General features: G+C 40.9%; 2 protein-coding genes across 2 annotated transcripts; both read left to right on the plus strand.

The window, feature by feature from the left end:
• Nucleotides 1–16,479: 16,479 nt before the first annotated feature.
• Nucleotides 16,480–31,947, plus strand: LOC149984309 (collectin-10-like). Its single transcript, XM_090230659.1, has 7 exons — nt 16,480–16,645; nt 19,549–19,620; nt 24,502–24,573; nt 29,042–29,095; nt 30,044–30,139; nt 30,352–30,672; nt 31,147–31,947. The coding sequence occupies exons 1-7, from the start codon at nt 16,531–16,533 to the stop codon at nt 31,233–31,235; spliced, it is 819 nt and encodes a 272-aa protein (XP_090086785.1). The 5' UTR covers nt 16,480–16,530; the 3' UTR covers nt 31,236–31,947.
• Nucleotides 31,948–32,315: 368 nt separating this feature from the next.
• LOC149984310 (protein MAL2-like) lies at nt 32,316–49,097 on the plus strand. Its single transcript, XM_090230660.1, has 4 exons — nt 32,316–33,082; nt 35,034–35,204; nt 41,870–42,058; nt 48,432–49,097. Exons 1-4 carry the CDS (start codon nt 32,966–32,968, stop codon nt 48,501–48,503), a joined length of 549 nt encoding a protein of 182 aa, XP_090086786.1. The 5' UTR covers nt 32,316–32,965; the 3' UTR covers nt 48,504–49,097.
• Nucleotides 49,098–72,089: the final 22,992 nt, after the last annotated feature.

The raw sequence follows: 72,089 nt of genomic DNA on the forward strand, positions 1-72,089 counted from the left end.
ACAAGGCGGACATGACTGCACTCTAAATGACTTGACTGGAATAGAGAATAAACTGTACGGAGCAGATACAGGGCCTTCGGGAAGTTTTTCCACATTTTGTTACATTACAGCCTTGTTCTAAAATTGATTAAATCGTTTTCTCCCCCCCTCATCAATCTACACACGATGCCCCATAATGAAAAAGCGAAAACAATTGTATATTTGTATTTATTTATTTTTCTCCCCAATTTCATGATTACAATCTTGTCTCATCACAGCAACTCCCCAACGGGCTCGGGAGAGGCGAAGGTCGAGTCATGCGTCCTCCAATGACACGCCCGCTTAACCCAGAAGCCAGCTGTTCAACTGACGACCGAAGTCAGCCTGTAGGAGGCGCTAGAGCGCAATGAGCCAAGTAAAGCCCCCCGGCCAAACCCTCCCCTAACCCAGACAACACTGGGCCAAACCCTCCCATAACCCGGACGACACTGGGCCAAACCCTCCCATAACCCGGACGTCACTGGGCCAAACCCTCCCCTAACCCGGACGTCACTGGGCCAAACCCTCCCCTAACCCGGACGACACTGGGCCAAATCCTCCCATAACCCGGACGACACTGGGCCAAACCCTCCCCTAACCCGACGACACTGGGTCAAACCCTCCCCTAACCCGGACGACACTGGGCCAAACCCTCCCCTAACCCGGACGACACTGGGCCAAACCCTCCCCTAACCCGGACGACACTGGGCCAAACCCTCCCCTAACCCGGACGACATTGGGCCAATGGGCCGCTCTATGGGACTCCTGGTCACGGCCGGTTGTGGGTCGCTCTATGGGACTCCCGGTCGCGGCCGGGTTGTGGGCCGCTCTATGGGACTCCCGGTCACGGCCAGTTGTGGGCCGCTCTATGGGACTCCCGGTCACGGCCGGTTGTGGGCCGCTCTATGGGACTCCTAGTCACGGCCAGTTGTGGGCCGCTCTATGGGACTCCTGGTCACGGCCAGTTGTGGGCCGCTCTATGGGACTCCTGGTCACGGCCAGTTGTGGGCCGCTCTATGGGACTCCTGGTCACGGCCAGTTGTAGGTCGCTCTATGGGACTCCTAGTCACGGCCAGTTGTGGGCCGCTCTATGGGACTCCCGGTCACGGCCAGTTGTCGGCCGCTCTATGGGACTCCTAGTCACGGCCGGGTTGTGGGCTGCTCTATGGGACTCCCGGTCACGGCCGGTTGTGGGCCATGATCGGAACCCCAGGCTGTAGTGACGCAGCAACACCGCGATGCAGTGCCTTAGACCGCTGTTCCACTCAAGGAGGCCAATCAAAAACATTATACTTTTCTTGTTTGTTGCAAATGTTCTGTTCTTTGTCAATTCCCTTGGACCACACGTACGTACACTGCTAAACCATGGGGCCGTAACTGCACTAAAACTAAATGCTCTGACTGGAAGGAACATAAAAGCTTTGTCAGAAAAAAACACCTTTGTTTTTCGTAACCGAGACTTTTAGGTGGAGTCCTGATAAACCGAGGTAAGACCAGGCCTCCTCTTCAGTCTTCACCATGCCTGTCTGAAGAGATCTGTGCTTCTAAACACCCTCCTGAGTCATATTGCTTGGCTGTTGCTTCTGAAGTAGTTCTGCTTAATCCCACGTTTCATCGACAGTGAGGAAGAGACTTAAACGGTGGACAAGCCTGAAATCCTAAAGCTTGGGAGTTTAACACTGGCACGTCATCAGATAGTGTCTGTGTCAGAGGCCATTCGAAATATTACCACAATATTACCACATTTCCAAACAAAATCATTCTGTGTCAAGTGAAATCCTTTTTAACTGTTTTTATTGCATTGCTTAATTTAGGATTTTTGGCAACAACAGAAACAATTAATAACCAAGTCTTTGCATAGTGATTGTAGTAAGTCCTGGCATACCAGTGTATACGGGCAGCCTCTCAGTGAAACAATTGCGTGCTGCTTTGTCAAACCCTAACCCCAGTCCTCCTAACACAGGACTAAACATTAAAACGAACACTTCATCGCACCTCAGCTACCAAGCAAAACCACTGCACAGCTTCTGAGTGAAAGGCTTGTGCATGTCTCAGTCAAAGCCTTTTGAGTGTTGCTGTTGTCTAAGATCTCGTCAGACGGTTGAGTGAGTCTCAGTCTGAGCTCAGTACTGCCAGGTCCTGCTGGGAAGATGGTCCAGGGAGGCCTGGGAGAGACAGACAGACTGTCTGAGTTTCCATGGTGTACTGATGCCTCCTGCCATCTTCTTCCTCGGCTCATCCGAAGGCCATAACGTGTGAAACGCACAGCTCTGGGCTTTCCCTAGTCAGATCAACTGTCTAACTACGCCTGAAATCAATGAGCTGCATAGAATATTAAGGTGAAACGAACGTGACATTAGGTCCATTTCAGGAGTTAAATGTTTTATTTATTGTTATGGGATTTATATGAATAATGACTAAATGATGTATAAATTTAACTTAGAACTATAACTAAACAGAATACTACCCTGTCACTTTGTGATTGTATGAATCTTATTACAATCATAACACTAAATAATGTGTTTAGTTTTAGTCAAGAATTAGAACAAGGACTTTCTGTTCCTTGTTAGAAACGAATGGAGCTATCGTCAGACCGGCTGGAATACTGTGTTCCTTACAGGACATTCTGTCCCTACCCAGGGAGGGGAGAGACCTTGGGCTTGTAGTAGATTGTTTAACAGGTGGCAGACAATGTGAGAAGACTTGTGAACTATGTTGCCATTGTATCTGAGGAGGAGGGACATTTACGACGAAATGTGAGGTATATAAACCAATGTACATGGCATTATGATCAGAGCTCTCGAGAATAAACTATATTGGTTAATGTTGATGACTGGTCTCTGTCTATTTTATGTAAATAAGAACCTTACAAATTCTTATAAACGGACAGAGTGCTTTAATTGAATTGGTTAATGAACACATAGGAACTAAATTATTTAACTAGGGAAGTCAGTTAAGAACAAATTCTTATTTTCAATGATGGCCAAGGAACAGTGGGTTAACTGCCTTGTTCAGGGGAACAGTGGGTTAACTGCCTTGTTCAGGGGCAGAACAACAGATTTGTACCTTCAGGTCTAGTCAACTGTGATGTGTTGCTATATGTTGCTTCCTGTAAGTCTACCTCAGGTCTAGTCAACTGTGATGTGTTGCTATATGTTGCTTCCTGTAAGTCTACCTCAGGTCTAGTCAACTGTGATGTGTTGCTATATGTTGCTTCCTGTAAGTCTACCTCAGGTCTAGTCAACTGTGATGTGCGGGGTATGTTGCTTCCTGTAAGTCTACCTCAGGTCTAGTCTACTGTGATGTGTGGGGTATGTTGCTTCCTGTAAGTCTACCTCAGGTCTAGTCAACTGTGATGTGCGGGGTATGTTGCTTCCTGTAAGTCTACCTCAGGTCTAGTCTACTGTGATGTGTGGCTATATGTTGCTCCTTTACTCCAGATTTCCATATGGTGTCATTTGATCAAAATCTACATTGGACAGTTTTGTTTGCCTCCAGTGACCTTCCATTGAGATGCCCTGAAGGACCAACGTGTAAACAGCTGAATGCCTTGTCATGTTGATCTTTGTGTAAGGCCAATTGGAAATCATCACAGCATCCTGTCCTGTGCTGATACAAGGACATATTTTGATACATAACCAAACGTCACTCAAAAAGACCCTTCCTGTCTCCCCTGACAGCATAGCCTAGTGGTTAGAGCGTTGGACTAATAACCGCAAAGGTTGCAAGTTCAAATCCCCGAGCTGACTAGACCTGATGTAGCCACACATCACAGTTGACTAGACCTGAGGTAGACTTACAGGAAGCAACATACCCCACACATCACAGTTGACTAGACCTGAGGTAGACTTACAGGAAGCAACATACCCCACACATCACAGTTAGTATAAACTGTTCCCCAGAATATGAGTTTCTGGTGGAGACTGGAAAAAGACAGTCGTGTTTCAGCAGTGATGTCATCAACACCAACGTCCAGAGAGGTGATGGATCAGATTACAATCAAAATGGGACAGGAAGTCCTATATTTAGACACACAGCAAGGCTGCATCCCAAATGGCACCCTAGTCCCAATAAAGTAAAGTTGACCAGGACTGGCACCCTAGTCCCTATAAAGTAAAGTTGACCAGGACCCACAGGGCTCTGTTCAAAAGTAGTGCCTCTATATAGGTAAAATGGAGTGCCGTTTGCTCCAAACTGACTGACACAACTGAGGATATATTAAATATATAAAACTGAGGATCGCTAGAATGCTGGTCTAACAATCAGGGCAAAGACAACACACAGAATCCCTCTTGATCCACATCATTGGTGGTTAAAACACAGTGGCACGTTCAACGGCCCAAAACAAAGCCCTGCTGGAAAAGCAGTCGAGTCATCGCAGCTCCAACAGTACACGTCACATGGTACAGCGTGTCATAATGGTGTCCAAGTAGCTAAACTGTTCTGAACTTGACACCCGCTGTTATGACTGGCTGGGATCTATTATGTCATGCTCATGAAAAGCTTTATGATACATGGTTAATGGACATAGTAGAGTAGGACCATGTAACCACCACCCATTGACAACACAGCCACAAAGACATGTTATCTCTGCTCATTTGAATAGCTGGTTACTCTTTTATGATATTGACATTTAGCTCACCGGAATAAAAAACAAAGAGGGTAACATTTGTTTACAGGACTCACGGAATGAATTTGGAGCTGCCGAGTGGCGCAGCGGTCTAAGGCACTGCATCTCAGTGCTAGAGGCGTCGCTACAGACACCCTGGTTCGATTCCAGGCTGTATCACAACCGGACGTATTTGGGGGGTCCTATAGGGCAGCGCACAATTGGCCCAGTGTCGTCCTGGATAGGGTTTGGCCGGGGTAGGCCGTCATTTGTAAATAAGAATTTGTTCTGAACTGACTTGCCTAGATTAAATAAAGGTTAAATGAATCCCATGTAATAATTTGGAATATGACGGCATTGAGATGCTATATTCCACACACACACATACACACACACACTAACAAGAAGTCTGACCACAATATTACATGTTTCTCTAATATCCAAACTCTTCTTGACAGAGAGACATTTCTCTGAAAGTGAAATCCTAAAACCAGACGACCCAGTAACAATGTGAATGTGGTCATCGTCATGCTGCAGGCCTCTCAGCTCTCCAATAGCTGAGAGATCAGTTGCATGGATTTCCCAAAACAGTCATTATGAAAACCAACCTTGCAAAGCAGTCGGCCGGTCATTGTTCCTGTGAATAATCTGTGGTACAGCATTGCTCACCAACAACATGAACCTCGTTGGTCCAGAAGTGTGAATCACACTAAATAAAGGGGCTCCATTGACCCACATGTCAACAATGAGCCCTTATAGTAATATGCCTGTCAGTACTATTTATGCTGATGTAGCAGGATGGATGATGGGTGAAGAGGAGGGAAGAGGCACTTTCTCAGACCCCGGAGAGGAAATCTTTTAAGAGAGCGAGACAGAGAAAGAATCCATATACAGTATGCCAATAAAGGGCCTTTGAATTTAATTTAATTGAGAGAGAGCAGAGATCAAGAGAGGGAGAGAGGGAGAGAGGGAGGGAGAGAGAGCAAGAGAGGGAGAGAAGGATTTGCTTTGGCAATGTAAACATATGTTTCCCATGCCAATAGAGAGAGGAAGAGAGAGAGAGGAGAGAGGAAGGGATAGAGGAAGGGAGAGAGTGAAGGAGGGAGAGAGGGTGAGACGGAGAGAGAGAGAGAAAGAAAAGTGTACGGAAGAGAGAACAAGAGTGTCACACCCTGATTAGGGTTTCATCAAATCAAATCAAATTGTACTGATCACATAGAAATATTTAGCAGATGTTATTGCAAAATGCTTGTGTTCCTAGTTCCAACAGTGTCTCTCTACATTATGTCTTTCTACAGATTAGAGGCTCTTGGAAAGAAAATATGCTCCCTCCCTCTTCCCCTTTAAAGATTAGATGTCCCTGGCTTCTCTCCTCCCCTTTAAAGATGAAAGGCCCCTGGAAAGAAAAGAGGCTCCCTCGCCCTTCCCCTTTAAGGATTTTGAGGCCCATGGAAAGAAAAGATGCTCCCTCCCTCCGCCCCGTTAAAAATTAGATGCCCCTGCCCTCTCTCCTCCCCTTTAAAGATTAGAGGCCCCTGGCCTCTCTCCTCCCCTTTAAAGATTAGATGCCCCTGGCCTCTCTCCTCCCCTTTAAAGATTAGATACCCCTGGCATCTCTCCTCTCCTTTAAGGATTAGAGGCCCCTGGCCTCTCTCCTCCCCTTTAAAGATTAGATGCCCCTGGCCTCTCTCCTCCCCTTTAAAGATTAGATACCCCTGGCATCTCTCCTCTCCTTTAAAGATTAGAGGCCCCTGGCCTCTCTCCTTCCCTTTAAAGATTAGAGGCCCCTGGCCTCTCTCCTCCTCTTTAAAGATTAGGAGGGGCAACTCCACAACTGGTTTCATGTTGATGAAGAGCTAAAAGTACTGGAGGAAACACAAATTTTACGAGGAAACGGCTCTAGCCAAGACATGTGGTTCAGTGCAGACAGCTTTTCCTCTCAGAGGGAATTCCATTCCTCCAAACCCCACTGTAATCTATGCATTTTTCATCACATGGTGTCAAATGAGGTGGGCGCAATTATGAGAGAATGTCTCGAGGGGAAACAGGGGTTTGTGGTTGATCATTGAGAGGGAGGGAGCACCCTATTCCCTATGTGGCCTGGTCAAAAGCAGTGCACTATAAGTGGAATAGGGGGCCATCTGGGACGCAACCTTCTCGCCGGACACGCCTGCAGGGATGAGCCGCTGGAACCAGGCTGGAACACACAGACACACCACTCCTCCTCCCACTTCAACTGCCGTGTCTGACTCTGTGGTCAACAGGGTGGAGAGGAGAGGAGAGGAGAGGAGAGGAGAGGAGAGGAGAGGAGAGGAGAGGAGAGGAGAGGAGAGGAGAGGAGAGGAGAGGAGAGGAGAGGGGAAGGGAGGAGAGGGGAAGGGAAGAGAAGAGAAGAGAAGAGAAGTATTGATAAGAATGTCACACCCTCTGATTCAAGCAGTGTTGATACTATACTGACTAGAACGTTGTAACATTTCCATCTGCAGGCCAAGACCTAATGATCAAATCAAGTCAAATCAAATGTATTTATATAGCCCTTCTTACATCAGCTGATATCTCAAAGTGCTGTACAGAAACCCAGCCTAAAACCCTAAAACAGCAAGCAATGCAGGTGTAGAAGCACAGTGGCTAGGAAAAACTCCCTAGAAAGGCCAGAACCTAGGAAGAAACCTAGAGAGGAACCAGGCTATGAGGGGTGGCCAGTCCTCTTCTGGCTGTGCCGGGTGGAGATTATAACAGAACATGGCCAAGATGTTCAAATGTTCATAAATGACCAGCATGGTCAAATAATAATAATCACAGTAGTTGTCGAGAGTGCAGCAAGTCAGCACCTCAGGAGTAAATGTCAGTTGGCTTTTCATTGCCGATCATTAAGAGTACCTCTACCGCTCCTGCTGTCTCTAGAGAGTTGAAAACAGCAGGTCTGGGACAGGTAGCACGTCCGGTGAACAGGTCTGGGTTCCATAGCCGCAGGCAGAACAGTTGATGACCCGTAGATTTAACTGGTATGTAGACCAGATGTATTATGGACCTAATGATGACCTGTAGATTTAACTGGTATGTAGACCAGATGTATTATGGACCTAATGATGACCTGTAGATTGAACTGGTATGTAGACCAGATGTATTATGGAGCATAATTTTGTCAGTTCAGTAACAACTCTCTCATTCCACTTAAGATGCTCCTACTGCCCCTATACCAGGACACACAACCTCATACTGTCAGAGTCACTCCTAATGGACACCACATAAACTACATACTGTCAGAGACACTCCTAATGGACACTACATAGACTACATACTGTCAGAGACACTCCTAATGGACACTACATAAACTACATACTGTCAGAGACACTCCTAATGAACACTACATAGACTACATACTGTCAGAGACACTCCTAATGGACACTACATAGACTACATACTGTCAGAGACACTCCTAATGGACACTACATAAACTACATACTGTCAGAGTCACTCCTAATGAACACTACATAGACTACATACTGTCAGAGACACTCCTAATGGACACTACATAAACTACATACTGTCAGAGACACTCCTAATGGACACTACATAGACTACATACTGTCAGAGACACTCCTAATGGACACTTCATAGACTACATACTGTCAGAGACACTACAATAACTTCATACTGTCAGAGACACTACATAGACTACATACTGTCAGAGACACTCCTAATGGACACTACATAAACTACATACTGTCAGAGACACTCCTAATGGACACTTCATAGACTACATACTGTCAGAGACACTACAATAACTTCATACTGTCAGAGACACTCCTAATGGACACTACATAGACTACATACTGTCAGAGACACTCCTAATGGACACTAGATAGACTACATACTGTCAGAGACACTCCTAATGGACACTTCATAAACTACATACTGTCAGAGACACTCCTAATGGACACTACATAGACTACATACTGTCAGAGACACTCCTAATGGACACTACATAGACTACATACTGTCAGAGACACTCCTAATGGACACTACATAGACTACATACTGTCAGAGACACTACATAAACTACATACTGTCAGAGACACTCCTAATGGACACTACATAAACTACATACTGTCAGAGACACTCCTAATGGACACTAGATAGACTACATACTGTCAGAGACACTTCATAGACTACATACTGTCAGAGTCACTCCTAATGGACACTTCATAAACTACATACTGTCAGAGACACTCCTAATGAACACTACATAGACTACATACTGTCAGAGACACTCCTAATGGACACTACATAGACTACATACTGTCAGAGACACTACATAAACTACATACTGTCAGAGACACTCCTAATGGACACTAGATAGACTACATACTGTCAGAGACACTCCTAATGGACACTAGATAGACTACATACTGTCAGAGACACTCCTAATGGACACTTCATAAACTACATACTGTCAGAGACACTCCTAATGAACACTACATAGACTACATACTGTCAGAGACACTCCTAATGGACACTACATAGACTACATACTGTCAGAGACACTACATAAACTACATACTGTCAGAGACACTCCTAATGGACACTACATAGACTACATACTGTCAGAGACACTACATAAACTACATACTGTCAGAGACACTCCTAATGGACACTACATAGACTACATACTGTCAGAGACACTCCTAATGGACACTTCATAGACTACATACTGTCAGAGACACTCCTAATGGACACTACATAGACTACATACTGTCAGAGACACTCCTAATGGACACTACATAGACTACATACTGTCAGAGACACTCTTAATGGACACTACATAAACTACATACTGTCAGAGACACTCCTAATGGACACTTCATAGACTACATACTGTCAGAGACACTACATAGACTACATACTGTCAGAGACACTCCTAATGGACACTACATAGACTACATACTGTCAGAGACACTCCTAATGGACACTTCATAGACTACATACTGTCAGAGACACTCCTAATGGACACTTCATAGACTACATACTGTCAGAGACACTACATAGACTACATACTGTCAGAGACACTACATAAACTACATACTGTCAGAGACACTCCTAATGGACACTTCATAGACTACATACTGTCAGAGACACTCCTAATGGACACTACATAAACTACATACTGTCAGAGACACTCCTAATGGACACTACATAAACTACATACTGTCAGAGACACTCCTAATGGACACTACATAAACTACATACTGTCAGAGACACTCCTAATGGACACTACATAGACTACATACTGTCAGAGACACTCCTAATGGACACTTCATAGACTACATACTGTCAGAGACACTCCTAATGGACACTACATAAACTACATACTGTCAGAGACACTACATAAACTACATACTGTCAGAGACACTCCTAATGGACACTACATAAACTACATACTGTCAGAGACACTACATAAACTACATACTGTCAGAGACACTCCTAATGGACACTTCATAGACTACATACTGTCAGAGACACTCCTAATGGACACTACATAGACTACATACTGTCAGAGACACTACATAAACTACATACTGTCAGAGACACTCCTAATGGACACTACATAAACTACATACTGTCAGAGACACTCCTAATGGACACTACATAAACTAAAACACAAGCAATAACAGTAGTAATATTTATTATATAACAGTAGTAATATATAAGATATAACAGTAGTAATACTATAACAGTAGTAATATATATAATATAACAGTAGTAATAATAGAACAGTAGTAATATATAATATAACAGTAGTAATACTATAACAGTAGTAATATATATAATATAACAGTAGTAATAATAGAACAGTAGTAATATATATAATATAACAGTAGTAATAATATAACAGTAGTAATATATATTATATAACAGTAGTAATACTATAACAGTAGTAATATATAATATATAACAGTAGTAATATATAATATATAACAGTAGTAATACTATAACAGTAGTAATATATAATATATAACAGTAGTAATATATATTATATAACAGTAGTAATATATAATATATAACAGTAGTTATAATAGAACAGTAGTAATATATATTATATAACAGTAGTAATACTATAACAGTAGTAATATATAATATATAACAGTAGTAATATATAATATATAACAGTAGTAATATATAATACTATAACAGTAGTAATATATAATACTATAACAGTAGTAATAATATAATATAACAGTAGTAATATATAATACTATAACAGTAGTAATATATATTATATAACAGTAGTAATATATAATATATAACAGTAGTAATAATATAACAGTAGTAATATATAATATATAACAGTAGTAATATATAATATATAACAGCAGTAATATATAATATATAACAGTAGTAATAATATAACAGTAGTAATATATAATATATAACAGTAGTAATATATAATATATAACAGTAGTAATATATAATATATAACAGTAGTAATATATAATATATAACAGTAGTAATATATAATATATAACAGTAGTAATATATAATATATAACAGTAGTAATATATAATATATAACAGTAGTAATATATATTATATAACAGTAGTAATATATAATATATAACAGTAGTAATATATAATATATAACAGTAGTAATATATAATATATAACAGTAGTAATATATATTATATAACAGTAGTAATATATAATATATAACAGTAGTAATATATAATATATAACAGTAGTACTATATAATATATAACAGTAGTAATATATATAATATAACAGTAGTAATAATAGAACAGTAGTAATATATATAATATAACAGTAGTAATAATATAACAGTAGTAATATATAATATATAACAGTAGTAATAATATAACAGTAGTAATATATAATATATAACAGTAGTAATATATAATATATAACAGTAGTAATATATAATATATAACAGTAGTAATAATAGAACAGTAGTAATATATAATATATAACAGTAGTAATACTATAACAGTAGTAATATATAATATATAACAGTAGTAATAATATAACAGTAGTAATATATAATATATAACAGTAGTAATAATATAACAGTAGTAATATATAATATATAACAGTAGTAATAATATAACAGTAGTAATAATATAACAGTAGTAATATATATTATATAACAGTAGTAATAATATAACAGTAGTAATATATAATATATAACAGTAGTAATAATATAACAGTAGTAATATATAATATATAACAGTAGTAATAATATAACAGTAGTAATATATAATATATAACAGTAGTAATAATATAACAGTAGTAATATATAATATATAACAGTAGTAATATATAATATATAACAGTAGTAATGTATATTATATAACAGTAGTAATAATATAACAGTAGTAATATATAATATATAACAGTAGTAATAATATAACAGTAGTAATATATAATATATAACAGTAGTAATACTATAACAGTAGTAATATATAATATATAACAGTAGTAATAATATAACAGTAGTAATATATAATACTATAACAGTAGTAATATATAATATATAACAGTAGTAATAATATAACAGTAGTAATATATAATATATAACAGTAGTAATATATAATATATAACAGTAGTAATATATAATATATAACAGTAGTAATACTATAACAGTAGTAATATATAATATATAACAGTAGTAATAATATAACAGTAGTAATATATAATATATAACAGTAGTAATAATATAACAGTAGTAATATATAATATATAACAGTAGTAATAATATAACAGTAGTAATAATATAACAGTAGTAATATATATTATATAACAGTAGTAATATATATTATATAACAGTAGTAATATATATTATATAACAGTAGTAATATATATTATATAACAGTAGTAATATATATTATATAACAGTAGTAATATATAATATATAACAGTAGTAATAATATAACAGTAGTAATATATAATATATAACAGTAGTAATAATATAACAGTAGTAATAATATAACAGTAGTAATATATATTATATAACAGTAGTAATATATAATATATAACAGTAGTAATAATATAACAGTAGTAATATATAATATATAACAGTAGTAATATATATTATATAACAGTAGTAATATATATAATATAACAGTAGTAATAATAGAACAGTAGTAATATATATAATATAACAGTAGTAATAATATAACAGTAGTAATATATAATATATAACAGTAGTAATAATATAACAGTAGTAATATATAATATATAACAGTAGTAATAATATAACAGTAGTAATATATAATATATAACAGTAGTAATATATAATATATAACAGTAGTAATAATAGAACAGTAGTAATATATAATATATAACAGTAGTAATACTATAACAGTAGTAATATATAATATATAACAGTAGTAATATATAATATATAACAGTAGTAATAATAGAACAGTAGTAATATATAATATATAACAGTAGTAATAATAGAACAGTAGTAATATATAATATATAACAGTAGTAATACTATAACAGTAGTAATATATAATATATAACAGTAGTAATATATAATATATAACAGTAGTAATAATATAACAGTAGTAATATATAATATATAACAGTAGTAATAATATAACAGTAGTAATATATAATATATAACAGTAGTAATAATATAACAGTAGTAATAATATAACAGTAGTAATATATAATATATAACAGTAGTAATATATAATATATAACAGTAGTAATATATAATATATAACAGTAGTAATAATATAACAGTAGTAATATATAATATATAACAGTAGTAATAATATAACAGTAGTAATATATAATATATAACAGTAGTAATAATATAACAGTAGTAATAATATAACAGTAGTAATATATAATATATAACAGTAGTAATATATAATATATAACAGTAGTAATATATAATATATAACAGTAGTAATAATATAACAGTAGTAATATATAATATATAACAGTAGTAATAATATAACAGTAGTAATATATAATATATAACAGTAGTAATATATAATATATAACAGTAGTAATGTATATTATATAACAGTAGTAATAATATAACAGTAGTAATATATAATATATAACAGTAGTAATAATATAACAGTAGTAATATATATTATATAACAGTAGTAATAATATAACAGTAGTAATATATAATATATAACAGTAGTAATACTATAACAGTAGTAATATATAATATATAACAGTAGTAATAATATAACAGTAGTAATATATAATACTATAACAGTAGTAATATATAATATATAACAGTAGTAATAATATAACAGTAGTAATATATAATATATAACAGTAGTAATAATATAACAGTAGTAATATATAATATATAACAGTAGTAATAATATAACAGTAGTAATATATAATATATAACAGTAGTAATAATATAACAGTAGTAATAATATAACAGTAGTAATATATATTATATAACAGTAGTAATATATATTATATAACAGTAGTAATATATATTATATAACAGTAGTAATATATATTATATAACAGTAGTAATATATAATATATAACAGTAGTAATAATATAACAGTAGTAATATATAATATATAACAGTAGTAATAATATAACAGTAGTAATAATATAACAGTAGTAATATATATTATATAACAGTAGTAATATATAATATATAACAGTAGTAATAATATAACAGTAGTAATATATAATATATAACAGTAGTAATATATATTATATAACAGTAGTAATATATATTATATAACAGTAGTAATATATATTATATAACAGTAGTAATATATAATATATAACAGTAGTAATAATATAACAGTAGTAATAATATAACAGTAGTAATATATATTATATAACAGTAGTAATATATAATATTTAACAGTAGTAATATATAATATATAACAGTAGTAATAATATAACAGTAGTAATAATATAACAGTAGTAATATATAATATATAACAGTAGTAATATATAATATATAACAGTAGTACTATATAATATATAACAGTAGTAATAATATAACAGTAGTAATAATATAACAGTAGTAATATATAATATATAACAGTAGTAATATATAATATATAACAGTAGTACTATATAATATATAACAGTAGTAATAATATAACAGTAGTAATAATATAACAGTAGTACTATATAATATATAACAGTAGTAATAATATAACAGTAGTAATATATATAATATAACAGTAGTAATAATAGAACAGTAGTAATATATATTATATAACAGTAGTAATAATAGAACAGTAGTAATATATAATATATAACAGTAGTAATAATATAACAGTAGTAATATATAATATATAACAGTAGTAATATATATTATATAACAGTAGTAATATATAATATATAACAGTAGTAATAATAGAACAGTAGTAATATATAATATATAACAGTAGTAATAATAGAACAGTAGTAATATATATTATATAACAGTAGTAATATATAATATATAACAGTAGTAATATATAATATATAACAGTAGTACTATATAATATATAACAGTAGTAATAATATAACAGTAGTAATATATAATATATAACAGTAGTAATAATAGAACAGTAGTAATATATAATATATAACAGTAGTAATAATATAACAGTAGTAATATATAATATATAACAGTAGTAATAATATAACAGTAGTAATATATAATACTATAACAGTAGTAATATATAATATATAACAGTAGTAATACTATAACAGTAGTAATATATAATATATAACAGTAGTAATAATATAACAGTAGTAATATATAATATATAACAGTAGTAATATATAACAGTAGTAATATATAATATATAACAGTAGTAATATATAATATATAACAGTAGTAATAATATAACAGTAGTACTATATAATATATAACAGTAGTAATACTATAACAGTAGTAATATATAATATATAACAGTAGTAATAATATAACAGTAGTAATAATATAACAGTAGTAATATATAATATATAACAGTAGTAATATATAATATATAACAGTAGTAATATATAATATATAACAGTAGTAATAATATAACAGTAGTACTATATAATATATAACAGTAGTAATACTATAACAGTAGTAATATATAATATATAACAGTAGTAATATATAATATATAACAGTAGTAATATATATTATATAACAGTAGTAATATATAATATATAACAGTAGTAATAATAGAACAGTAGTAATATATATTATATAACAGTAGTAATATATAATATATAACAGTAGTAATAATATAACAGTAGTAATATATATTATATAACAGTAGTAATAATATAACAGTAGTAATATATAATATATAACAGTAGTAATAATATAACAGTAGTAATATATATTATATAACAGTAGTAATATATAATATATAACAGTAGTAATAATATAACAGTAGTAATATATAATATATAACAGTAGTAATAATATAACAGTAGTACTATATAATATATAACAGTAGTAATACTATAACAGTAGTAATATATAATATATAACAGTAGTAATATATATTATATAACAGTAGTAATATATAATATATAACAGTAGTTATAATAGAACAGTAGTACTATATAATATATAACAGTAGTAATAATATAACAGTAGTAATATATTATATATAACAGTAGCAATAATACATTGATATAACATAATCCTGGGGCAAATACAACATTACAAAGATGGTCACTAATTTGTTCACTCAAATTCCAGATACAAGAGTGAGTAAACATGTGTCCCCTAACCTACCCTGACTAATTACCTAGCCTGGATAATGTTGTCTGACAGCATGACAGAGAAGTGATAACGTTTGGTAAACAAAGATAGAATCCAGCTCTGCGTCTAAAACATGCTGTATGATCCTTGTGCTGTATTGAATCCTCATACTAAAGGACATGAAACATCAGGACTTCAGCAGGAGGCTACTGGTGCTCTCTGTCCTTTCAACTATCTTTGATTTTCTTAATGCGGTCGAAGTCTGTTCCAACACTATTCTGCCAGGATCTAAAGGTGATGTTTTTCGATCTTCCATCTGCAGGCTCTCTAAAGGATTTTAGAAATATCTGGTGTGTCTCCACAGTACAGCAATCTGTCTGATGTTATGTAAGAGCTTGGGAATTGTCAGGGCTCGGAAAGAAAAACATTTTTGTAAACCTCATCGTAGATGTTGCCATTTTGCCGTTTTAATAGATATGTTATGCAAATTCAAATCCTTTTAAATGTTAAGCAAACAAATGATGATCTAAAGCCTGTCTGCACCGTGTTAAACCAGGCGGTTATAATGGCGATAGCATGATCTGTCTGCACTTTGTTAAACCAGGTGGTTATAATGGAGATAGCATGATCTGTCTGCACCGTGTTAAACCAGGCGGTTATAATGGAGATAGCATGATCTGTCTGCACCGTGTTAAACCAGGCGGTTATAATGGAGATAGCATGATCTGTCTGCACCGTGTTAAACCAGGCGGTTATAATGGAGATAGCATGATCTGTCTGCACTTTGTTAAACCAGGCGGTTATAATGGAGATAGCATGATCTGTCTGCACCGTGTTAAACCAGGCGGTTATAATGGAGATAGCATGATCTGTCTGCACCGTGTTAAACCAGGCGGTTATAATGGAGATAGCATGATCTGTCTGCACCGTGTTAAACCAGGCGGTTATAATGGAGATAGCATGATTTGTCTGCACCGTGTTAAACCAGGCGGTTATAATGGAGATAGCGTGATCTGTCTGCACCGTGTTAAACCAGGCAGTTATAATGGAGATAGCATGATCTGTCTGCAACGTGTTAAACCAGGCGGTTATAATGGAGATAGCATGATCTGTCTGCACCGTGTTAAACCAGGCGGTTATAATGGAGATAGCATGATCTGTCTGCACCGTGTTAAACCAGGCGGTTATAATGGAGATAGCATTATCTGTCTGCACCGTGTTAAACCAGGCGGTTATAATGGAGATAGCATGATCTGTCTGCACCGTGTTAAACCAGGCGGTTATAATGGAGATAGCATGATCTGTCTGCACCGTGTTAAACCAGGCGGTTATAATGGAGATAGCATGATCTGTCTGCACCGTGTTAAACCAGGCGGTTATTATGGAGATAGCATGATCTGTCTGCAACGTGTTAAACCAGACGGTTATAATGGAGATAGCATGATCTGTCTGCACCGTGTTAAACCAGGTGGTTATAATGGAGATAGCATGATCTGTCTGCACCGTGTTAAACCAGGCAGTTATAATGGAGATAGCATGATCTGTCTGCAACGTGTTAAACCAGACGGTTATAATGGAGATAGCATGATCTGTCTGCACCGTGTTAAACCAGGCGGTTATAATGGAGATAGCATGATCTGTCTGCAACGTGTTAAACCAGGCGGTTATAATGGAGATAGCATGATCTGTCTGCACCGTGTTAAACCAGGCGGTTATAATGGAGATAGCATGATCTGTCTGCACCGTGTTAAACCAGGCGGTTATAATGGAGATAGCATGATCTGTCTGCACCGTGTTAAACCAGGCGGTTATAATGGAGATAGCATGGTCTGTCTGCACCGTGTTAAACCAGGCGGTTATAATGGAGATAGCATGATCTGTCTGCACCGTGTTAAACCAGGCGGTTATAATGGAGATAGCATGATCTGTCTGCAACGTGTTAAACCAGGCGGTTATAATGGAGATAGCATGATCTGTCTGCAACGTGTTAAACCAGGCGGTTATAATGGAGATAGCATGATCTGTCTGCACCGTGTTAAACCAGGTGGTTAATTTTTATTTTAAAATGTTTTATTTAATCTTTATTTAACTAAGCAAGTCAGTTAAGAACACATTCTTATTTACAATGACGGCCTACAACGGCCAAACCCGGACGACGCTGGGCCAATTGTACGCCGCCCTATGGAACTCCCAGTCACAGCCTGTTGTGATACAGCCTGGTTAATGGAGATAGCATGCCTCGGTTGCTGTTTTGTTGTTTCACTACAACAGTAGCTTGTTTCCTACAGAAACCATGATGTTACAAGTAAACAGTGTGTTTTTATTTTATTTTACTACAACAGTAGCTTGTTTCCTACAGAGACCCTGCTGGTATTAAACAATAACCATGTGTTGAAATAGTACCGTCACTTCCATCTCCTTTATTGGGGCAACAGCCTTAAGACATGGTTGGTATGAGAGGCTGCTACTGTTGTAGTGTTGTGCAGTATTAACACGGTGTTGGCTGTGTAGGTTGGACTATAACTAACACCCTTAGACAGTAGAGGTAATACTTATTTGGGGATTTTAGGAGGAGTATATACTGTATGTCATGAGTAATTTATACACAAGGAAATGTTTCATTTTGTTTTGCGTGCTATTGCTAGCGCCAGAGAAGTGGCCACTATGACTGTCTGGCTGACTGTCTGTATTGAAACAGCTGCTTCACAATAGAGGAGTTTATTTAGATAAGACCCATCCCAAACAGCAGTGTCTATATGGACTGAGAAAGAAGGGCTATGGTTTGTCTTGAAGTCAGTGAACCTGTAAACCAGGCACAGAAAAGCCAAGGCCCTACTGAGTCAGGTTTCCTCAGGTCAAATGGGAGCCTTTTCAGTCCACTGAACAAACCTCTGTCTCTATTGTCGGGTCTCTTCTCTCTGTAGTTTGCTTGACATATTTATTGCATTGTCATAAAATGGGTTCTATGCTTTTTCTTCCCCTCGTTGTGATTGGTCCCTGAGTTCATAGGAGGCCATTTTGAAATGTATAAAAGCATCAACGTTTTTTTTTTTTTTTTTTTTTTTAAACCTTGAAGGCCAAAAGCCCAAATACAGTGGTTTTACGTGCAACAATAAATAAGCTTTTTTTTAATGTACTTCCGTTGGCCTCCCAAGAGTTGCTGAATCTCCTCTTAACGTTTCTTCCTCTCCTAACAGGAGACCTGGGTGAAGGGGGAGGCGAGGGAGACCAGGGACGGCTGGGAAAGACCGGCCCACCAGGACTACTAGGTTCCTCCTTTTATATATCTTTTAATTGGTTTAATATTCAAATACATGAATCATTGAGGAATTAAAAGGAAGTGGTATAAAAGCCAGAGAGTTGATTCAACTTTCCGGCATGTTCTTACTGATCCTTTTTTAAATCGTTTTTTAAATTGTTGTCATGACGGTTTTAAACAGAGTATCTAAACAGAGTTTGTTAAGTGTCTAAGTGAGCTGAGGTGTTTTGTATACTCCCACGCGTAGTGGTTTAAAGTACTTAAGTAAAAATACTTTAAAGTACTACTTATGTCGTTTTGGGGGTATCTGTACTTTACTATTTATCATTTTGACAAACTTTAACTGTTATTTCACTCACTTCCTGAAGAAAATTTAACTCCATAAATTTTCCCTGACACCCAAAAGTACTCGTTACATTTTTTATGCTTAGCAGGACAGGAAAATGGTCCGATTCACACACTTATCAAAAAAATATCCATAGTCATTCCCACTTCCTCTGATCTGTCAGACTCACTAAAGACAAATGCTTTGTTTTTATATTAAGGCATCTTTACTTTTACTCAAGTATAACACATTTTCCACCACTGCCCACCGCAGAGTAAGTCCTCAGAGTTCAAGGTATGTAAACCTCCTCAGTTGAAGGTAAATGCCTGTATAAGCACTCAATACTCTAGACTCAAAAGCAGAACAGACTAGCTATTCCCCCCTAGTCTTTCTAGATTCAGAAGCAACACGGTGTCTGACTCTGACGTGAGTGAGGTCTGATTGGCACCGGCAGTGAGCTGAGTTACAATGGAGTAGCCTGGGCCAGACCAGCCAGCCTCCGTGAGCCTGACTCTCTGCTTTTCCTTGAAGTCACATCAGAGCAGACGTGTTAATTGCTGCTGCTGCAGTATGGCGGCCAGCGGTCGGCGGGAGCACCATATATGTTCTGTGGGAGGTGGACGTAGGAGACAAGGAGGCAGGGTCAGGCGCTAAATGAACTTCTGTCTGGCCTCTTTCACAAACACACATCTCTGTCATCGGACCAACAGACAGAGACAAATGCCAGCCAGGACCGTTGGGAGTCATTCCCCCCCCAAAAAAAGAAAGAACAAAGAAAGCAAACTTGTTGACTTGTTTTTTCAACTTCACCCCACAGTGGATAACAAAACTAACAATGTTGGTTTCCTGTATAGGTTTGTTGTTAGGTTGGATTTGATGTATGTCCACCATAACGTAACGCTTTATAAATCCATGACATGACATTACAGTAAATACTCAGCTTGATCAAAGTTTCCTTTGCAGGTAATTTACTAAGAGATGTTAGAGTAACTTTAAAATGTAAATTGGGCTTAAAGAGGGTTACTAACCATCAATGTGAGTTTAAAGTATCCACTGCACATACTACTGTCGTTGATTAAGCTAAGATTGACTGAAGCCAAATTTGTGATTGCCTTTAATTTTACATTGCATGAAAGGGTCACTAAACTAAAATGCATCACAAATGGTGCCACATTTTCCTTAAATAATACAGTACTTTTGACCAGGACCCATACGGCTCTGGTCAAAAGCAGTGCACTGTGTAGGTATTTGGGAATAGGGTGTCATTTGTGCCACTAAACTAAAGTTTTATTAGAACCTTTCCTGAGCATCAGCTGCTGGTGCCTTCAGCACCTGGGAGAAGGAGAGTCATTAGACAAGTTACAACGGTTGGCCTTTGAAAAGGGGGAAGTGAAATGAGAGAATGACATCTTGAACTTCTGACTGCCGGTTAAACTTAGGCAATATCAGTGAGAAAATGTCAATAATCAGACCTGTATTGGTAGTGGATAATTAATCAATAATCAGACCTGTATAGGTAGTGGATAATTAATCAATAATCAGACCTGTATCGGTAGTGGATAATTAATCAATAATCAGACCTGTATCGGTAGTGGATAATTAATCAATAATCAGACCTGTATCGGTAGTGGATAATTAATCAATAATCAGACCTGTATCGGTAGTGGATAATTAATCAATGAGGTGCAAGAGGCAGTGCAATATCACGACTACAGTCACAGCAGGCTCGATGCGATAAGCCACTGCCTTGTGTGCCGTATTGCTTTTATAAAATTCTTACCAACATATTTAAAATAACAATGGTTACATATTTTCATTAAAAAAACGTTATTTGGATAAATCATTACATACAATTGAATGATTCCACCAGAATAATCTGGGTGTTAGTTATTTTGGTCATGTTGCTACAGACCTGACCCAGTTGTAAATGATTTTTGCATAGTTGCTATGCAACAGGACTGGTCATCCGTTCTCGTCACTTGCTCTAGATAGCTAACCAACTTCAGCTAACTCAGTCACGTCAAAACATTGAACCTTGAATAACAGTACACAAACGGCATTTTCGTTTGTTTGAGCTTCTTTTTTTTCTATTGGCATTTACTTGGATATATGTCCATGATACTGACGTTGATGTGTGAATTCGACTGTCTCAGAAAAAGTTGTCTGGGCACCGTTCACCGTATGGTACTACAGAGATCTAAATTCAAAAGTTGAACACTGTTTCCCGAGGTCTGACAGGCAGACAGCGAGCCTTATATTATCCCCCGCTGTACCAAACTAAATGCTAGGCTGGAAGCAAGGGGAAATCAGGTGCGAGTTGGGATAAATACAAGAGATGATTCGGCCAGCAACACGATCATCATAGTCTTATGGAGGCGCAGGGATACTTCTCAGAGGGAAGCGTTATCAGGCATAGGTGTGTCTGTGACCGCCAATACAAGACGGCTCGTCCAATCAGCATCCAGGATCCAAACAACCAGTTTTATAATGACCGTTCCTGACTAAATCAAACCATCTCTTCACGTTCAGCCTATCATTTGAAATGTCCCACCTGCTAGAAATGAAAGCAGACACCATAATGATGATGTTCCATGTTGAGAAATGTTTCCGTGTGTTAAGATTTTTCCTTTTAAAAAATTCAGTCAGCTGAAATTATGCTAAAACATGATGATGACTAAAATACTTGAGCTGTACATATGCTAGGTTGTAAAAACCCCAAAGTAGGTCTAATTTGGAAAAACACCATGAGATCTCACAACCTGGAGAAAAAAACAACACTTTATACAATCTGTGAAGATACAAAATAATTACAATTCAATCCAAATGGGCATGGCTGAAATACATTGTGAAAAACAATATTGACTGGTGCTAGACGGTTCATGTGTGGTACAGGCTTTTGGGAAGGGGGTCCTGCATCAGTTATTATTTCAACTACTATCCATTTCCTGAGGAAATACTCATTTTGATCCTGGCAGAGCGGCTCTGGCATAAAAAGCATATGTCCCAATCCGTCTCTCTCAATTCAATTCAAGGGCTTTATTGGCACGGGACAAATATGTTAACATTGCCAAAGCAAGTGAAGTAGATAATAAACAAAAGTGAAATAAACAATCAAAATTAACAGTAAACATTACACTCACAAAAGTTCTAAAAGAATAAAGACATTTCAAATGTCATATTATGTCTATATACAGTGTTGTAATGATGTGCAAATAGTTAAAGTACAAAAGGGAAAATAAATAAACATAAATATGGGTTGTATTTACAATGGTGTTTGTTCTTCACTGGTTGCCCTTTTCTTGTGGCAACAGGTCACACATCTTGCTGCTGTGATGGCAAATTGTGGTATTTCACCTAGTAGATATGGGAGTTTATCAAAATTGGGTTTGTTTTTCAAATTCTTTGTGGATCTGTGTAATCTGAGGGAACTATGTGTCTCTAAAATGGTTATACATTTGGCAGGAGGTTAGGAAGTGCAGCTCAGTTTCCACCTCATTTTGTGGGCAGTGAGCACATAGCCTGTCTTCTCTTGAGAGCCAGGTCTGTCTACGGCGGCCTGTTTCAATAGCAAGGCTATGCTCACTGAGTCTGTACATAGTCAAAGCTTTCCTTAAAGTTGGGTCAGTCACGGTGGTCAAGTATTCTGCCGCTGTGAACTCTCTGTTTAGGGCCAAATAGCATTCTAGTTTGCACTGTTTATTTCCATGTGTCAAGTAATTATCTTTTTGTTTTCTCACGATTTGGTTGGGTCTAATTTGGTTGGGTCTCTCTCTCCCCCTAGCTCTCTCTCTCTCTCTCTCCCCCCTCTTCCTCTCCCCCTATTTCTCTTTCTCCACCCTCTCCCCCTCTCACTCTCCCCCTCACTCCCCCTTTCTCTCCCTCTCCCCCTATTTCTCTTTCTCCACCCTCTCCCCCTCTCACTCTCCCCCTCACTCCCCCTTTCTCTCCCCCTCTCTCCCCTTTCTCTCTCTCTCTCTCTCTCTACCTTCTCTCTCTCCTCCCATTTTTCTCCCCCCTCTCACTCTCCCCCTCCTTCTCTCTCCCCGTTTCTCTCTCCCCCTCTCCCTCCTCTCTCTCTCTGGCCTTTAGTTTCTCTCTTTAAATTCCATCAGTAGCCTAACTGCCATACAAAACCATAAGAAAACAGCAATAAAGAAACAGACCTAAAAAAATAAACTCTCTCTACCTATTTACAATTTCCTTTTGGTCTGGCAGTTCACCAGTCTTCTCCTACCCTCTGTCTCAGGTCTGACAGTTCACCAGTCTTCTCCTACCCTCTGTCTCAGGTCTGGCAGTTCACCAGTCTTCTCCTACCCTCTGTCTCTGGTCTGACAGTTCACCAGTCTTCTCCTACCCTCTGTTTCAGGTCTGGCAGTTCACCAGTCTTCTCCTACCCTCTGTCTCAGGTCTGGCAGTTCACCAGTCTTCTCCTACCCTCTGTCTCAGGTCTGACAGTTCACCAGCCTTCTCCTACCCTCTGTCTCAGGTCTGACAGTTCACCAGTCTTCTCCTACCCTCTGTCTCAGGTCTGACAGTTCACCAGTCTTCTCCTACCCTCTGTCTCAGGTCTGACAGGGGAGCTCGGAGATAAAGGAGAGCAGGGCCGGACGGGGAAGATGGGTCCTGCTGGAGACAAAGGTAATCATTTAGTAATCAGACTGGGAAATATTCTGCTGACGGAGAAGAAAGCTGTTCTGGCTGCATCTCAGGCCAATGATACAGAGGCCGTGTCTCTACTGACACCCTGTACAGCCATAGGACTGGTTAAAAGTAGTGCACTACTACCCATAGGGCTGGTCGAAAGTAGTGCACTACTACCCATAGGGCTGGTCGAAAATAGTGCTCTACTACCCATAGGGCTGGTCGAAAGTAGTGATACAGAGGCCGTGTCTCTACTGACACCCTGTTCAGCCATAGGACTGGTTAAAAGTAGTGCACTACTACCCATAGGTCTGGTCGAAAGTAGTGCACTACTACCCATAGGACTGGTTGAAAGTAGTGCACTACTACCCATAGGGCTGGTTAAAAGTAGTGCACTATACAGGGAATAGGGTGCCATTAGGGCTTAGCCACAGAGACACACTGCCAGACCCAAACTACCTGGGAGAGACCTTCATCAAGTTTGTTTTACATAAACAGGTACTTGTTTAGTTTTTATCCAATGTATTCAGCCTCTCTTCCCATTGAACCCTTCAACTCGGGTCGTTGATGCATCTGTTAGACAGACCTGGGTTCAAATACTATTTGAAATCTTTCCATTCTTTGATCATTTGCTCTAGCCTGGCCTGTTGTATCAGACAGACAGGGGTTACAGTGCTCTAGCCTGGCCTGTTGTATCAGACAGACAGGGGTTAGAGTGCTCTAGCCTGGCCTGCCTGTAGTATCAGACAGACAGGGGTTACAGTGCTCTAGCCTGGCCTGTAGTATCAGACAGACAGGGGTTACAGTGCTCTGGTCTGCCTGTAGTATCAGACAGACAGGGTTACAGTGCTCTAGCCTGGCCTGTAGTATCAGACAGACAGGGGTTACAGTGCTCTAGCCTGGCCTGCCTGTAGTATTAGACAGACAGGGGTTACAGTGCTCTAGCCTGGCCTGTAGTATCAGACAGACAGGGGTTACAGTGCTCTGGCCTGCCTGTAGTATCAGACAGACAGGGTTACAGTGCTCTAGCCTGGCCTGTAGTATCAGACAGACAGGGGTTACAGTGCTCTAGCCTGCCTGTAGTATCAGACAGACAGGGGTTACAGTGCTCTAGCCTGGCCTGCCTGTAGTATCAGACAGACAGGGGTTACAGTGCTCTAGCCTGGCCTGTAGTATCAGACAGACAGGGGTTACAGTGCTCTAGCCTGGCCTGTAGTATCAGACAGACAGGGGTTACAGTGCTCTAGCCTGGCCTGCCTGTAGTATCAGACAGACAGGGGTTACAGTGCTCTAGCCTGGCCTGTAGTATCAGACAGACAGGGGTTACAGTGCTCTAGCCTGGCCTGCCTGTAGTATCAGACAGACAGGGGTTACAGTGCTCTAGCCTGGCCTGTAGTATCAGACAGACAGGGGTTACAGTGCTCTGGCCTGCCTGTAGTATCAGACAGACAGGGTTACAGTGCTCTAGCCTGGCCTGTAGTATCAGACAGACAGGGGTTACAGTGCTCTAGCCTGCCTGTAGTATCAGACAGACAGGGGTTACAGTGCTCTAGCCTGGCATGCCTGTAGTATCAGACAGACAGGGGTTACAGTGCTCTAGCCTGGCCTGCCTGTAGTATCAGACAGTGTTGGGACTATTCTATCGGTCTATTTAGCCAGGCAAGCTCAATCAAGCACAGATAAAGGATTCGCCTAGCTGCCTTTGTGCCCTTGAGCAAGGCACCTAACCCCCCACAACAGCTCCCCAGGTGCCCAGTGTGGCACCCCCCACCCCTTCTCAAAAAAAAAAAACGGTATGTGTGTGTGTCTTTCTGAAAAGTCAGAGTTCCATTGGACCTCGTGTGCAATTGACCAATAAAGTGATGTTACTGTTCATAGTATTTGTCACGGCCGTTGAATGAAGAGGACCAAGGTGCAGCGTGGTGAGCGTACATATTATCTTTATTAGAAAACACGCTGAACAAAACAATAAACACTACCAAACACTACCAAACAAACCGTGAAGCTAAAGGCTATGTGCCATAAACAAAGTCAACTTCCCACAAACACAGGTGGGAAAAAGGGCTACCTAAGTATGGTTCTCAATCAGAGACAACGATAGACAGCTGTCCCTGATAGAGAACCCTACCCGGCCAAAACATAGAAATACAAATAATAGAACATAGAATACCCACCCCAAATCACACCCTGACCAAGCCAAAATAGAGACATAAACAGGATGTCTAAGGTCAGGGCGTGACAGTATTAGTATCAAGTAGTATTTGAACTCAGGTCTGCTAGTAGAGAATTATTTTCCACGGTCGTCAATGTGATCAGCTTGGAAGGGACTCATATTTAGGTGTCAGGAACATGTTTACCATTATGTCCTGTGTGAAACCCTGTGTACATCCCAAATGCAATCTATTCCCTATATAGTGCACTACTTTCTACCAGAGCCTGGTTAACACTAGTGCACTACTTTCTATCAGAGCCTGGTCAACAGTAGTGCACTACTTTCTATCAGAGCCTGGTTAACAGTAGTGCACTACTTTCTATCAGAGCCTGGTTAACAGTAGTGCACTACTTTCTATCAGAGCCTGGTTAACAGTAGTGCACTACTTTCTATCAGAGCCTGGTTAACAGTAGTGCACTACTTTCTATCAGAGCCTGGTTAACAGTAGTGCACTACTTTCTATCAGAGCCTGGTTAACAGTAGTGCACTATACAGGAAATAAGTTGTAATTTGTGATGCAGCCCCTCTCTGAAGTAACATGTATGTAAACCTCAAGGCCTCATCAAGAGTCTGGTCAATCCTGTCTGAAATGCTTTGACAGAGCTACAGAAAGAGTCTGGTCAATCCTGTCTGTAATGCTTCGACAGAGCTACAGAAAGAGTCTGGTCAATCCTGTCTGTAATGCTTTGACAGAGCTACAGAAAGAGTCTGGTCAATCCTGTCTGTAATGCTTCGACAGAGCTACAGAAAGAGTCTGGTCAATCCTGTCTGTAATGCTTTGACAGAGCTACAGAAAGAGTCTGGTCAATCCTGTCTGTAATGCTTTGACAGAGCTACAGAAAGAGTCTGGTCAATCCTGTCTGTAATACTTTGACAGACCTACAGAAAGAGTCTGGTCAATCCTGTCTGTAATGTTTTGACAGAGCTACAGAAAGAGTCTGGTCAATCCTGTCTGTAATGTTTTGACAGAGCTACAGAAAGAGTCTGGTCAATCCTGTCTGTAATGTTTTGACAGAGCTACAGAAAGAGTCTGGTCAATCCTGTCTGTAATGCTTCGACAGAGCTACAGAAAGAGTCTGGTCAATCCTGTCTGAAATGCTTCGACAGAGCTACAGAGAGAGTCTGGTCAATCCTGTCTGAAATGCTTCGACAGAGCTACAGAGAGAGTCTGGTCAATCCTGTCTGAAATGCTTTGACAGAGCTACAGAAAGAGTCTGGTCAATCCTGTCTGAAATGCTTTGACAGAGCTACAGAAAGAGTCTGGTCAATCCTGTCTGTAATGTTTCGACAGAGCTACAGAAAGAGTCTGGTCAATCCTGTCTGTAATGCTTCGACAGAGCTACAGAAATAGTCTGGTCAATCCTGTCTGAAATGCTTTGACAGAGCTACAGAAAGAGTCTGGTCAATCCTGTCTGTAATGTTTCGACAGAGCTACAGAAAGAGTCTGGTCAATCCTGTCTGTAATGCTTCGACAGAGCTACAGAAATAGTCTGGTCAATCCTGTCTGAAATGCTTTGACAGCGCTACAGAGAGAGTCTGGTCAATCCTGTCTGAAATGCTCTGACAGACGTACAGAAATCCAGACCTCACTTAGCAGACACATAATGACACTATCAATTTAGTAGGTTAAGTCTTAACAATAATCAAAACATTTCCATATTTGGGTTATATAAAAACACTATGCTGGTACTATTGTCCCAGGTAACTGTGGCAAAATAAAGGGTATTTCATGAAGCTGTATCAAGTCAAGAGAAAAGCCTTCAAATCAATCTCAGTGAAAATCTCAGATCCTTGAGCTATTTTGTGACACGATAATGTGACACCTACACATTATTGCCCTCCGGTTCCAACTGTCATAAAAACAACCTGTGTTGTGTTGGTAATCTACTTACTTCCCCTAATTTATAAACTGTCAGTTAGGAGATAAAACACCTAGTGTAGAGAGAGGTTGATTCACCTTCCTGTCAGTTAGGAGGTAAAACACCTACTGTAGAGAGAGGTTGAATCACCTTCCTGTCAGTTAGGAGGTAAAACACCTACTGTAGAGAGAGGTTGATTCCCTCTCCTGCCACATCTCTGCTCTATGAAGTGAAGCACTGTGGAGTGCTGCCGTCTAGTGGTGATATCTTACCAGTGCAAATCGTTTTCATGCTGAAGCAGACATCTACTCAACAAAATGTATATGTCTGGTCTCTATCCTCCCTGGACTATGCTGCTGTCCCATATGTGTAGTGTAACTGTAACTGTTTCTAGGAGACGCAGGAGATGCAGGAGTTGATGGACCCTCTGGAATGAAAGGGAAAGCAGGTGAGCTAGTTCATTATTTAGCCTCGTTCTTTGTTCATGTATGTTTCCAAACCACTGGATATGTGGGAATTCCTTCATGACTGTTGGAAAAGCATTCCAGGTGAAGCTGGTTGAGAGAATGCCAAGAGTGTGCAAAGCTGTCATCGGGCAAAGGGTTTCTACCTTGAAGAATCTAAAATCTATTTTGATTTGTTAAACACTTTTTGGGGTTACTACATGATTCCATATGTGTTATTTCACAGTTTTAATGTCTTATTCTACAATGTAGAAAATAGTACAAACAAAGAACTGTATGTTTCCAAGTCACTGGAGATAGTACCTCCAAACCACTGGAGATAGTACCTTCAAACCACTGGAGATAGTACCTTCAAACCACTGGAGATAGTACATCCAAACCACTGGAGACAGTACCTCCAAGTCACTGGAGATAGTACCTCCAAGTCACTGAAGACAGTACCTCCAAACCACTGGAGACAGTACCTCCAAGTCACTGGAGATAGTACCTCCAAACCACTGGAGACAGTACCTCCAAGTCACTGGAGATAGTACCTCCAAACCACTGGAGACAGTACCTCCAAGTCACTGGAGATAGTACCTCCAAACCACTGGAGATAGTACCTCCAAACCACTGGAGATAGTACCTCCAAGTCACTGGAGATAGTACCTCCAAACCACTGGAGACAGTACCTCCAAACCACTGGAGATAGTACCTCCAAGTCACTGGAGATAGTACCTCCAAACCACTGGAGACAGTACCTCCAAACCACTGGAGACAGTACCTCCAAGTCACTGGAGATAGTACCTCCAAGTCACTGGAGATAGTACCTCCAAGTCACTATCATACAATGTTGTGTCTTCACATTCTGGACTGGCCTAGTTACAAAAAGAGATTTCCTGAAATAGAATGATGTTTATTGTAAGACACCTGACTACAAGCATGTCTGACAGGGGCAACATGTGACTGTGGGAGGTACAGGAAGGTCGTTGGACAGATGGACATCAATATCAGAAAGCTGAAGAATGCAGTCAAGTTTGTGAAAAATGGTAAGTCATTGTATTCTGCTTAAATCATAATTTCAGGTCAGATCATTAGAAAACAATTCTCAGCCAATGTGTAGCACAACGTAAATCAAATTGGCATTCTACAACACAAAAAAAATATTTTTTTGACTTGGATTGAATAAGGAGTTTTTACTTATATTGAATTGAATGAATAAGGAGTTTAGACTCCAACTTATCTCATATGTCATATTCAGTCATTTTAGGCATTAAGGAAACGGAGGAGAAATTTTACCTGATTGTGAAAGAGGCCAGAAAGTACCGAGAGGCTCTGATAAACTGTAAGCTGAGGGGCGGTATGCTCGCCATGCCCAAAACAACAGACACCAACACCCTGATTGCAGACTACGTCGCCCAGGCCGGCCTTACCCAGGTCTTCATCGGGCTGCAGGCTGGGCAGAAGGGTGGAGGGCCTGTTTACGCAGACCTGACCCCAGTGAGGAACTATACAGCCTGGGGCCTAGAGGAGCCATCAGGGGCCCCTTCCAACACCAGCTGTGTGAAGATGGTCACCACAGGTATGGCGAGGACCTTTTAACATGTACTCGCTGCGATTGACTAGTCCTACAATCTAATTCTAGATATCAATGAGCAACACTGAAATGGCACTCTATTCTCTGCTGCCCTATAGAGTGCACTACTCTGGTCAAACGTAGTGCATAAAACTAGGGAATAGGGTGCCACTTTAGACACGGCCAATAAATACATTTGGACTTAGTGCCATTTCAGAGTCAAGATATCGGCTGTGTTCCCCTTGCTCAGACGTTGCACGTATCAGCCAATGGTTGCGCGCCACGTCATCGACCGTGCCGTCTTGGTACCAGATTGCTATGACATAATGAATGTAGTCAGCCCGATACTTCAAAAAAATACCTATCCAGGTGTTGTGAGACCTGAAATGCGTTGGCAACGTCTGAGCCAAAGGGGGGGGGGGGGGGGCGCCATCAACACTTCCATTTGGACTTAGTCCTCCTGATTGTAATCACCCACAGGCACCTGGAACCAGGTGGAGTGTGACATCACCATGTACTACGTGTGCGAGTTCGAGAAGAGCAGGAGAGGTCTCGCCGCCATGCTGTGATGTCATCAAGTCGGTGGAAGGTTGTTGACGTGGACATTAGACCTTTATGCTAATACAGAAACCAGTAGTACATTAACCTATAGTTAAACATGTAGCCTTATAGTAACTAGACAAAGGTCATTGATATAACCTAGCCTATTGATTTTAATGAGAGATAAAAGTTGGTATCCATGGGGGCCTCCCGAGTGGCGCAGCGGTCTAAGGCACTGCGTCGCAGTGCTAGAGGTGTCACTACAGACCCGGGTTTGATCCCGGGCTGTATCACAACCGGCCGTGACCGGGAGTCCCATAGGGCAGTTCACAATTGGCCCAGTGTCGTCCGGGTTAGAGGAGGGTTTGGCCATGGGGCTATACTTGGCTCATCGCGCTCTAGCGCCTCCTTGTGGCGGGCCCGGGCGCAAGTAGACTGACCTCGGGTTTTCAGTTGAACGGTGTTTCCTGCGACACATTGGTGCAGCTGACTTCTGGGTTAAGTGGGCGGGTGTTAAGAAGAAGCGTGGTTTGGCGGGTCATGTTTCAGAGGACGCATGACTCGACCTTCGCCTCCCGAGCCCGTTGGGGAGTTGCAGTGATGAGACAAGATTCAAATTGGGGAGAAAATGTTTTTTGTTGTTGTTTTTTTAAAAGTTGGTATCCACTTAAGCCTTTTGTTTTTTTGGGGATAGCATATAAAAACCTTTCCCTTTCTGTAATAAAACACCATACAAATCAACCTCCTCATTTTGATTGTCCATTTATTCAGATCAGATCAGAACAGGTAAGATTATGTTTCTAGTGAGCAGTGGCACAGCGGCAAGGAAAAACTCCCAAGAAGAAAGGAAGAAACCTGGAGAGGAACCAAAAAGCTAAACATTCACTGCACCGGTAACTTTAGGAATACAGTACAGCCAGTGAAAATAGATCAGTCCTTAATTGGACCGACTCTGTCTAACGTTGTTAACAGCATGTGCAGCTTGGGGTTATGTCAACAGGAGCTGAGTTTATCCACATATTCCAGGTAAACATTAACCTGGTGGGGCTTTTCTAGCCTGTTACTGCCCCTGTATAAAATAACAATCACTCTCTCATAATACCGTTCTCACTCTCTCTGACAATATAGATAAGTGACAGACAGGACTCTTGCTCTATTAAATTCAGAGGCTTGCAGGTGTAGGCTATGGTCACGCCCCAAATGGCACCTTTAAACGTAGTGCACTATGTAGGGCGTGAGGTGCTATTTGATGACGTTTCTCTGTGGGTCATGGTTATTGAGTAAACAACTTAAGTTGTGCAATTATTTACCTAAACCGTGAAGCTGTTTCAGCTTGCAGATAAATCACAGCTCTGCTTTCCGTTTCTCAGACTCCTCTCACCTTGGAATTTTCTCCCCCTGCAGGTAGACTAATATTGACTTTAGAGTGGCCTATCAACATCTGTGGAAGTTCATCGGCATCACTGCATCCAGTCTGCCTGTTTGTATCGTATTTTGTTCTCGAAAGGGATTCTATAGTAGAGACTATCTCTCATTTTCTCAGGCACGTTCAATTCGTAGCAGATTCATCTTTAGCGAGTCGCGACGGAGAAATCGGGGTGAGGTATTACGGTAACTGCGACTGCCTCCACTCTGCGGGCGAGTAGAGGTGGATAAAGTGAAAGGAGGAGCCGTGCACCTGTTAGACCAGTTAGGGACACATGACCGCAGAAGAATTTGCCTGAGTTGGTGTCCTTTGTCGAGATACAAGACGGGAAGGATGTCGGAGCCAGCGACGAATCCTGCGGTGACAGCATTCCCAGCGCCGACGATATCTTTGCCATTGGGCCTACAAATATTGAGGACGTACTCCGGTGCTCTGATCTGCTTGGAAATTGTGAGTGTCGCATCTCTATTTCTGACTACGAGTTTTGTGAGCAAATACATCACCGGTGGTCAGATAGATTCTGGTTACACCCTTGTTTGAAGTAGGCCTAATTGGGGAAACTGCAGTCTAATCGATAGTCTCTATTAATTCTGCTTAATTCATTTTGTTCATTTGAGTTTTAGGATTAGTTTTTTCATCGCAGAGGTAGTTATGTATAACACTATCAGAGGAGCCAGGCAGGTAGCGTCATAGTAATGGGAGTTCAGTCATCACTGTACTTAGGCTGTGTTTTACTAACGGCATATGGGCGACTCCCTATTGTACAATCTGATAGTGTAGTAGTGATAGAAGCAGAACATACTGTACATTTTGTCATTGTGAAGTGAACGACAAAATAGATACAACTGTTCTCCAGCTAAATAGTATAGCAGTGTGTTACTAGGCCTATAAATAATCTGTATTCAGTCTAACATCCTGCTCCTTTTAGGCCTATAAATAATCTGTGTTCAGTTCACTAACAGCCTGCTCCTTTTAGGCCTATAAATAATCTGTGTTCAGTTCACTAACAGCCTGCTCCTTTTAGGCCTATAAATAATCTGTGTTCAGTTCACTAACAGCCTGCTCCTTTTAGGCCTATAAATAATCTGTGTTCAGTTCACTAACAGCCTGCTCCTTTTAGGCCAAAAATCATCTGTGTTCAATTCACTAACAGCCTGCTCCTTTTAGGCCTATAAATAATCTGTGTTCAATTCACTAACAGCCTGCTCCTTTTAGGCCTATAAATAATCTGTGTTCAGTTCACTAACAGCCTGCTCCTTTTTAGGCCTATAAATAATCTGTGTTCAGTTCACTAACAGCCTGCTCCTTTTAGGCCTATAAATAATCTGTGTTCAATTCACTAACAGCCTGCTCCTTTTAGGCCTATAAATAATCTGTGTTCAATTCACTAACAGCCTGCTCCTTTTAGGCCTATAAATAATCTGTGTTCAATTCACTAACAGCCTGCTCCTTTTAGGCCTATAAATAATCTGTGTTCAGTTCACTAACAGCCTGCTCCTTTTAGGCCTATAAATAATCTGTGTTCAGTTCACTGCTCACAGCCTGCTCCTTTTAGGCCATCTGTGTTCAGTTCACTAACAGCCTGCTCCTTTTAGGCCTATAAATCATCTGTGTTCAGTTCACTAACAGCCTGCTCCTTTCAGGCCATCTGTGTTCACTAACAGCCTGCTCCTTTTAGGCCTATAAATCATCTTCACTAACAGCCTGCTCCTTTTAGGCCATCTGTGTTCAGTTCACTAACAGCCTGCTCCTTTTAGGCCTATAAATAATCTGTGTTCAGTTCACTAACAGCCTGCTCCTTTTAGGCCTATAAATCATCTGTGTTCAGTTCACTAACAGCCTGCTCCTTTTAGGCCTATAAATCATCTGTGTTCAATTCACTAACAGCCTGCTCCTTTTAGGCCTATAAATCATCTGTGTTCAGTTCACTAACAGCCTGCTCCTTTTAGGCCTATTTTTTTTTTTTACCTTTAACCAGGCAAGTCAGTTAAGAACAAATTCTTATTTTCTTATTTTCAATGACGGCCTGGGAACAGTGGGTTCTGCCTGTTCAGGGGCAGAACGACAGATTTGTTGCTCGGGGGTTTGTCAGCTCGTGGGTTTGAACTCACAACCTTCCGGTTACTAGTCCAACGCTCTAACCACTAGGCTACCCTGCCGCCCCTATAAATAATCTGTGTTCAGTTCACTAACAGCCTGCTCCTTTTCACAAATGGAAATCGTTCCCTGTTGTCAGGCCTAGGATGCATTTTAAATAAACGGGCATTCCTGTCATGATCAGATCTCACAGTCTGGTCGAACAGTCTCGATATTCCTAAAGCATTTATTATGTCACAAATATCAAATCAGTCTTGACGTATGATGACTTGTCTAACAAATCTTCTCTATTCTGTTCTTCCAGATATTTGGAGGGCTAGTATGGATCCTGGTGGCCTCCTCCAACGTGCCCGTGCCCCTGCTACAGGGCTGGGTGATGTTTGTCTCTGTCAGCACGTTCTTCTGTTCCAGCGTGTACCTCCTCCTCTTCCTCCTGGGATTGGCTGACAGGATCAACACCGACTGGAACCTGATGGTGAGTCCGATAGTGACGAGGCTTTTTACCCAAGGAACAGGTCACGAAAAACAAGTCATTCTTGGTAAACAGGTTGGGAGCACTGAAGAACCAGCAGAGGGACAGGTCTTCTTACCGGCAGATATACACAGGTATACTGACGTCACATGACATCTTCATCAGAGGTAGAGTCTTCCTGGTCTGTTTGGTTTGTCACTTCAGGGCTGTCCAACTCCAGTCTTCCTGGTCTGTTTGGTTTGTCACTTCAGGGCTGTCCAACTCCAGTCTTCCTCGGTCTGTTTGGTTTGTCACTTCAGGGCTGTCCAACTCCAGTCTTCCTCGGTCTGTTTGGTTTGTCACTTCAGGGCTGTCCAACTCCAGTCTTCCCGGTCTGTTTGGTTTGTCACTTCAGGGCTGTCCAACTCCAGTCTTCCTGGTCTGTTTGGTTTGTCACTTCAGGGCTGTCCAACTCCAGTCTTCCTCGGTCTGTTTGGTTTGTCACTTCAGGGCTGTCCAACTCCAGTCTTCCTGGTCTGTTTGGTTTGTCACTTCAGGGCTGTCCAACTCCAGTCTTCCTCGGTCTGTTTGGTTTGTCACTTCAGGGCTGTCCAACTCCAGTCTTCCTCGGTCTGTTTGGTTTATCACTTCAGGGCTGTCCAACTCCAGTCTTCCTGGTCTGTTTGGTTTGTCACTTCAGGGCTGTCCTAGTTCCAGTCTTCCTCGGTCTGTTTGGTTTGTCACTTCAGGGCTGTCCAACTCCAGTCTTCCTGGTCTGTTTGGTTTGTCACTTCAGGGCTGTCCAACTCCAGTCTTCCTGGTCTGTTTGGTTTGTCACTTCAGGGCTGTCCAACTCCAGTCTTCCTGGTCTGTTTGGTTTATATCTTCAGGGCTGTCCAACTCCAGTCTTCCTGGTCTGTTTGGTTTGTCACTTCAGGGCTGTCCAACTCCAGTCTTCCTGGTCTGTTTGGTTTGTCACTTCAGGGCTGTCTAGCTCCAGTCGTCCTAGTCTGTTTGGTTTGTCACTTCAGGGCTGTCCAACTCCAGTCTTCTTGGTCTGGTCTGTTTGGTTTGTCACTTCAGGGCTGTCCAACTCCAGTTACTGGTTGGTGCAGGGTTTAGTTCCACCTCGGCACTTAACACAATTCAAATGATAAACAAATAGTAGTCTTCAGTCTGGACCTTTGGAGATCACCCTGCAAATCAAACACAATATCTGTAGAATAGTCAGGAGACGTGTTCTTCAGGAGCCTCATTCAAATGCTGCCGACTCCATAGCAGTTCCCCTAAACTCCTGAAAGGATGTTCCATTCAGTATCATGTCACTACTGATGTAGAACAATCCTGCTCTTTGATAGTCCTAATTACAGTACAGAGGATGTCTTTCCCAGACAGGTGTGTGTGTGTGTAAGGACACACCGAGTGAAACGCTGCACCACACCTACTGAATATGATCTCATCACAACATTAGTCATGAGGGTGCCTCTACACATGCAGGTATCAAAACTGACCAGAAACACTGAAACATTACAGAGAGCTTGATCTACTAGTCTGTCAAGAAACTTAAAGCCCTGTAACAGGGCAGAGCCTAGTGCACATTATAATGGCAAGAACACACTGCATGTACTGGGTGAGAAATAATGTAAAAGTGTCTGTCATTTAATTTGTTGAAAAACAACGGTCCCTAGGCAGGCAGACGGGCAGACCCAGTCAGTGTTGTGCCAATCAGTCCTCACACTGGCCCTGATCCCAGCTCTGCTGCTACTGGCCCTGATCCCAGCTCTGCTGCTACTGGCCCTGATCCCAGCTCTGCTGCTACTGGCCCTGATCCCAGCTCTGCTGCTACTGGCCCTGATCCCAGCTCTGCTGCTACTGGCCCTGATCCCAGCTCTGCTGCTACTGGCCCTGATCCCAGCTCTGCTGCTACTGGCCCTGATCCCAGCTCTGCTGCTACTGGCCCTGATCCCAGCTCTGCTGCTACTGGCCCTGATCCCAGCTCTGCTGCTACTGGCCCTGATCCCAGCTCTGCTGCTACTGGCCCTGATCCCAGCTCTGCTGCTACTGGCCCTGATCCCAGCTCTGCTGCTACTGGCCCTGATCCCAGCTCTGCTGCTACTGGCCCTGATCCCAGCTCTGCTGCTACTGGCCCTGATCCCAGCTCTGCTGCTACTGGCCCTGATCCCAGCTCTGCTGCTACTGGCCCTGATCCCAGCTCTGCTGCTATTGGTCCTGATCCCAGCTCTGCTGCTATTGGTCCTGATCCCAGCTCTGCTGCTATTGGTCCTGATCCCAGCTCTGCTGCTATTGGTCCTGATCCCAGCTCTGCTGCTATTGGTCCTGATCCCAGCTCTGCTGCTATTGGTCCTGATCCCAGCTCTGCTGCTATTGGTCCTGATCCCAGCTCTGCTGCTACTGGCCTTGATCCCAGCTCTGCTGCTACTGGTCCTGATCCCAGCTCTGCTGCTACTGGTCCTGATCCCAGCTCTGCTGCTACTGGCCCTGATCCCAGCTCTGCTGCTACTGGCCCTGATCCCAGCTCTGCTGCTACTGGCCCTGATCCCAGCTCTGCTGCTACTGGCCCTGATCCCAGCTCTGCTGCTACTGGCCCTGATCCCAGCTCTGCTGCTACTGGCCCTGATCCCAGCTCTGCTGCTACTGGCCCTGATCCCAGCTCTGCTGCTACTGGCCCTGATCCCAGCTCTGCTGCTACTGGCCCTGATCCCAGCTCTGCTGCTACTGGCCCTGATCCCAGCTCTGCTGCTACTGGCCCTGATCCCAGCTCTGCTGCTACTGACCCTGATCCCAGCTCTGCTGCTACTGACCCTGATCCCAGCTCTGCTGCTACTGGCCCTGATCCCAGCTTTGCTGCTACTGGCCCTGATCCCAGCTCTGCTGCTATTGCTGCTGGCCCTGATCCCAGCTCTGCTGCTATTGCTGCTGGCCCTGATCCCAGCTCTGCTGCTATTGCTGCTGACCCTGATCCCAGCTCTGCTGCTACTGCTGCTGGCCCTGATCCCAGCTCTGCTGCCGCTGGCCCTGATCCCAGCTCTGCTGCCGCTGGCCCTGATCCCAGCTCTGCTGCCGCTGGCCCTGATCCCAGCTCTGCTTACACATAATAACTAACATGAAGTACTAATGACTGACTGCACTAGAGGTTGACTTGAAGGGTACTGCCTACACTACTAGCTACAGTACAGTACTGACACATGTTGCGTCCCAAATAACCCTGGTCAGTAGTAGTGCACTATATAGGGAATAGAGTACCATTTGGGACCTATCCACAGACAGGCCTCAGACCCACCAGGCTCCAGTTCTTCTCCTAAATGTAGTCGTGTGTGTGTGTGTGTGTGTGTGTGTGTGTGTGTGTGTGTGTGTGTGTGTGTGTGTGTGTTGTCATCTCATAGACAATGAGAAAACAAAGCTTGTGACACAGCTACTGAGAGAATAGTGAGCTCACACCAGACAATGGCCAGTCTGTGTGCCCTGAGTCCCCATTGTCAACAGAAGGGAGTCTGTGGCTACCTACGAAATTGCACCCTTATTCATAAGGCTCAGGTCAAACGTAGGTCAAAGATGGTGCACTATATAGGTAGTAGGGTGCCATTTGGGAGGCAGCTGGTCTCTTACTGTAACCCCCTCTCTCTCTGGGAGGCGGCCGGTCTCTTACTGTAACCCCCTATCTCTCTGGGAGGGAGCTGGTCTCTTACTGTAACCCCCTATCTCTCTCTCTGGGAGGCAGCTGGTCTCTTACTGTAATCCCCTATCTCTCTGGGAGGCAGCTGGTCTCTTACTGTAACCCCCAATCTCTCTGGGAGACGGCCGGTCTCTTAATGTAACCCCCTATCTCTCTGGGAGGCGGCCGCTCTCTTAATGTAACCCCCTATCTCTCTGGGAGGCGGCCGCTCTCTTACTGTAATCCCCTATCTCTCTGGGAGACGGCCGGTCTCTTACTGTAACCCCCTATCTCTCTGGGAGGCGGCCGCTCTCTTACTGTAATCCCCTATCTCTCTGGGAGGCGGCCGCTCTCTTACTGTAACCCCCTATCTCTCTGGGAGGCGGCCGGTCTCTTACTGTAACCCCCTATCTCTCTGGGAGGCGGCCGGTCTCTTACTGTAACCCCCTATGTCTCTGGGAGATGGCCGGTTTCTGACTGTAACCTCCTATCTCTCTGGGAGGCGGCCGGTCTCTTACTGTAATCCCCTATCTCTCTGGGAGGCGGCCGGTCTCTTACTGTAACCCCCTATCTCTCTGGGAGGCGGCCGGTCTCTTACTGTAACCCCCTATCTCTCTGGGAGGCGGCCGGTCTCTGACTGTAACCCCCTATCTCTCTGGGAGGCGGTCGGTCTCTGACTGTAACCCCCTATCTCTCTGGGAGGCGGCCGGTCTCTTACTGTAATCCCCTATCTCTCTGGGAGGCGGCCGGTCTCTTACTGTAACCCCCTATCTCTCTGGGAGGCGGCCGGTCTCTTACTGTAACCCCCTATCTCTCTGGGAGGCGGCCGGTCTCTGACTGTAACCCCCTATCTCTCTGGGAGGCGGTCGGTCTCTGACTGTAACCCCCTATGTCTCTGGGAGGCGGCCGCTCTCTTACTGTAACCCCCTATCTCTCTGGGAGGCGGCCGGTCTCTGACTGTAACCCCCTATCTCTCTGGGAGGCGGTCGGTCTCTGACTGTAACCCCCTATCTCTCTGGGAGGCGGCCGGTCTCTTACTGTAACCCCCTATCTCTCTGGGAGGCGGCCGGTCTCTGACTGTAACCCCCTATCTCTCTGGGAGGCGGCCGGTCTCTGACTGTAACCCCCTATCTCTCTGGGAGGCGGTCGGTCTCTGACTGTAACCCCCTATCTCTCTGGGAGGCGGCCGCTCTCTTACTGTAACCCCCTATCTCTCTGGGAGGCGGTCGGTCTCTGACTGTAACCTCCTATCTCTCTGGGAGGCGGCCGGTCTCTGACTGTAACCCCCTATCTCTCTGGGAGGCGGTCGGTCTCTGACTGTAACCCCCTATCTCTCTGGGAGGCGGTCGGTCTCTGACTGTAACCTCCTATCTCTCTGGGAGGCGGTCGGTCTCTGACTGTAACCCCCTATCTCTCTGGGAGGCGGTCGGTCTCTGACTGTAACCCCCTATCTCTCTGGGAGGCGGTCGGTCTCTGACTGTAACCTCCTATCTCTCTGGGAGGCGGTCGGTCTCTGACTGTAACCTCCTATCTCTCTGGGAGGCGGTCGGTCTCTGACTGTAACCTCCTATCTCTCTGGGAGGCGGTCGGTCTCTGACTGTAACCCCCTATCTCTCTGGGAGGCGGCCGGTCTCTGACTGTAACCTCCTATCTCTCTGGGAGGCGGTCGGTCTCTGACTGTAACCCCCTATCTCTCTGGGAGGCGGTCGGTCTCTGACTGTAACCTCCTATCTCTCTGGGAGGCGGTCGGTCTCTGACTGTAACCCCCTATCTCTCTGGGAGGCGGTCGGTCTCTGACTGTAACCCCCTATCTCTCTGGGAGGCGGTCGGTCTCTGACTGTAACCCCCTATCTCTCTGGGAGGCGGTCGGTCTCTGACTGTAACCTCCTATCTCTCTGGGAGGCGGTCGGTCTCTGACTGTAACCTCCTATCTCTCTGGGAGGCGGTCGGTCTCTGACTGTAACCCCCTATCTCTCTGGGAGGCGGCCGGTCTCTGACTGTAACCTCCTATCTCTCTGGGAGGCGGTCGGTCTCTGACTGTAACCCCCTATCTCTCTGGGAGGCGGTCGGTCTCTGACTGTAACCTCCTATCTCTCTGGGAGGCGGTCGGTCTCTGACTGTAACCTCCTATCTCTCTGGGAGGCGGTCGGTCTCTGACTGTAACCCCCTATCTCTCTGGGAGGCGGCCGGTCTCTGACTGTAACCTCCTATCTCTCTGGGAGGCGGCCGGTCTCTTAATGTAACCCCCTATCTCTCTGGGAGGCGGTCGGTCTCTGACTGTAACCTCCTATCTCTCTGGGAGGCGGTCGGTCTCTGACTGTAACCCCCTATCTCTCTGGGAGGCGGTCGGTCTCTGACTGTAACCTCCTATCTCTCTGGGAGGCGGTCGGTCTCTTACTGTAACCCCCTATCTCTCTGGGAGGCGGTCGGTCTCTGACTGTAACCTCCTATCTCTCTGGGAGGCGGTCGGTCTCTGACTGTAACCTCCTATCTCTCTGGGAGGCGGTCGGTCTCTGACTGTAACCCCCTATCTCTCTGGGAGGCGGTCGGTCTCTGACTGTAACCTCCTATCTCTCTGGGAGGCGGTCGGTCTCTTACTGTAACCCCCTATGTCTCTGGGAGGCGGTCGGTCTCTGACTGTAACCTCCTATCTCTCTGGGAGGCGGTCGGTCTCTGACTGTAACCTCCTATCTCTCTGGGAGGCGGTCGGTCTCTGACTGTAACCCCCTATCTCTCTGGGAGGCGGTCGGTCTCTGACTGTAACCTCCTATCTCTCTGGGAGGCGGTCGGTCTCTGACTGTAACCCCCTATCTCTCTGGGAGGCGGTCGGTCTCTGACTGTAACCCCCTATCTCTCTGGGAGGCGGTCGGTCTCTGACTGTAACCTCCTATCTCTCTGGGAGGCGGTCGGTCTCTGACTGTAACCTCCTATCACACGTGATTTTTCTCAATACGTTCAATGGGACCTGACTACTCTCAATCCATATTATAACCCCGTCTTTCCATCTTCATTGTAGGATGTGCTGTACCACTTCACAGCACTGCTGTTCTACTTCAGTGCCTTGGTGCTGGAGGCTGCTGTTACGGCTGCCAGAGGGGTCATCAGGAGTACCAACAGCTCCATACCAGGATGTGTAACGGCCCCTAGTGGAAATATACTCACCTTCCTGGACAACAGACAATACAGTATTAACGTGGCAGCTACGGTCAGTGTACACTAACACACAATGTCAAGGCTATCTGTAATGCAAATGGTGGTTCACTGATCAGACCAGGCTTTTAATTCAAATTCTTCATACTGTACGTGCCTGTTTGAGTTTGCCTGGGTTGATAAACCAATAGAAAATTCCCAGAACTTCAAACCCTGCCCATCTGGTTGTCACTAGTTACCAAAGTCAAAGTTGTTTACATTGTAAAAATACATGAAAAGAAAATGTATCTTTTTGATCTTAATTTAAGGTTTAAATCAGATTTCAAGAAGAGAAACTGTAGAAATCGGTGTGGTTTATCCATAATTATGACTTTGTGGTAACTAATGACAACCTATTGGATCTGGCACTCCAGGCAGACAAGCAAACGATCAGTTATTGGAATCGATTCTTCCAGTGTTATAAACCCAGAGGTCTGTTACTACTATAACATGTTATTATAAACCCAGAGGTCTGTTACTACTATAACATGTTATTATTGTTCTGGTATTATAAACCCAGAGGTCTGTTACTACTATAACATGGTATTATAAACCCAGAGGTCTGTTACTACTATAACATGTTATTATAAACCCAGAGGTCTGTTACTACTATAACATGGTATTATAAACCCAGAGGTCTGTTACTACTATAACATGGTATTATAAACCCAGAGGTCTGTTACTACTATAACATGGTATTATAAACCCAGAGGTCTGTTACTACTATAACATGGTATTTTAAACCCAGAGGTCTGTTACTACTATAACATGTTATTATTATTGTAGTATTATAAACCCAGAGGTTTGTTACTACTATAACATGTTATTATAAACCCAGAGGTCTGTTACTACTATAACATGGTATTATAAACCCAGAGGTCTGTTACTACTATAACATGGTATTATAAACCCAGAGGTCTGTTACTACTATAACATGGTATTATAAACCCAGAGGTCTGTTACTACTATAACATGTTATTATTATTGTAGTATTATAAACCCAGAGGTCTGTTACTACTATAACATGTTATTATAAACCCAGAGGTCTGTTACTACTATAACATGTTATTATAAACCCAGAGGTCTGTTACTACTATAACATGGTATTATAAACCCAGAGGTCTGTTACTACTATAACATGTTATTATTGTAGTATTATAAACCCAGAGGTCTGTTACTACTATAACATGTTATTATTGTTCTGGTATTATAAACCCAGACGTCTGTTACTACTATAACATGTTATTATAAACCCAGAGGTCTGTTACTACTATAACATGGTATTATAAACCCAGAGGTCTGTTACTACTATAACATGGTATTATAAACCCAGAGGTCTGTTACTACTATAACATGGTATTATAAACCCAGAGGTCTGTTACTACTATAACATGGTATTATAAACCCAGAGGTCTGTTACTACTATAACATGTTATTATAAACCCAGAGGTCTGTTACTACTATAACATGTTATTATAAACCCAGAGGTCTGTTACTACTATAACATGTTATTATAAACCCAGAGGTCTGTTACTACTATAACATGTTATTATTATTGTAGTATTATAAACCCAGAGGTCTGTTACTACTATAACATGTTATTATAAACCCAGAGGTCTGTTACTACTATAACATGTTATTATAAACCCAGAGGTCTGTTACTACTATAACATGTTATTATTGTAGTATTATAAACCCAGAGGTCTGTTACTACTATAACATGTTATTATAAACCCAGAGATCTGTTACCACTATAACATGTTATTATAAACCCATAGGTCTGTTACTACTATAACATGTTATTATAAACCCAGAGGTCTGTTACTACTATAACATGGTATTATTGTAGTATTATAAACCCAGAGGTCTGTTACTACTATAACATGTTATTATAAACCCAGAGGTCTGTTACTACTATAACATGTTATTATAAACCCAGAGGTCTGTTACTACTATAACATGTTATTATTATTGTAGTATTATAAACCCAGAGGTCTGTTACTACTATAACATGTTATTATAAACCCAGAGGTCTGTTACTACTATAACATGGTATTATAAACCCAGAGGTCTGTTACTACTATAACATGTTATTATAAACCCAGAGGTCTGTTACTACTATAACATGTTATTATTGTAGTATTATAAACCCAGAGGTCTGTTACTACTATAACATGTTATTATTGTAGTATTATAAACCCAGAGGTCTGTTACTACTATAACATGTTATTATAAACCCAGAGGTCTGTTACTACTATAACATGTTATTATTGTAGTATTATAAACCCAGAGGTCTGTTACTACTATAACATGTTATTATAAACCCAGAGGTCTGTTACTACTATAACATGTTATTATAAACCCAGAGGTCTGTTACTACTATAACATGTTATTATTGTAGTATTATAAACCCAGAGGTCTGTTACTACTATAACATGTTATTATTGTAGTATTATAAACCCAGAGGTCTGTTACTACTATAACATGTTATTATTGTAGTATTATAAACCCAGAGGTCTGTTACTACTATAACATGTTATTATTGTAGTATTATAAACCCAGAGGTCTGTTACTACTATAACATGTTATTATTGTAGTATTATAAACCCAGAGGTCTGTTACTACTATAACATGTTATTATAAACCCAGAGGTCTGTTACTACTATAACATGGTATTATAAACCCAGAGGTCTGTTACTACTATAACATGTTATTATAAACCCAGAGGTCTGTTACTACTATAACATGTTATTATAAACCCAGAGGTCTGTTACTACTATAACATGGTATTATAAACCCAGAGGTCTGTTACTACTATAACATGTTATTATAAACCCAGAGATCTGTTACTACTATAACATGTCATTATTGTAGTATTATAAACCCAGAGGTCTGTTACTACTATAACATGTTATTATTGTAGTATTATAAACCCAGAGGTCTGTTACTACTATAACATGTTATTATAAACCCAGAGGTCTGTTACTACTATAACATGGTATTATAAACCCAGAGGTCTGTTACTACTATAACATGGTATTATAAACCCAGAGGTCTGTTACTACTATAACATGGTATTATAAACCCATAGGTCTGTTACTACTATAACATGGTATTATAAACCCAGAGGTCTGTTACTACTATAACATGTTATTATTGTAGTATTATAAACCCAGAGGTCTGTTACTACTATAACATGTTATTATTATTGTAGTATTATAAACCCAGAGGTCTGTTACTACTATAACATGTTATTATAAACCCAGAGGTCTGTTACTACTATAACATGGTATTATAAACCCAGAGGTCTGTTACTACTATAACATGGTATTATAAACCCAGAGGTCTGTTACTACTATAACATGGTATTATAAACCCAGAGGTCTGTTACTACTATAACATGTTATTATTATTGTAGTATTATAAACCCAGAGGTCTGTTACTACTATAACATGTTATTATAAACCCAGAGGTCTGTTACTACTATAACATGTTATTATTGTAGTATTATAAACCCAGAGGTCTGTTACTACTATAACATGTTATTATAAACCCAGAGATCTGTTACTACTATAACATGTTATTATAAACCCATAGGTCTGTTACTACTATAACATGTTATTATAAACCCAGAGGTCTGTTACTACTATAACATGGTATTATTGTAGTATTATAAACCCAGAGGTCTGTTACTACTATAACATGTTATTATAAACCCAGAGGTCTGTTACTACTATAACATGTTATTATTGTAGTATTATAAACCCAGAGGTCTGTTACTACTATAACATGTTATTATTGTAGTATTATAAACCCAGAGGTCTGTTACTACTATAACATGTTATTATAAACCCAGAGGTCTGTTACTACTATAACATGTTATTATTGTAGTATTATAAACCCAGAGGTCTGTTACTACTATAACATGTTATTATAAACCCAGAGGTCTGTTACTACTATAACATGTTATTATAAACCCAGAGGTCTGTTACTACTATAACATGTTATTATTGTAGTATTATAAACCCAGAGGTCTGTTACTACTATAACATGTTATTATTGTAGTATTATAAACCCAGAGGTCTGTTACTACTATAACATGTTATTATTGTAGTATTATAAACCCAGAGGTCTGTTACTACTATAACATGTTATTATAAACCCAGAGGTCTGTTACTACTATAACATGTTATTATAAACCCAGAGATCTGTTACTACTATAACATGTTATTATAAACCCAGAGGTCTGTTACTACTATAACATGTTATTATAAACCCAGAGGTCTGTTACTACTATAACATGGTATTATAAACCCAGAGGTCTGTTACTACTATAACATGTTATTATTATTATTGTAGTATTATAAACCCAGAGGTCTGTTACTACTATAACATGTTATTATAAACCCAGAGATCTGTTACTACTATAACATGTCATTATTGTAGTATTATAAACCCAGAGGTCTGTTACTACTATAACATGTTATTATTATTGTAGTATTATAAACCCAGAGGTCTGTTACTACTATAACATGTTATTATAAACCCAGAGGTCTGTTACTACTATAACATGTTATTATAAACCCAGAGGTCTGTTACTACTATAACATGGTATTATAAACCCAGAGGTCTGTTACTACTATAACATGGTATTATAAACCCAGAGGTCTGTTACTACTATAACATGGTATTATAAACCCAGAGGTCTGTTACTACTATAACATGGTATTATAAACCCAGAGGTCTGTTACTACTATAACATGTTATTATAAACCCAGAGGTCTGTTACTACTATAACATGGTATTATAAACCCAGAGGTCTGTTACTACTATAACATGGTATTATAAACCCAGAGGTCTGTTACTACTATAACATGTTATTATAAACCCAGAGGTCTGTTACTACTATAACATGGTATTATAAACCCAGAGGTCTGTTACTACTATAACATGTTATTATAAACCCAGAGGTCTGTTACTACTATAACATGGTATTATAAACCCAGAGGTCTGTTACTACTATAACATGTTATTATTGTGGTATTATAAACCCAGAGGTCTGTTACTACTATAACATGGTATTATAAACCCAGAGGTCTGTTACTACTATAACATGTTATTATTGTTCTGGTATTATAAACCCAGAGGTCTGTTACTACTATAACATGTTATTATAAACCCAGAGGTCTGTTACTACTATAACGTGGTATTATAAACCCAGAGGTCTGTTACTACTATAACATGGTATTATAAACCCAGAGGTCTGTTACTACTATAACATGTTATTATAAACCCAGAGGTCTGTTACTACTATAACATGGTATTATAAACCCAGAGGTCTGTTACTACTATAACATGTTATTATTGTAGTATTATAAACCCAGAGGTCTGTTACTACTATAACATGTTATTATTGTTCTGGTATTATAAACCCAGAGGTCTGTTACTACTATAACATGGTATTATAAACCCAGAGGTCTGTTACTACTATAACATGTTATTATTGTAGTATTATAAACCCAGAGGTCTGTTACTACTATAACATGTTATTATAAACCCAGAGGTCTGTTACTACTATAACATGTTATTATAAACCCAGAGGTCTGTTACTACTATAACATGGTATTATAAACCCAGAGGTCTGTTACTACTATAACATGTTATTATTATTGTAGTATTATAAACCCAGAGGTCTGTTACTACTATAACATGGTATTATAAACCCAGAGGTCTGTTACTACTATAACATGGTATTATAAACCCAGAGGTCTGTTACTACTATAACATGTTATTATTGTAGTATTATAAACCCAGAGGTCTGTTACTACTATAACATGTTATTATAAACCCAGAGGTCTGTTACTACTATAACATGGTATTATAAACCCAGAGGTCTGTTACTACTATAACATGGTATTATAAACCCAGAGGTCTGTTACTACTATAACATGGTATTATAAACCCAGAGGTCTGTTACTACTATAACACAGGGATGTTTGTAGAGCCTTGGTGAGGTCGTATATCAGTGTTCTACTGTTGCCAGTGAACGGATGTTGTGCTTCGTCCTGACTGCCGTGTCCATTTCTGTATTGGTAGCTCCTGTACTGCACACGGCTATTTTCACACCGGTTCATTACCAAGGAGACCAAACACAAAAGCTCTGTAGTAAACTCCTATTCGAAGTCAATGTTGTTCAGTAAATTGAGCTGTAAGGCCTTTGCATTCCATGAGTTAATGTTTGGCCGTTGTTCTCTCGACTCTATACTAGTAGTTTGTTCAGTGATGGTGCTGTACTCTATAGCTGCTGCTATTACATTAGGTGTCATTGCTCAAGGCATTCTGGGAGTTAGCCTAACCTTTTTGTTGTTGTTGTCCTGGTTCTCCTCTAGATATTTGCCTTCGTGGTGACACTCTGCTACGCCTGCAGCTTGTTCATGGGCTTCAGGAGGTGGCAGATGTGACACGGAAGAAAGAAAACGCACCATTTACGTTTTTACAGTTCAAACTCCTACCGTGCCGTCAAGACATTGTCACGTTGTCTGTTTATTACATGTGTATAACATTATTATTTTTTTAAAGAGAACGAATGTATCGTGATATTTGCATCAAGTTTATATTTGTTGCAATGAGATCAAGACAGAACACTTTGTTGTATCTGTCATGTAATAACAGCACACCAGGCGTTATGGCGAAGCTACCAGATGTTGTAGTTCACATGTTAGTGCTTGGTTTCTGAGGCCCGACATGTTTAGTTGTGTGATCAATAGTGTAGATTTTATTTATTAGTATTTGATTCCCTGTAAAATGAATTAAACTCTGGATCAGAAGAGACCTATAACTGATTAAATAACAATAATGTGACAGTTATATTTTCCCCTTGTAGAATGTCTAACTTTTTTAGAGCAACATGGAAAACTATGTTAAACATACTACATAGGGCAATTATCATCATAATCACTTAATGACATTGTGTGAATATCTACTGGAATATATTGAGTATATTCTGTGATTTCTGAAATGCATTTTTACAAATAAATAACTTTTCTTATCTTGTCGATACAACTTGTATTTTATATTTGGCTAGTTTAGCAGGGCTTCACCAGAAGGGGGAACTATTCTCACAAAGACTGTTTTTAGCGGGGAGAGTTATTGGCTCATCAGCCCTGCTGGTTATTCAGGAGCCAGTTCAAGTGTCCCAGAGGTTAAATAGGCTACTGGAGGTGGTTGAACCAGATGCCTTTGTTGTCAGTTGAAGGGAAAGGAACTTTGCCGCTACCTCTCTCTTCAACCAAGGTGAATGAACTGAGGAGGAGTCTGAAGGGAAGAGGAGACTCCTCTTGGAGGACAGTGTCAGTTGATGAAAGTGCTTCAGGCCTTTAGACTTCATCAGGGTTTTTGGTGTCAGTTGATGAATATCTTCAGACACGACTGGTCAAAAGTTTTAGAACACCTTCTCATTCAAAGGTTTTTATTTTGTGTAGAATAATAGTGACGACATCAACACTATGAAATAACACATATGGAATCATGTAGTAAACAAAAGTGTTAAACAAATCAAAATATTTTATATTTGAGATTCTTCAAATAGCCACCCTTTGCCTTGATGACAAGCTTTGCACACTCTTGGCATTCTCTCAACCAGCTTCACCTGGAATGCTTTTCCAACAGTCTTGAAGGAGTTCCCACATATGCTGAGCACTTGTTGACTGCTTTTCCTTCGCTGTGTGGTCCGACTCATCCCAAACCATCTCATTTTGGTTGAGGTAGGGGGATTGTGGAGGCCAATTCATCTGATGCAGCACTCCATCACTCTCCTTGATAAAATAGACCTTACACAGCCTGGAGTTGTGTTGGGTCATTGTCCTGTTGAAAACAAATGATAGTGGGACTAAGCCCAAACTAGATGGGATGGCGTATCGCTGCAGAATGCTGTGGTAGCCATGCTGGTTAAGTGTGCCTTGAATTCTAAATAAATCGCAGACAGTGTCACCAGCAAAGCACCCCCACACCATAACACCTCCTCCTCCATGCTTCACGGTGGGAAATACACATGTGGAGATCATCCGTTCACCCACACTGAGTCTCACAAAGACACAGCGGTTGGAACCAAAAATCTCCAATTTGGACTCCAGACCAAAGGACAAATTTCTAATGTCAATTTCTCATGTTTCTTGGCCCAAGCAAATCTCTTCTTATTATTGGTGTCCTTTAGTAGTGGTTTCTTTGCAGAAATTTGACCATGAAGGCCTGATTCACACAGTCTCCTCTGAACAGTTGATGTTGAGATGTGTCTGTTACTTGAACTCTGTGAAGCATTTATTTGGGCTGCAATTTCTGAGGCTGGTAACTCTAATGAACGTATCTTCTGCAGCAGAGGTAACTCTGGGTCTTCCATTCCTGTGGCGGTCCTCACGAGAGCCAGTTTCATCACAGCAGAGGTAACTCTGGGTCTTCCATTCCTGTGGCGGTCCTCACGAGAGCCAGTTTCATCACAGCAGAGGTAACTCTGGGTCTTCCATTCCTGTGGCGGTCCTCATGAGAGCCAGTTTCATCACAGCGCTTGATGGTTTTTGCGACTGAAAGAAGAAACTTTCAAAATTCTTGAGATTTTCTGTATTGACTGACTTTCATGTCTTAAAGTAATGATGGACTGTTGTTTCTCTTTGCTTATTTGAGCTTTTCTTGCCATAATATGGACTTGGTCTTTTACCAAATATGTCTATCTTCTGTATACCACCTCTACCTTGCCACAACACAACTGAGTGGCTCAAACGCATTAAGAAGGAAAGAAATTCCACAAATTAACTTTAAACAAGACATACCTGTTAATTGAAATGCATTCCAGGTGACTACCTCATGAAGCTGGTTGAGAGAATGCCAAGAGGGTGCAAAGCTGTCATCAAGGCAAAGGGTGGCTACTTTGAAGAATCTCAAATACAACATTTATTTAGATTTGTTAACACTTTTCTGGTTACTACATGATTCCATATGTGTTATTTCATAGTTTTGATGTCTTCACTATTATTCTACAATGTAGAAAATAGTACAAATAAATAAAAACCCTTGAATGAGTAGGTGTTCCCAAACTTATGACCGGTAGTGTACACTGTACATGATTCAATTCTAATTATGTTTTGTTTTTTATTGAACCTTTATTTAACTAGGCAAGTCAGTTAAGAACAAATTGTTCTTGATGGCCTACCCCGGCCAAACCCAGACGACGCTGGGCCAATTGTGCATAGCCCTATGGGACTCCCAATCATGGCCCGGATGTGATACAGCCTGGATTGGAACCAGGGACATTAGTGACGCCTCTTACGCTGAGATGCAATGCCTTAGACCGCTGCGCCACTCGGGAGCGAGAGATATTTAATACAACATTAACTACCTTAATTACAGTGCAGTCAGCAGTCCAGTCAGTTATTCCTACCACAGAGGGAAATACTATCAATCAGTGGTTATGTGGTGAGCCTAGAGGACGGTGAACACATTAAATGCCCTATTTCAGCTGCCTACAGTGAAATTCCTGGGCTCCATATCAGACGAATTAGCGCATAATCTTGAACCCGTAAGGAGGAAGAAGATGTATGTGTCTACACGTGGGGGAAATATCTCAGTGTTCGTCCCAAATTACACCCTATTCCCTATACAGTGCACTACTTTTGACCTGAGCCCTGGTTGGTAGAGCATGGCACTTGCAACGCTAGGGTTGTGGGTTGGATTCCCAAGGGGGGCTAGTACGAAAATGTATGCACTCACTACTGTAAATCGCTCCGGATATGAGTGTCCATCTGTAAAGAGTAATACAGTACCATCTGTAGAGAGTAATACAGTACCATCTGTAGGGAGTAATACGGACCATCTGTAGAGAGTAATACAGTACCATCTGTAGAGAGTAATACAGTACCATCTGTAGGGAGTAATACGAACCATCTGTAGGGAGTAATACAGAACCATCTGTAGGGAGTAATACAGTACCATCTGTAGGGAGTAATACAGAACCATCTGTAGGGAGTAATACGGTACCATCTGTAGGGAGTAATACAGTACCATCTGTAGGGAGTAATACAGTACCATATGTAGGGAGTAATACAGTACCATCTGTAGAGAGTAATACAGTACCATCTGTAGGGAGTAATACGGTATCATCTGTAGGGAGTAATACAGTACCATCTGTAGAGAGTAATACAGTACCATCTGTAGGGAGTAATACAGTACCATCTGTAGAGAGTAATACAGTACCATCTGTAGGGAGTAATACAGAACCATCTGTAGGGAGTAATACGGTATCATCTGTAGGGAGTAATACAGTACCATCTGTAGAGAGTAATACAGTACCATCTGTAGGGAGTAATACAGAACCATCTGTAGAGAGTAATACAGTACCATCTGTAGGGAGTAATACAGTACCATCTGTAGGGAGTAATACAGTACCATCTGTAGAGAGTAATACAGTACCATCTGTAGGGAGTAATACGGTACCATCTGTAGGGAGTAATACGGTATCATCTGTAGGGAGTAATACAGTACCATCTGTAGGGAGTAATACAGTACCATCTGTAGGGAGTAATACAGAACCATCTGTAGAGAGTAATACAGTACCATCTGTAGGGAGTAATACAGAACCATCTGTAGGGAGTAATACAGAACCATCTGTAGGGAGTAATACAGTACCATCTGTAGAGAGTAATACAGTACCATCTGTAGGGAGTAATACAGTACCATCTGTAGGGAGTAATACTGTACCATCTGTAGGGAGTAATACGGTACCATCTGTAGGGAGTAATACAGTACCATCTGTAGGGAGTAATACAGAACCATCTGTAGGGAGTAATACAGTACCATCTGTAGGGAGTAATACAGGGAGTAATAGGATAGCATTTGGGACACAGTCCCATACTTTGGGGGGAAACTTAGGAACCTCTCAGATATGTGCAACCTATGGCTTTGACAGTGTGTTGTCAATTTTAACACACCTCCACCTTTTTGACCTCTGTGGCTTCGCTGACCCACATTAGATGCAAGCGAAACCCTATAGTCTGTCTTCTGAAGTGTGTTCTGGCAGTTTAGGCCTAAAGTGGAAGTAGTGGTTCTGATTTGTCTATTGTCAAAATCACACGACTTACTCCGTAGCTGTACAATAATACCGTGGAAAGCCCTGATGATACACTACATCACCAAAAGTATGTGGACACCTGGTCGTCAAACATCTCATTCCAAAATCATGGGCATTAATATGGAGTTGGTTCCTCCCTTTGCTGCCAAAACAGCCTCCACTCTTCTGGGAAGGCTTTCCAGCAGCTTTAACAGCAGCTCAGCGCCCCTGAACGTCTATATGTATCCAGGTTGAGCCGAGCGGGGCCTGCTGTTAGGAACAGAAAAATACACGAATCCCAAATGGCACCCTCGTCCCTATCTCGTGCACTACTTTTGACTAGGGCCTATAGGGGCGTCATATATGGGCCCTGGTCAAAAGTAGTGCACTACATAAGGAATAGTGTGCCACTTAGGACACGACCGGTGTGTTACTGTAGACACACTCAACTGTCTGTCTGTGTCGTGCCTTAAAAACGCTGCTGCCTCATGGACAGCAGGAAGGGGACACATAGCTGGCCACTGACCCATCACATCACTCCTTCCTTCAAGTCTTACGTTGTCCAGAAACCCTCTGGGGTAGGTAGTGAATAGAATGTCGTTTGGGACGCAGCCTCTGTCTTCCCCTCAGTCAGTCAGTGTTGACTTGACATGATCACTTGTGCTCCAGAATGATCCTGAACATTGGTTTTGGCGAGGGCAGCCTCCCCATTCCAGCACACGACACCACAGCAAAGACTAGACCACTGTTAGACAGGCTCTGTGTTAAGACTAGACCACTGTTAGACAGACTTCATGTTAAGACTAGACCACTGTTAGACAGACTTTATGTTAAGACTAGACCACTGTTAGACAGGCTCTGTGTTAAGACTAGACCACTGTTAGACTCTGTGTTAAGACTAGACCACTGTTAGACAGGCTTCGTGTTAAGACTAGACCACTGTTAGACAGGCTCTGTGTTAAGACTAGACCACTGTTAGACAGACTTCATGTTAAGACTAGACCACTGTTAGACAGACTTTATGTTAAGACTAGACCACTGTTAGACAGGCTCTGTGTTAAGACTAGACCACTGTTAGACTCTGTGTTAAGACTAGACCACTGTTAGACAGGCTCTGTGTTAAGACTAGACCCCTGTTAGACAGGCTCTGTGTTAAGACTAGACCACTGTTAGACAGACTTCATGTTAAGACTAGACCACTGTTAGACAGACTTTATGTTAAGACTAGACCACTGTTAGACAGGCTCTGTGTTAAGACTAGACCACTGTTAGACTCTGTGTTAAGACTAGACCACTGTTAGACAGACTTTATGTTAAGACTAGACCACTGTTAGACAGGCTCTGTGTTAAGACTAGACCACTGTTAGACAGGCTCTGTGTTAAGACTAGACCACTGTTAGACAGGCTCTGTGTTAAGACTAGACCACTGTTAGACAGGCTTCGTGTTAAGACTAGACCACTGTTAGACAGGCTTCGTGTTAAGACTAGACCACTGTTAGACAGGCTTCGTGTTAAGACTAGACCACTGTTAGACAGGCTTCGTGTTAAGACTAGACCACTGTTAGACAGGCTTCGTGTTAAGACTAGACCACTGTTAGACAGGCTCTGTGTATGTTTCCTTCCGGAACCACTGCAAGGCCAAAAACATCAGTGGCAGTTCTCTGCCTACGTCCCAAATGACTCCCTATATATAGTGCACTACTTTTGACCAGGGCCCTATGACAGCCCTATGCACTACACAAGGAATAGGGTGCTAATCTTGACGCCACCCTGTATTGGGGTAATTTATAGAGGCAGTGGCACCAGACTCTTCCCGGCGCAGACAACAGACCAATAAATCCTGTCTTTTCCCCCACCTCCATTCTTCCCTGCTGCCATAACTTAATGGATGCTGAGTAAACATCAAATAAAGGGAGTGGCTGTAAATTATAGCCCAGAAATACCCATTTCTGCTTGGTGGGATACGTTATCGTCCTTCTCATAGGAGAGCCCAGCATTCCCAACGAGTCAACGTACAGTCATTAGCCAAAGAGTAGAATTTAGTTCACAGTACCTGTAGGCTAACGTCAATTGAAAAGATACCACATTCTATAGACTCTTCCATTGTAAAGATACCACATTCTATAGACTCTTCCATTGTAAAGATACCACATTCTATAGACTCTTCCATTGTAAAGATACCACATTCTATAGACTCTACCATTGTAAAGATACCACATTCTATAGACTCTTCCATTGTAAAGATACCACATTCTATAGACTCTTCCATTGTAAAGATACCACATTCTATAGACTCTTCCATTGTAAAGATACCACATTCTATAGACTCTTCCATTGTAAAGATACCACATTCTATAGACTCTTCCATTGTAAAGATACCACATTCTATAGACTCTTCCATTGTAAAGATACCACATTCTATAGACTCTTCCACTGTAAAGATACCACATTCTATAGACTCTTCCACTGTAAAGATACCACATTCTATACTCTTCCATTGTAAAGATACCACATTCTATAGACTCTTCCAATGTAATGATACCACATTCTATAGACTCTTCCACTGTAAAGATACCACATTCTATAGACTCTTCCATTGTAAAGATACCACATTCTATAGACTCTTCCATTGTAAAGATACCACATTCTATAGACTCTTCCATTGTAAAGATACCACATTCTATAGACTCTTCCATTGTAAAGATACCATTATATAGATCCTTCCACTGTAAAGATACCACATTCTATAGACTCTTCCATTGTAAAGATACCACATTCTATAGACTCTTCCATTGTAAAGATACCACATTCTAAAGACTCTTCCACTGTAAAGATACCACATTCTATAGACTCTTCCATTGTAAAGATACCACATTCTATAGACTCTTCCATTGTAAAGATACCACATTCTATAGACTTTTCCAATGTAATGATACCACATTCTATAGACTCTTCCACTGTAAAGATACCACATTCTATAGACTCTTCCATTGTAAAGATACCACATTCTATAGACTCTTCCATTGTAAAGATACCACATTCTATAGACTCTTCCATTGTAAAGATACCATTATATAGATCCTTCCACTGTAAAGATACCACATTCTATAGACTCTTCCGTTGTAAAGATACCACATTCTATAGAATCTTCCATTGTAAAGATACCACATTCTATAGACTCTTCCATTGTAAAGATACCACATTCTATAGACTCTTCCACTGTAAAGATACCACATTCTATAGACTCTTCCATTGTAAAGATACCACATTCTATAGACTCTTCCATTGTAAAGATACCACATTCTATAGACTCTTCCATTGTAAAGATACCACATTCTATAGATCCTTCCACTGTAAAGATACCACATTCTATAGACTCTTCCATTGTAAAGATACCACATTCTATAGACTCTTCCATTGTAAAGATACCACATTCTATAGACTCTTCCACTGTAAAGATACCACATTCTATAGACTCTTCCATTGTAAAGATACCACATTCTATAGACTCTTCCATTGTAAATATACCACATTCTATAGACTCTTCCATTGTAAAGATACCACATTCTATAGATCCTTCCACTGTAAAGATACCACATTCTATAGACTCTTCCATTGTAAAGATACCACATTATATAGACTCTTCCATTGTAAAGATACCACATTCTATAGACTCTTCCATTGTAAAGATACCACATTCTATAGACTCTTCCATTGTAAAGATACCACATTCTATAGACTCTTCCACTGTAAAGATACCACATTCTATAGACTCTTCCACTGTAAAGATACCACATTCTATACTCTTCCATTGTAAAGATACCACATTCTATAGACTCTTCCAATGTAATGATACCACATTCTATAGACTCTTCCACTGTAAAGATACCACATTCTATAGACTCTTCCATTGTAAAGATACCACATTCTATAGACTCTTCCATTGTAAAGATACCACATTCTATAGACTCTTCCATTGTAAAGATACCACATTCTATAGACTCTTCCATTGTAAAGATACCATTATATAGATCCTTCCACTGTAAAGATACCACATTCTATAGACTCTTCCATTGTAAAGATACCACATTCTATAGACTCTTCCATTGTAAAGATACCACATTCTAAAGACTCTTCCACTGTAAAGATACCACATTCTATAGACTCTTCCATTGTAAAGATACCACATTCTATAGACTCTTCCATTGTAAAGATACCACATTCTATAGACTTTTCCAATGTAATGATACCACATTCTATAGACTCTTCCACTGTAAAGATACCACATTCTATAGACTCTTCCATTGTAAAGATACCACATTCTATAGACTCTTCCATTGTAAAGATACCACATTCTATAGACTCTTCCATTGTAAAGATACCATTATATAGATCCTTCCACTGTAAAGATACCACATTCTATAGACTATTCCGTTGTAAAGATACCACATTCTATAGAATCTTCCATTGTAAAGATACCACATTCTATAGACTCTTCCATTGTAAAGATACCACATTCTATAGACTCTTCCACTGTAAAGATACCACATTCTATAGACTCTTCCATTGTAAAGATACCACATTCTATAGACTCTTCCATTGTAAAGATACCACATTCTATAGATCCTTCCACTGTAAAGATACCACATTCTATAGATCCTTCCACTGTAAAGATACCACATTCTATAGACTCTTCCATTGTAAAGATACCACATTCTATAGACTCTTCCACTGTAAAGATACCACATTCTATAGACTCTTCCATTGTAAAGATACCACATTCTATAGACTCTTCCATTGTAAATATACCACATTCTATAGACTCTTCCATTGTAAAGATACCACATTCTATAGATCCTTCCACTGTAAAGATACCACATTCTATAGACTCTTCCATTGTAAAGATACCACATTATATAGACTCTTCCATTGTAAAGATACCACATTCTATTGACTCTTCCACTGTAAAGATACCACATTCTATAGACTCTTCCAATGTAAAGATACCACATTCTATAAACTCTTCAACTGTAAAGATACCACATTCTATAGACTCTTCCATTGTAAAGATACCACATTCTATAGACTCTTCCATTGTAAAGATACCACATTCTATAGACTCTTCCATTGTAAAGATACCACATTCTATAGACTCTTCCATTGTAAAGATACCACATTCTATAGACTCTTCCAATGTAAAGATACCACATTCTATAGACTCTTCCATTGTGAAGATACCACATTCTATAGACTCTTCCATTGTAAAGATACCACATTCTATAGACTCTTCCATTGTAAAGATACCACATTCTATAGATCCTTCCACTGTAAAGATACCACATTCTATAGACTCTTCCATTGTAAAGATACCACATTCTATAGACTCTTCCATTGTAAAGATACCACATTCTATAGACTCTTCCACTGTAAAGATACCACATTCTATAGACTCTTCCATTGTAAAGATACCACATTCTATAGACTCTTCCATTGTAAAGATACCACATTCTATAGACTCTTCCATTGTAAAGATACCACATTCTATAGACCCTTCCACTGTAAAGACACCACATTCTATAGACTCTTCCATTGTAAAGATACCACATTCTATAGACTCTTCCATTGTAAAGATACCACATTCTATAGACTCTTCCACTGTAAAGATACCACATTCTATAGACTCTTCCAATGTAAAGATACAACATTCTATAAACTCTTCCACTGTAAAGATACCACATTCTATAGACTCTTCCATTGTAAAGATACCACATTCTATAGACTCTTCCACTGTAAAGATACCACATTCTATAGACTCTTCCAATGTAAAGATACCACATTCTATAGACTCTTCCATTGTAAAGATACCACATTCTATAGACTCTTCCATTGTAAAGATACCACATTCTATAGACTCTTCCAATGTAAAGATATCACATTCTATAGACTCTTCCATTCTAAAGCTACCACATTCTATAGACTCTTCCACTGTAAAGATTCCACATTCTATAGACTCTTCCATTGTAAAGATACCACATTCTATAGACTTTTCCAATGTAAAGATACCACATTCTATAGACTCTTCCATTCTAAAGATACCACATTCTATAGATCCTTCCATTGTAAAGATACCACATTCTATAGATCCTTCCATTGTAAAGATACCACATTCTATAGACTCTTCCATTGTAAAGATACCACATTCTATAGATCCTTCCATTGTAAAGATACCAAATTCTATAGACTCTTCCAATGTAAAGATACCACATTCTATAGACTCTTCCATTGTAAAGATACCACATTCTATAGACTCTTCCATTGTAAAGATACCACATTCTATAGACTCTTCCACTGTAAAGATACCACATTCTATAGACTCTTCCATTGTAAAGATACCACATTCTATAGACTCTTCCATTGTAAAGATACCACATTCTATAGACTCTTCCACTGTAAAGATACCACATTCTATAGACTCTTCCATTGTAAAGATACCACATTCTATAGACTCTTCCATTGTAAAGATACCACATTCTATAGACTCTTCCATTGTAAAGATACCACATTCTATAGACCCTTCCACTGTAAAGACACCACATTCTATAGACTCTTCCATTGTAAAGATACCACATTCTATAGACTCTTCCATTGTAAAGATACCACATTCTATAGACTCTTCCACTGTAAAGATACCACATTCTATAGACTCTTCCAATGTAAAGATACAACATTCTATAAACTCTTCCACTGTAAAGATACCACATTCTATAGACTCTTCCATTGTAAAGATACCACATTCTATAGACTCTTCCACTGTAAAGATACCACATTCTATAGACTCTTCCAATGTAAAGATACCACATTCTATAGACTCTTCCATTGTAAAGATACCACATTCTATAGACTCTTCCATTGTAAAGATACCACATTCTATAGACTCTTCCAATGTAAAGATATCACATTCTATAGACTCTTCCATTCTAAAGCTACCACATTCTATAGACTCTTCCACTGTAAAGATTCCACATTCTATAGACTCTTCCATTGTAAAGATACCACATTCTATAGACTTTTCCAATGTAAAGATACCACATTCTATAGACTCTTCCATTCTAAAGATACCACATTCTATAGATCCTTCCATTGTAAAGATACCACATTCTATAGATCCTTCCATTGTAAAGATACCACATTCTATAGACTCTTCCATTGTAAAGATACCACATTCTATAGATCCTTCCATTGTAAAGATACCAAATTCTATAGACTCTTCCAATGTAAAGATACCACATTCTATAAACTCTTCCACTGTAAAGATACCACATTCTATAGACTCTTCCAATGTAAAGATACCACATTCTATAGACTCTTCCATTGTAAAGATACCACATTCTATAGACTCTTCCATTGTAAAGATACCACATTCTATAGACTCTTCCAATGTAAAGATACCACATTCTATAGACTCTTCCATTCTAAAGCTACCACATTCTATAGACTCTTCCACTGTAAAGATTCCACATTCTATAGACTCTTCCATTGTAAAGATTCCACATTCTATAGACTCTTCCATTGTAAAGATACCACATTCTATAGACTCTTCCAATGTAAAGATACCACATTCTATAGACTCTTCCATTCTAAAGATACCACATTCTATAGATCCTTCCATTGTAAAGATACCACATTCTATAGATCCTTCCATTGTAAAGATACCACATTCTATAGATCCTTCCATTGTAAAGATACCACATTCTATAGACTCTTCCATTGTAAAGATACCACATTCTATAGATCCTTCCATTGTAAAGATACCACATTCTATAGACTCTTCCATTGTATAGATACCACATTCTATAGACTCTTCCATTGTAAAGATACCACATTCTATAGACTCTTCCAATGTAAAGATACCACATTCTATAAACTCTTCCATTGTAAAGATACCACATTCTATAGACTCTTCCATTGTAAAGATACCACATTCTATAGATCCTTCCATTGTAAAGATACCACATTCTATAAACTCTTCCATTGTAAAGATACCACATTCTATAGACTCTTCCAATGTAAAGATACCACATTCTATAAACCCTTCCATTGTAAAGATACCACATTCTATAGATCCTTCCAATGTAAAGATACCACATTCTATAAACTCTTCCATTGTAAAGATACCACATTCTATAAACTCTTCCATTGTAAAGATACCACATTCTATAGATCCTTCCACTGTAAAGATACCACATTCTATAGATCCTTCCATTATTACACTAAAATTGACAAAAAGGAAAAAATAGACCAGTCTTTAAGGATTGGTTTCTTAGAAGGTCCCAGTTTTAGGTTTTTAGGATGGGTGACGTCACATAGAAACGCCAATTAGAAATAGTCCCACATTACATTATGAAAAGGGTTATACGAACCACACAGGCTCTTAGGACACTGCTTTAGAACAATGTCCTCTGAGTAGTTTGAAAATACTAGACCTGTAACCTTCCAGCTTCACTGGAGACTTCAGAGGGAATGTCATGGAAGAGTAAGTAGCAATTTAGCATTACAATGTCAAAGTTCATTTACAAAGGTGCGTTGGAAAACTCGTGTTTTTACAGTCATCTTTTTTCCACCCTGTCTTCCAATACATGGAAAAATGATAGGAATGATGTGCTGTTTCTCCAGGCAGCTGAAAACAAATCGCAATACAAACACAATGATCCAGACGCTTCTCCAGCATCAGCAGGTTGGATTCCATAACACATAGTAAAACATCTACTCGTTTAGTCTGAGGTGGTTACTGTTAAAGGTCTCATTATCTATCTGCATCAATCAATCAATCAATCAATCAGATTTGCAACTCATCTCAGCAACTGCTGATTCCTCTGTTTCCCCCTCCCATCCTACACCAGTTTCTAGACCTTTCTAAAACCATCATAAACAGTACCATAAACACAACAATCCACATGGAGGTCCTATCATTTAAAAAAGTGTTCCAGGTAGTTATTTAACGACCCCCCCCCCCCCCCCCCCCCCTCTGAGCTAACCTAGATGAGGTGGTCTGATGGAAGCCTATCATCAATACGGATAGAGCAGACACCTGTAGAGAAGACAACTCAGGGCCTTGGCCCTCTGTCTCCACACAGAGTATAGCGTCCCAACTGGCAGTGCACCCTATTCCCTATGTAGTGCACTACTTTTGACCAGATACCTATGGGCCCTGGTGCGATTTGGGACGCAGGGAGTCTTCTCCTCAAGGAGTCAAATCACCTCACAGTGCCAGGAAACTGCCAGTTTTTCTCCTTGGAACAAGAAGACTCCAATTCCTGAGAAGAACAGGGTGATATATATATATTTTCTCTCTCTCCCTCTCTCCCCCCTCCCTCCCTCTCTGACTCCCTAACAGACCCAGCTGAGAGCTGGCTGCTCTGGTAGGGGCGAGGATGCAGGCTGACTCCCTAACAGACCCAGCTGAGAGCTGGCTGCTCTGGTAGGGGCGAGGATGCAGGCTGACTCCCTAACAGACCCAACTGAGAGCTGGCTGCTCTGGTAAAGGAGAGGTTGCAGACCCACTCCCTAACAGACCCAGCTGAGAGCTGGCTGCTCTGGTAGGGGAGAGGATGCAGGCTGACTCCCTAACAGACCCAGCTGAGAGCTGGCTGCTCTGGTAAAGGAGAGGTTGCAGCCCCACTCCCTAACAGACCCAGCTGAGAGCTGGCTGCTCTGGTAGGGGAGAGGATGCAGGCTGACTCCCTAACAGACCCAGCTGAGAGCTGGCTGCTCTGGTAGGGGAGAGGATGCAGGCTGACTCCCTAACAGACCCAGCTGAGAGCTGGCTGTTCTGGTAAAGGAGAGGTTGCAGCCCCACTCCCTAACAGACCCAGCTGAGAGCTGGCTTGCTCTTTGATTCCTCTTTTCTGGAAGAATTATTTGTCTGCTCTCCTTTTTTCCTGTCCATTCTATTCCTCCTTCCTTCCTCCATCTGTTCTGTTTTGTTTTAAAACTCAGGCAAATGGCTAAAAATAATCATCTGTAAATCTTAAAATCCTAAATTATCTTGGTTTTGTTATCATGGAAAATCTCAGGCAATTGCAAGCCATCCATGTGTTAAATACCACACAACACCACAGGCCCTACTAAAAACAAAACTTCAATGCATGACAGCCTGTCCCATGTTCCATAAACCTGTCGCACGCTGAGAGAAAACAGCATGGTGTTCGGAGTCCCAAATGGTACCCTGTTACCTATATAGTGGAGCTAAGGCTCTGGTCAAAAGTAGTGCACTACATAGGGAATAGGGTCCCCATAGGGCTCTGGTCAAAAGTAGTGCACTACATAGGGAATAGGGTCCCCATAGGGCTCTGGTCAAAAGTAGTGTACTATATAGGGAATAGGATCCCCATAGGGCTCTGGTCAAAAGTAGTGTACTACATAGGGAATAGGGTCCCCATAGGGCTCTGGTCAAAAGTAGTGCACTACATAGGGAATAGGGTCCCCATAGGGCTCTGGTCAACAGTAGTGCACTACATAGGGAATAGGGTCCCCATAGGGCTCTGGTCAAAAGTAGTGTACTATATAGGGAATAGGGTCCAAATAGATCTCTGGTCAACAGTAGTGCACTACATAGGGAATAGGGTCCCCATAGGGCTCTGGTCAACAGTAGTGCACCACATAGGGAATAGACCAGGGGCCATTTGGTACGTCCCCATGGAGTCCAACCAGTCAATAAGTCTGTTACCAAGTCATGCTGAAGGATTTTGTTTTGTTCAGACAAGCTAAAAAAAAAAATGGGAAGATTTCTGAGTGAAACAATGATTATTCCAATTATTCGTAGCCTACAGCCTGGTTAGATAGCCTACAGCCTGGTTAGATAGCCTACAGCCTGGTTAGATAGCCTACAGCCTGGTTAGATAGCCTACAGCCTGGTTAGATAGCCTACAGCCTGGTTAGATAGCCTACAGCCTGGTTAGATAGCCAACCAATTAGATAGGCCTTTGACCAATTCTGTTGATCTCTCTGTCCTTCTTAGATCAGAGAAATATAGCCTCTTATACCAACCGGATGCTGCTAGCTTATAGATCCAGTCCACTGAAATGTTTCTCTACTTGTTCAAAGTATGAAGAAGTATGAATCAAATCAAATGTATTTATATAGCCCTTCGTACATCAGCTGATATCTCAAAGTGCTGTACAGAAACCCAGCCTAAAACCCCAAACAGCAAGCAATGCAGGTGTAGAAGCACGGTGGCTAGGAAAAACTCCCTAGAAAGGCCAAAACCTATGACTGAGGCAGTAGCATCCACCACAAGGTGCTCTTTTCTATGACCTTTGAACTCCATGTGAACCCAATAGTTGCCTGAAATGAATTCGCAAAGCAGAAAACTTGATTACTAAAAACTAAAGGATTCACACAAGCACGCGCACACACACACACACACACACACAAACCCCCCCCCACACACACACACACACACACACACACACACACACACACACACACACACACACACACACACACACACACACACACACACACACACACACACACACACACACACACACACACACACCCACCCACCCACCCACCCACACATACACAGTCACACACGCAGACACAGAACACACGCACGTCGAGGCTCCTCGACCACAAGGAACTATTTTCTGGGACCTTTAAACTTCATGTGAACCCAGCCCATCGCCTGACATGAACTGGACAGGGAACTGTCCAAAATATCCGTGCCCTATTGAAACATCTGCTATACTTTAGCTGGCCCATAAAAGCTGAGATGTGTCTATTGTGTATCTTGCAGAAAGGGTTCAACAGTGATTAAAATTCCTTACTGGACACATAATGGAAACCAATAGCATGTCCCAAATAGCACCCCTATTCCCTATTTAGTGCACTTCTTTTGACCAGAGTCGATATGGGCCCTGGTCAAAAGTAGTGCTCAATTATAGGGAATAGGGTGCGATTTGGGACGCAAGCAACGTAACAGGGATAAGTGCCATTGGGGTTATGTCAAAAAGTCTAGAAGCTGAGTTGTTAGTTAAACATCAGAAATAACTGATACGTTCACCAAGAGAAACAGTTCCACCATAATAAACCCATTCGTTCCAATTATTCAAGTGATTCAACTGGACTTACTTCCTTTGACAGGCACCATCAGCTGCTATTCCAAGTGGTTTTCTTACAAATGGTTCCCATGAAAACAGTAGACAGCTTGACCCTTCACAAACCGACAACATGAGAAATGGAATAACTTTGTTTCTGGTTATCGTTTGAGTAAGGATGGGGGGGGGGACAATATATATGTTAAAGTTACTTGGGTGGCTGGAGTCTTTGAAAAATGCTCAGGCCTTCCTCGGACACTGCCTGGTATAGAGGTCCGGGATGGCAGGGAGCTCGGCCTTCCTCTGACACCGCCTGGTATATAGGTCCGGGATGGCAGGGAGCTCGGCCTTCCTCTGACACCGCCTGGGATAGAGGTCTGGGATGGCAGGGAGCTCGGCCTTCCTCTGACACCGCCTGGTATAGAGTTTCTGGATGGCAGGGAGCTGGACTTTCCTCTGACACCGCCTGGTATAGAGGTCCTGGATGGCAGGGAGCTCGACCTTCCTCTGACACCGCCTGGTATAGAGGTCCTGGATGGCAGGGAGCTTGACCTTCCTCTGACACAGCCTGGTATAGAGTTTCTGGATGGCAGGGAGCTCGACCTTCCTCTGACACCGCCTGGTATAGAGTTTCTGGATGGCAGGGAGCTCGGAGCTCTGTCAAAGTAACCATCGGGTTCTTTGTCATCTCCCTGACCAAGGCCCCTCTCCTCCAATTGCTCAGTTTGGCCAGGCAGGACAGCTCTAGGAAGAGTCTTGATGGTTCCAATCTTCCTCCATTTAAGAATGATGGAGGCCGCTGTGTTCTTGGGGACCTTCAACGGTGCATAAATTTTTTTTTTAAATCCCTTTGTCATTATGGGGTATTGTGATGTCATTATGGGGTATTGTGATGTCATTATGGGGTATTGTGATGTCATTATGGGGTATTGTGTGTAGATTGATGAGAAATGTGTTTAACAAGATGTGTAAAAAGTGAAGGGGTCTGAATAGTTTCCGAACACACTGTATTTGTCATCATTATATTCTGTGAATCACACGACTGCAAGGCATAGCTCCAGATTGAGCCAAGACACGTATCGAAGACAAGAACTGGGGAGGGTTAGGGGGAAGGTGTTGTTGGAAATGATTGGTAGATGAAGCCAATTAAGCCAATGCACAGGTTTCTCGTGGTCTTCCTATTGGCTAACGAAGGCGTTGCTCCTCCAGACTCTTTGCGCATTTGGGCAGAAGTGCCTGGGAACCAGATGACTGCTCTGATGACAGAATAGAGGCTGTACAGGCCCTGTTTTAAGATTGAGAAGACACATTATAGTGTCCTTGTACAACACCAGCGCGTACATCAAGAGGTTGGACTGACATACAGAAGGTTATGGGTTTAAGTCCCTTGACAGGTAGCGGTCTGAGATGAAAGATTGATTAGTTGCAATGGGAAGTATTGAAGTCCCTCAGAACCTCAAAAACATTGTTTGATGGAAAACCTCAATGATCTGAGTGTTTCCTTTCAAACTTGTCCCTTGAATTATTCCTCCAACTACATCTGTTCTGTGTTGGAGAAACCAGTGGAGCGCCACTTTATCCCATGTAGGGAGTAGCAGGTATCAACTGGTTCCTCTCCAGAACCCTTTCAGGTTTGGGGAAACACTGTCAACGGAACACGAGGAAATTGAGGCTGAACGAAGCAAAGCAGTTTTAATAACAGCACTGTTGACCTTTTTATCCTTATTAAACTGTCGTTAGAATTCAAACCATCGCGTTTGGCAATGAGGCTGCTCTGAGCTTCAGAAGATGTATTGACCTCAGCCTTGCAGGCCAATAAGTGAGCTGGCCCAAATGTCACAGAGACCGTGGCCAGTGTTCTGTCAAACCCACGTCATTAAGCACTATAACGTTATCATGGAAACAACATTGATTTCAACCAGTGTGTGCCCAGTTGGATATATGTGATGTCATCTCCCTCCCAGAGAGCAGAGAGGGTACAGAACAGACTCCAACACTAGCACCTCCCAGACAGGACCGGGTTAGCCCTAGGTTGGTGTTCAAAGTGGCACCCTATTCCCTATAAAGTGCACTGTGTACAATAGGGCCCTGGTCAAAAGTAGTGCACTATGTAGGAAATAGGGTGGCATTTGAGATGAAGCGCTAGTGGACGGCCTGGATGGCCATTAATCTCAGTACTCTGCCCTGTCTGTCTGCTGGGCCTTCAGAGGTGCATAGTGGACGGCCTGGATGGCCATTAGTCACAGTACTCTGCCCTGTCTGCCCTGTCCGTCTGCTGGGCCTTCAGAGGTGCATAGTGGACGGCCTGGATGGCCATTAGTCACAGTACTCTGCCCTGTCTGCCCTGTCCGTCTGCTGGGCCTTCAGAGGTGCATAGTGGACGGCCTGGATGGCCATTAGTCACAGTACTCTGCCCTGTCTGTCCTGTCTGCCCTGTCTGTCCTGTCTGTCCTGTCCGTCTGCTGGGCCTTCAGAGGTGCATAGTGGACGGCCTGGATGGCCATTAGTCACAGTACTCTGCCCTGTCTGTCCTGTCTGCCCTGTCTGTCCTGTCTGTCCTGTCCGTCTGCTGGGCCTTCAGAGGTGCATAGTGGACGGCCTGGATGGCCATTAGTCACAGTACTCTGCCCTGTCTACCCTGTCCGTCTGCTGGGCCTTCAGAGGTGCATAGTGGACGGCCTGGATGGCCATTAGTCACAGTACTCTGCCCTGTCTGCCCTGTCCGTCTGCTGGGCCTTCAGAGGTGCATAGTGGACGGCCTGGATGGCCATTAGTCACAGTACTCTGCCCTGTCTACCCTGTCCGTCTGCTGGGCCTTCAGGGGTGCATAGTGCACGGCCTGGATGGCCATTCGTCACAGTACTCTGCCCTGTCTGCCCTGTCCGTCTGCTGGGCCTTCAGGGGTGCATAGTGGACGGCCTGGATGGCCATTCGTCACAGTACTCTGCCCTGTCTGCCCTGTCCGTCTGCTGGGCCTTCAGGGGTGCATAGTGCACGACCTGGATGGCCATTCGTCACAGTACTCTGCCCTGTCTGCCCTGTCCGTCTGCTGGGCCTTCAGGGGTGCATAGTGGACGGCCTGGATGGCCATTCGTCACAGTACTCTGCCCTGTCTGCCCTGTCCGTCTGCTGGGCCTTCAGGGGTGCATAGTGGACGGCCTGGATGGCCATTCGTCACAGTACTCTGCCCTGTCTGCCCTGTCCGTCTGCTGGGCCTTCAGGGGTGCATAGTGGACGGCCTGGATGGCCATTCGTCACAGTACTCTGCCCTGTCTGCCCTGTCTGTCCTGTCCGTCTGCTGGGCCTTCAGAGGTGCATAGCGGACGACGGAAATATTTCACATGTTACGCTATGTGCGTAGGTTAGACTTCCTATCACACTCTCTTGAATTATGCTCTGAATTCGGATGCACACTCTTTATTTTCTTGCCTGAGTGCGATTGGGGAGACAAACATTCAAAAAGGGATTTTGTTGGAAGGGCTGTCACTGAGTTTTGATTTCTGGAGACCACAGGATATAATGTTGTATGTGACTGATACACAAATCCACTAGATTTGACATAATGAGAGCAAACTGATTTGGCTCTGGGTTTTTCCTGGTACTGTAATTGTAGCTTATTACAGTAGGAAATAAAGTAGATCACCTAAATACATAGGCCTGAGATAGAGAGCCTGAACAAATCATCATCTATTTCACTAGGCTATTTTGTTAATAATTCAAGGTTAATTATCCAAGTCAAGGAGTACACATAAAACACTTCTTTTTTTAATCGCTCTGTTGTTTTGCTAATACATTTTTCCGTGTTACATCATAGAAAATACAGAAAGGCCAAGGCATCAAGATACAGAAGGACTAGTTCAGGGCATCAAGATACAGAAGGACTAGTTCAGGGCATCAAGATACAGAAGGACTAGTTCAGGGCATCAAGATACAGAAGGACTAGTTCATGGCATCAACATACAGAAGGACTAGTTCAGGGCATCAAGATACAGAAGGACTAGTTCAGGGCATCAAGATACAGAAGGACTAGTTCAGGGCATCAAGATACAGAAGGACTAGTTCAGGGCATCAAGATACAGAAGGACTAGTTCAGGGCATCAAGATACAGAAGGACTAGTTCAGGGCATCAAGATACAGAAGGACTAGTTCAGGGCATCAAGATACAGAAGGACTAGTTCATGGCATCAACATACAGAAGGACTAGTTCAGGGCATCAAGATACAGAAGGACTAGTTCAGGGCATCAAGATACAGAACGATCAGGGCATCAAGATACAGAAGGACTAGTTCAGGGCATCAAGATACAGAAGGACTAGTTCAGGGCATCAAGATACAGAACGATCAGGGCATCAAGATACAGAAGGACTAGTTCATGGCATCAACATACAGAAGGACTAGTTCAGGGCATCAAGATACAGAACGATCAGGGCATCAAGATACAGAAGGACTAGTTCAGGGCATCAACATACTGAAGGACTTGTTCAGGGGGGCATCAACATACAGAAGGACTAGTTCAGGGGAGCATCAACATACAGAAGGACTAGGTCAGGGCATCAAGATACAGAAGGACTAGGTCAGGGAATCAAGATACAGAAGGACTAGGTCAGGGCATCAAGATACAGAAGGACTAGTTCAGGGCATCAAGATACAGAAGGACTAGTTCAGGGCATCAACATACAGAAGGACTAGTTCAGGGCATCAAGATACAGAAGGACTAGTTCATGGCATCAACATACAGAAGGACTAGTTCAGGGCATCAACATACTGAAGGACTAGTTCAGGGGGGCATCAACATACAGAAGGACTAGTTCAGGGGAGCATCAACATACAGAAGGACTAGGTCAGGGCATCAAGATACAGAAGGACTAGTTCAGGGCATCAACATACAGAAGGACTAGTTCAGGGCATCAAGATACAGAAGGACTAGTTCAGGGCATCAACATACAGAAGGACTAGGTCAGGGCATAAACATACAGAAGGACTAGTTCAGGGCATCAAGATAAAGAAGGACTAGTTCAGGGTATCAAGATACAGAAGGACTAGTTCAGGGCATCAAGATACAGAGGACTAGTTCAGGGCATCGAGATACAGAAGGACTAGTTCAGGGCATCAACATACAGAAGGACTAGTTCAGGGCATCAACATACAGAAGGACTAGGTCAGGGCATAAACATACAGAATGACTAGTTCAGGGCATCAAGATAAAGAAGGACTAGTTCAGGGTATCAAGATACAGAAGGACTAGTTCAGGGCATCAAGATACAGAGGACTAGTTCAGGGCATCAACATACAGAAGGACTAGTTCAGGGCATCAAGATACAGAAGGACTAGTTCAGGGCATCAACATACAGAAGGACTAGAAAATGTATTTTCTATTCTATTTACATTCTCAATTACAATACAATAATATTTTACATTTCTCCAAGTTTCTCTCCCGGCGTGGATGGCTTTGACGTAGAGTTTTCATGGTCTCGCTCCAGAGGAATGCACCAGACCCAGTCAGCAAACACACAACTGTGAAGTCTGACATTTTTCAACTTCCAGAGAGAACACTATTTGACCAGCAGTGAATCAAGTCACTGACAGCAGCAGCAGAGAGAGCTGCTCTGAATCTCAGGTCACATTAATAAGATGCTTTTCCAGCAGCTGCTCTTTCTGGCGGGAGCATGAATGTGTCCCAAATAACACCCTATTCCATATATATATGTGCACTATGTAGGGAATATGGTGCTGTTTGGGACGTAACCTAGGGGTAGAAGGAATTGGACGCAGCATTGTTTTAGGTGTAGGGGTGATAGCCGAGATATTTCATTAATTATTATGACTGGTGATAAATGAAGAATGGAAACAGTGTTTCATGGAAAGAATGGGAGGAATGCAGAGCTGGACTCCAAAATAGGAATTGAATCAAACCTTTACTGTTATCTGCAGCTGCTGTGAATCAGCCAATCAAATCTTAGTGTTATCTGCAGCTGCTGTGAATCAGCCAATCAAATCTATCCCTGTATGAAAGGGTCAAAACGGACACGTGGAAAATCAACAGTTGACATATCGACATATCTGAATGATGAATACAAAGCACCAGAGCCCGAATGATGTGTGTCGTTTCATCTAAATGATCGTCCGTGTAGATCAATGTTTATCAATAATTCCAGCGATAACCGATGTATTCGGCGCACGTGACAAATACATTTTGATTAGATTTGATTTTGTTCAATAAATTCGATGAGAAAAGAGAATCTCATGGTGGTCTGAACACGGGGTCATTCTCATGATGTGTTCTTGTTATTATTGTTATTATTGTTATTATTGTTATTATTGTTATTATTGTTATTACTGTTATTATTGTTATTACTGTTATTACTGTTATTACTGTTATTACTGTTATTATTGTTATTACTGTTATTATTGTTATTATTGTTATTACTGTTATTACTGTTATTATTGTTATTATTGTTATTACTGTTATTATTGTTATTGCTGTTATTATTGTTATTATTGTCATTGCTGTTATTATTGTTATTATTGTCATTACTGTTATTATTGTTATTATTGTTATTATTGTCATTGCTGTTATTATTGTTATTATTGTCATTACTGTTATTATTGTTATTATTGTTATTACTGTTATTATTGTTATTATTGTTATTGTTGTTATTATTGTTATTACTGTTATTATTGTTATTATTGTTATTACTGTTATTATTGTTATTATTGTTATTACTGTTATTATTGTTATTACTGTCATTGTTGTTATTATTGTTATTGTTGTTATTATTGTTATTATTGTTATTACTGTTATTATTGTTATTACTGTTATTATTGTTATTATTGTTATTATTGTTATTATTGTTA

This window comes from Oncorhynchus mykiss, chromosome 3 (assembly GCF_057628025.1).
Source record: "Oncorhynchus mykiss isolate SJ-2025 chromosome 3, ASM5762802v1, whole genome shotgun sequence".
Lineage (NCBI taxonomy): Eukaryota > Metazoa > Chordata > Actinopteri > Salmoniformes > Salmonidae > Oncorhynchus > Oncorhynchus mykiss.

Bases quoted from the DNA above. Each gene is read 5' to 3' on its own strand.
- LOC149984310 (XM_090230660.1), top strand. From the start codon at position 32,966: ATGTCGGAGCCAGCGACGAATCCTGCGGTGACAGCATTCCCAGCGCCG. The intron at 33,083-35,033 runs GTGAGTGTCGCA...CTGTTCTTCCAG, and splicing joins CTCTGATCTGCTTGGAAATT to ATATTTGGAGGGCTAGTATG. The intron at 42,059-48,431 runs GTCAGTGTACAC...GTTCTCCTCTAG, and splicing joins GTATTAACGTGGCAGCTACG to ATATTTGCCTTCGTGGTGAC.
- LOC149984309 (XM_090230659.1), top strand. From the start codon at position 16,531: ATGAAACATCAGGACTTCAGCAGGAGGCTACTGGTGCTCTCTGTCCTT. The intron at 16,646-19,548 runs GTGATGTTTTTC...CTCTCCTAACAG, and splicing joins TATTCTGCCAGGATCTAAAG to GAGACCTGGGTGAAGGGGGA. The intron at 24,574-29,041 runs GTAATCATTTAG...AACTGTTTCTAG, and splicing joins GGGTCCTGCTGGAGACAAAG to GAGACGCAGGAGATGCAGGA.